The 72089-nt window shown below is 37.7% G+C and overlaps 1 protein-coding gene, 1 non-coding gene and 1 pseudogene across 2 annotated transcripts; all 3 read left to right on the forward strand.

Moving 5' to 3' along the window:
* The first annotated feature begins 10822 nt into the window (after window positions 1-10822).
* CLDN1 (claudin 1) lies at window positions 10823-26995 on the forward strand. The gene is made up of 4 exons (XM_066347168.1): window positions 10823-11293; window positions 19566-19730; window positions 22006-22090; window positions 23982-26995. The coding sequence occupies exons 1-4, from the start codon at window positions 11071-11073 to the stop codon at window positions 24142-24144; spliced, it is 636 nt and encodes a 211-aa protein (XP_066203265.1). The 5' UTR covers window positions 10823-11070; the 3' UTR covers window positions 24145-26995.
* A 14313-nt stretch (window positions 26996-41308) lies between these two features.
* Window positions 41309-41987, forward strand: LOC136379667 (LYR motif-containing protein 4 pseudogene; annotated as a pseudogene).
* Window positions 41988-60773: 18786 nt separating this feature from the next.
* On the forward strand, window positions 60774-60882 carry LOC136380217 (U6 spliceosomal RNA). Its single transcript, XR_010746893.1, has one exon. It is a non-coding gene; the product is annotated as a U6 spliceosomal RNA (small nuclear RNA).
* The last annotated feature ends 11207 nt before the right edge of the window (window positions 60883-72089 follow it).

The following is a 72089-nucleotide window of genomic DNA, read 5'->3' on the forward strand; positions in this document are numbered from 1 at the left end:
TAGAATATTCATCAGCTCTCCAGGTATGTCCTTCCAGGTGTGGTCTCTACTGATTGGTCAATGAGTGGGGGTTAGTCATTGCAGCAGGTCCTGAGGTCAGCTGTGGTGTTGCCTGTCAGGTTTTGCTGTTTGGGGCTGGAGCTAAAACACTGCTGAAACCAAGATGTATTTGGTGTGGGTCAGAAACTCATTGTCCTGGAGGCTTGCTGCTTAAGGGCCATCTTGTTCATTTCCCCACTAAGGGGATCTAACCTGCATGATCAGTGATATACTAGGGGAGGAAAGGTTACCATGGGGAAAGGTCCTTGTTTTTCCTGTTGCTAGGCACCCAAGGCCCTGGTGACCTTCTATACCTGGCCCCTTGATCTTACTATTCTCAATTTGTGTCAGAACTTTAAGGTAATAAATTTGTTGTTTTAAGCCACTAAATTTGTAGCAATTTGTTACGGTATCCATAGAAAACTAATACACTCATATAAAAAGAGATTAAAAAGTTCAAAAGATATAGAACCTGTGTATTTGGGCAAATCAATTGTAGAACCATGACCAGTACACTCTAGTACAGTGCTGACCACTAGGAGAATCTGAGATGATAGGGTGCTATTCCCCTGCATTGCCCAGTATGAAGTTACTCACTATACTGATCCCTTTAAATGTGGCAAGTACAACATAGGAATTTAATTTTTAAGTTTAATTAGTTAGAATTTAGATAGTCACATGTCACTAGTGGCTATTAAATTGAACAGCACAGTAGCATCTGGATTATAATTAAAGCTTCTCCCTTATATCCGGCCAAGAACTTGAAAAACAATTCTTATAAAATAATGTAGCAAATCAGAAACAAGACTTTGCATGCTCTAAGTAGAACCAAGTTTAATAAACTATGCAGTTGGTAAATATTTAATGAAGCTTGTAGGAATGTGGTGGTAGCCACCATTAATATCAAATAGGTAGAAAAAGACAGCTACTGGGGAAAGATAACTGGGAAGCCAAATGCAAGCCAGTTTGGTCTCTGGAACAATAAAGTCCGGGTCATCCAAACAGCAAAACGCTGGCATCTAGTGGGCCTGACCCCACAAATGTGTGGCATTACAGGTCAAAGTAACAGAAAAATCAGTTTTGGACTCACTTCTAACTAGGACTTTTGCAACGTCCCGTTGTTTGCCCTCTTCCAGTTTCTCATGTTTACTCATTGATTCTCATTCTTCAGGGTTGAACCTTTACCTTGTGCAACTTGCGTGCAACAGTAATCTTTTCTAAGGTTTTCTCATGTTGGGGGAAAATGGGGTGGGGAAGAAGGCAGATCTTATTCTCAGAGTTTAGTTTTTAATTTAAAGGTAGAAAGTACATACACACATGCCTTTGGAAAATTAATTTTAGTTAGCTTTGACAATTTTTCTATGGGTTATGGGATTTAAATTTTCTCATACTTTCATTTTACGGCATGATAAGGCAGCTTTCCCCATTGCAGAATCTTTCGGCTCCACCCCATTCTCCATCCTGACTGTTACCTACTGGTTTAGATCCTTTTCATCTTCCTCCTACACCAGTTCTTGTAAGAGAAAAAACCTACTGAGCAGTTAATACATGCCAGGCCTTCTTCTAAATGTTGTATGTAATAACCCTCTCCTCACCACCACCCAATGATGATAATAACACTAGTATCTTTACTATGCAGATGAAGAAATGAGACATCAGAAGGATAATTAGTAACTAATGTTGACTAATTTTACATAGCTAGCAGTCAGCAAAACCACGCAGGAAATCTGGAGTTACAACCCCTGTTGTTAGCCATTTTTGCCACATGGACTTCACCAGCTTCATTATGACATGTAGTTAGCGAACAGTAGTTAGAAGATGAATCATAATTAATTTGTTAATATTATAAAATAGTGTAGCTAATCTAGTAATTTAATAGCTGGTTAGTTTATTCCTTAGAGCCACTATTTGGCAATGGAATAATAATTTAATGCACTGTCACACTACTCCATGGTCCCTCTCCACGATCCCTTCTCCATTCTTCAGAGTGATGTTAAAAACATGTTCAAACACAGCTGATTAGGTCTTGTTCCTTCTTAAAATATTTTCATGTCTTTCTATTGCTCTCAAAAAATAATCCAAATAACCAGAGTTAGAGCTAATCATTAAGATCTACATATTAATGAGAAATAATCTACCCATTATTCTTTGCCAATCCTCCCTGTTCCAAATCTTATCATTCCTCTATACAATATAGCTGAGTTGCATTTTATATACTAAACTCAGGCATCATATAATTGTCCCTGAAAATCTCATAGAAAGGAGCCATATTAAAGACTGACATACCATATAACTCCAAAAAGTCCAGTTTCTCCTCCATCTTTAAAATGGTTAAACTTAAAGAGAGGAAATTAGAGAGCTGTTTCCCATCCAATGCTCTCTTTCAGCGACACACATAATGTCTCTGTCCTGTGTTGGTGGCCAAAACCACCCAGCATTAATATATATATATTAATATATATATATTATATATATATACACACACACACACACACACACATACACACACACACACACACACACACTCATTCTTGACTCAGCAAAAATATTTGAAAGAGCATTAAAGCATACAACATTCATCTCCACCCATCTCAGAAAGGTGCACTCTTCTCTGTGTCTCCAATGTTCTTGCTTGGACATTGTTCGAACTCACTCACCAACCCAGTTCTACATGACCTCCACAACCTTTTCATTAAACTGATCCTATCTCTGCCTCCTGCAGGTCCCAAAAACCCAAGTCTGCTCATGTCTCTCCTTAAAATTTTGAGATTACTCCTTATTGCTGAGTGCTTGATAAAGTTTACACTGCTGTGCCTGGTTTGCAAGCCTGCTCAATCCCACTGCTTATATGCACTTCCTATGCCTACATTGACACCAAAGGCCTACAGGATCCAGAGAAGTGATATAAGTGGATAAAATAGGAACAGCAGACACTGTAGAGAGACAGGAAACCAGAGAATCCATCTAGAGCTGCATGGTACAGCCACTAATGTTTTAACAGAATCTACATTTTTAGGTGAAATCGTACAGTTCTTCAAAGTTAAAGCTAATTTACTTTTTGGAAATTGCTGAGCAGTTAAAAATGGACATTCCACTTATATTTGAGAAACAGTTCATTCATCTGCAAGTGCTCCATATTTTAGTCTAAATTCTTTCCTTTGCCTAAAATGTTTTCTTCCTTCTGAAGCTGGGACTTTAGTTCAAATATTTACTCCAAAATGGTGAAATCACAGTCTGTCTACTGCCCTCTGGCCTGTGGCCATGGGTCACTCACCCAGTTCTTATAGTACAGGTATATTTATTAAATACTTCCCATGTTGCCAGTACAGGAATCAGTATTTACAGGCATTTTGTTCACTTCTCACAGCACTGTAACATACCATATTTTTCGCTCCATAAGACACACACTTCCCCCCCCAAAAAAAAGTGGAGGGGAAATGTCCATGCATCTTATGGAGCGAAAAATATGGTATTTTATTAAATATTTTAACACACCATTTGGTTCAGAATATTTTTTTCTTATTTTCCTCCTTAAAACCCTAGGTGTGTCTTATGGTCAGGTGTGTCTTATGGAGTGAAAAATACAGTATATTTGTTTTATTTTACAGATAAGGAAAAAGAGGCCTAATAAGATGAACTTATCTAGCATCATGTCTAACGCGGGGAGAAAGCATTATTACCTTTTCAATTCTGTCTTATCCCAAAGATCAAGGTATTAAAAATGATAATCTTTATCACATTGCTATCTCTTTTGGTTTTTATCTCCCTTCAACCCACCACCACAAAAACCAGGATCTCCTTGAGAGTTAAAGCTCACTGATGCATTGCAGTGCCTCAGATTCCTCATTCTAAATACTGGACATTCATTCTCACCAGTCCATCCGTCTGTTCACCCATCCAATTAATTACTCAACACTTACTAAGCACCTACACCTACTGTGCACACTGATATGTCTCTGATTTGGGACTTGCTGAGGCTCAGCGAGTGGATATAACTATACTGGGTGGTTTGGAGAGTCAGGAAAGAGGGAAGGTGCTTCAGGTTAGTGCAGTGCCCACCATAAAGCCCTCTGCCCTGGCAGCCAGATGGGCTCAGTCTGTATGCCAACTCTGTCCTTTATCCGCTGTGTAACTTGGGTCAAAGTACTTTACTTATTTGGGCCTCAGTTTCCTCATCTGTAGTGATTATTACCTAAATCACTGGATCTTTTATTTTTTTCTTTTGAGAATTAAGGAATTTGATATAAATAAAACCCGTAGACTTTAATCAGTAAGCGTTAGTGTGGTGATTACTTTTAGATCTCCATGTGGCTAGGCCAGTGGTTCTCAAATTTTTTGAAGTCGGGCACATTTAAAATCCTACAACTAATTGTAGGCGCACTATATACAAATTTCTAAGAAATATGTTATAATAATTACATCAAATATTAAAGAAAAAATATAAAGTCCAAGTGTACTTTTATTGTAATTAAATGAAATAAATATGACAAAATTAAATTTATTCTGACATTAAAAAAACACCTTTATGTTATATTTTTTGTTATGCTTTTTAGAATTTGTAAAAAAAAAAGAGGGGTTAAAAATAAAAAAACAACAAAAAAGTTATCTTTTTATATATATAGATATATTTATAGTGAGATTTAGTAAATTCAGCACGTCCCAGCACAAATGTGTTAAGTTTTTCCATTCTTGTGCTTATGAGAAACATGAGCCTGATGTGTCCTAGCAACTTCTTCAATGTTTGGGCATATGTTTGAAAGGCAAACTCTCGTTTTCTCATAAATACATTGAAGAATTCCTCTCTTTTTACTCTTAATTGTGTTGAGTGCAGAAAACCCCCACCATACATATCATCCTAACTTTACATCAAACAAAGGATAGAAGAAACTTGCCTCCAGTCTTTCTGCGGAACATGGGGGGGGGGGGGTAGTGTAAACAATCCAGCACCACAGCTTAACAGCCTTTTGCAACCTAATCAGGCAAGTGAGGTGGGGGGATGGGCAGACTGTCAGCTTACAGCCAATTTCCCATACCTCTGTCCCCCAAAAATCAAAATTCCAAAAATTCTGTTAACCCTGTTGGTTTTTTGGTCCCCAACAGGCACATATTTCTCTGGAATACCATAGGGTGCACCAAAAAATCTTCTAGAGTGCACCAGTGCGCCCTGGCATACACTTTGAGAAACACTGGGCTAGGCTATAGTGGCTAGTTGTTTGATCAGGCCCCAATCTAGATGTTGCTGTGAGGATATTTCTTTAGATATAATTAATATTTAACTCAGTAGACTTTGAGTAAGCTACTCTTCATAGTGTGGGGTGGGCCTCATCTAATCAGGCGAAGGCCTTAACAACAAAGACTAAAGTTTCTGGGAGTGGGAGAAAAAAAGAAATGCTCCTTAAAACCATAAGATTTGTGGCTCAAGACAGCGATATTAACTCTTCCTGAGACTCCAGCCTGCTGGTCTGCTCTACAAATTTCAGATTTGGCAGCTCTGACAATTGCACAAACTAATGCTTTAAAATAAATTTCTAGCTCTCATTCTCTTCTCTCTCTCTCTCTCTCTCTCTCTCTCTCTCTCTCTCTTGCTCTCTGTTTCTCCATATAGCATTATGTCTAATTGTCTAATACAGGAATTTATTTACCAATCATGTATCTATCTATCTATGTACCTAATCTATTGGTTCTGATTCTCTGGAGAATGCTAATATAGTTAGTGTTACATTAAGACTAAAAGTCAAATATTTTAGTTATTTGACCTTGATTCTTGGTTATCAAATTAGTGGGGTGCTTCTAGCATCTTGATGATTAAAAGGAAACTTTTCCCCCAGCAAGCAAAGAGATAAACTAAAGGAATAGTCATTCATCAGCTTGTTTCAAACTAGATTTTTGTGACTTAAAAATTAGATTCTTATGGTTAAAATTCTATTATTTTCCCTCTTTTTTTTAAAGAGTTATATCTGCTAGACTAGGAGCCAAGGAGACTGTCTAAATGGTCTTTAGAAAATCCACCTGATAATTAGGCAGAGACGTAATAAAAATTTTACACGAAGGATTTTCCCCCTAAACCTCTGAGGAACCTCACTGATCTGCAGAGAGAACCCTTTGGAATGTCCTTCCTTCCTGTGCTCTTGGTCCACCCTTTCTCAGGAAGAGCCTTTAGTCCTAGCCATGGAAGCTACACAGGACTTGGAGAAGGCACCTGTCTAGGACCTGGAGAAGGGGTCTAGAAATATCATCTAAAGCCCACTCCTCATTTTTTATTTCTGAACAAAAAATTGTACCTGCTTGCTAGAAACTGCAAATTCTGTCACCCTGATTTAACTATGACATGAAGTGGGATTTTAATAGAATCAAACAAGGCAAGAAAGAGTTTTTCTGAACAAATGCGATTATCATTTGTAAAAGGCAGGGTTAGCAAATTAAATGCATCTGTTCTGCTTGAAATAATAACTATCATTCCATATGCTTGCATGTCCCAACTACTGTTCTAAATAATGTACAGGTGTCAACTTGCTTAATGACCACAGCACTATGAAGTAGTCTTTTACTCACCTGAAAGAGGAAAAATTAAAGGCATAAGTTTGTTTACAAATTCTGCAAGATTACTCTGCTTGTGATAGAACTAAGGTTCAAAAAGTTTGTGCTTTTTTTTCATAAGTGATAAGCAGGAGGCAGACTGAGAGACTCCCGCATGCGCCCCAACCACGATACATCTGACAAGCCCCTACCAGGCAATACTCGGCCCGTCTGCAGCTTGTTGCTCCCTTGTTCAGCAACCAAGTTATTTTAGAGCCTGAGGCGAGGCCATGGAGCCGTCCTCAGCACCCAGGGCCAACTTGCTCCAATGTAGCCATGGTTGCAGGAGGAGAAGAGAGATAGAGATAGAGAAAAGGGAGAGGGAGAAGGGTGGAGAAGCAGATGGTCACTTCTCCTGTGTGCCCTGAATGGAAATTCAACCAAGGATGTTCATACACTGGGCAGAAGCCCTACCACTAAGCCAACCAGCCAGGGCAAGTTTATGTTTTTAAGTACTCATACCTCACTCCCCAAAACTCCAAAGGAAGCCAAAGGGCTGTTTCAAGTAGTTAAGACAAGCATATGGTAATGGTTTTTAGTATTAGTAACCCTCACATTCTAATACTGAACTCCATGTTAAATTTTCACATTTGTACTTTTTTCCCTCTTTCAAACCCTGAATAATCACATGGCAGATCACAGATTGTTTACTGGAAAATGTGTTTTAAAACGCTAATGCAAGTGGCCAAGACCAGGCAGGCAGGCCCACATCGGATTCCGGCAGACAGTACAGGAACTACAGAGCTGAAAAGCGTTGGACCATTACCATTTAATTGAGTCTCACAAAAGAGGACGCGCAAACAGGCAGGGGGAAACCGCTTCTCAGGCAAAGCAAACAGCAGAAAATGGCCCCTCTCAGTGGCGGGCAGGCAATCCACAATGGGCCATCCACAGTCCCCGAGTGCAAGCACCCGTGGCCTTACATAGGCTATACTCACGTGGCCCTTCCACGTGCTCATTCACCAATCAGGTGAAGTGCTTGCAGCCGGTACACCAGCGAGCAAGCCTAACACAGCTGCTTCCCCCCAAACACCATTCTGCTTTTAACACCTGAGAAGCCCTGAAAAGTCAATGTCACTAAGTAAACAATTTATATCCCAAAACTCTCTTACTTTTATCTCTAAACACATCGATTGGCCATGCTGGCTCTCGGGATCGTGTTTCCTTGTCTGCCTCTCTTCTGTCACCCTGAGTCTCACCTGTGCTTTCATGTCTCTGGGTGTCTCTTCTACTTACTCCTGGTTCTCAGGATGAAGGCTGAGCCCAAGTATCAGTCACACACGGACAAGGGGAAACCAGTGGGCTATGTTCTCAGCCATATTCCCTCCTCAGCAGCAACACTGCCTCCGTGATTCTGGCTCCTTCCCGTGTAGAATCTCTGTGGGCAGCAGCAGAAACTGAGGCATGGCAGGAAGGGAACAGAAAGGCAGTCACAGAGTGGCACATCTCACCAATGACTGGAGGGAGAAACCCATCATGAGGATGGCTAAACCCTAAAAGCCAATGGTCTTCCATCAATTTGGTTCACACAGGGAACTCCCACAGGGCAGTGCTTAGAGGCATGGACACCAGGGTCAGAGCATGCAGTTTGGAATCCCAGTGCTGCCAATTACCAGACATAACCCTGGGTAAATTACCTGGCCTCTCTGTGTCTCTGCCGCCTTCTCATAGGAGATACTGCACATAAAACTCTTAGCTCGACACGTGTAGGTAGCACTCTGTCCTCCTGTGAGGACAGTGTGTTACTCATACGTGTCAGCTATTACACTTAGAGTGATAAAGCTTTAGACTTGGATGACCTTTTAGACGTCAATTTCTAATTTTTATTAATAAGGAAACTGAGAAAGAGAAAGGAAGTAATTTTTCTGAGGGTCCACAGTAGATTCTCCTATTTCTCAGGCCAGGACATTTGCCATACCATAGTCAACATTTCTAGAAACTTCTTGGTCACAGCACTGCTTCTAATGTTATGCTTCCTATTTGAAAGGCCAATGTTTGTAGATTTTTTTTTCCTCTTCTGCTAATGGAATTATGCTGAGCCATTCTCTCACTTATCTGCTTTTAGGAAAACACAGAACACTAGACAGGATTAGAGATGCCAGAGATGGGTATGGGTCACGGCAGGTAAACAGCATCCACTGCAGCCCCAGACACGGCTGTGGGCAATGAAGTAATCAGCCCCAGAGAGACCCGGGATAGAAAAACAAAAACACGAGGCCATACTGACCACAGAATTCATCCCTCCCATTCCCTGCCAACTGTAGGCTGATAGAGACAGGTCCCAGTGTAGTTTAAAAGGGTCTGTGCACAAGTATATTGAACTCAGATCTTGTTTTCATGAGTACCATCTGAACAACAAAAATTTAAGAATAGTTTTAATTCTGAGTTAAAAAAGATAAGATTATGTGATTCACTCTGACAGACATAGTGGTCCTAGCCAGACAGCAAATTCTGACAACCTCCTCTGAGCTCAGTAATCGTGGGGAATAAATAAATCAAATGTGATGGGTACTTTTCATCCACACCCACAGGCACCCAGAGAACATCCGTGGGGAACTTAGAAATAATTACTGACCTTGGGCCTAGACTCCGAGGACTCAGCCTCGATGTAGCCTTGTCCTACAGAGCTGACTTAGAACCTTCCTGAGGGTCTGGGGAGCCTTCCAGAAGGGCAGCACTCACTTGTTTTAACCTTGCTTACCTGTGATTAACTCTCTTCATCCAGCTCATGCGTTACCCTATTCATGGCTAGTCTCCAAACCTCTCTGTAGACCTGTCCTTTGGACTTAAGCATTCAAAAGTTATCTGGAGAGAGCTAGCAGAGTGAGGGTTGTGGAGTTGTGGGCTTTTTGCTTTTTAACTTTTATTTATAGACATTTTAGGGCAGTTTTAAGATCACTACAAAATTGAGAAGGAATCCCAGAGATTCGTGTGTGTTCTCTGCCTCCCACACAGACATAGCCTCCCTCATTATCCACATCCCTCAAGTGTAGAGTTTCTTTATTCTTATTTACCCTCTGAACTTCTTTACTGTTCCCTCCTAGTCACAAACTGGCAGCTCTCATAGTAAGTACTGGGGCATATCTTGTGTTCTCCTTACCGTGTTTATTCCGACCTCCAAGGTGCTTCTGTTTTTAATAAAACCATAGAAGCTTCTCCTCCCACCACGCTCACACCACACATGAAAAACAGTTGGCAAAACAAGTTAATTATTCCAAACCACAACACCACTTAACTACAGGGAAGGGAGCTCTAGAGGCTCACTGATGGGAACAAAAGGCGGTGGCATAGCCAATCATGGCAAACCGGTAGCCAGAACCCAAGTTCCCTAACTCCCAGCAAAAGCCTCTTTCTCCCAGGGGGAGAGTTTTTAGATGCTCTCACCTTTGATGGGTAACATCTGATAATTCATTAATGAAACACCTTTGGGGGAGGTGGAGCATGGTCCTGGTTACTCCTATAATGAATTGCTACTCTGAGACAAACTGCTGTGTGGACAAGGCTGGTGTGTGTGTGTGTGTGTGTGTGTGTGTGTGTGTGTGTGTGTGTGTGTGTGTGTTAGGAAGGCTGCATTTTCATAGCTATAATAATAGATTAAAGAACATATTTCGGTCAAGTTGGAATGCAGTAGAAAGCAGAGTGGGTTGAGAACCAAGTTCTGGATGTGCTACTAACTTGCTGTGTGATTTTATGGAAATCATATTTCCTTCCTGGGTCCCAGTTTTCTATTCTATAACAACTTCTTACCATCCCTGCGGAAATAGAGGATTCTAGGAGACCACGTGAAGAGAAGAGGGGGACAGAGGGACGAAAGAAAGGGAGAGAAGTGTGAGGAAGGAGAGGGGAGTTTAAATATAATAGATAGGAAATGCCTTTTAATATGCCAGTGGGGAAAAAAAGTTGAAGATGAAACTGTATGTTTCATGAGGGCTCTATTTTTTCAGCATTTGCATTTTTAGTGTTTACACATACATAGCAATTTGGGGGAGAATAAAGATGGAATGAATGGAGATCCTCACGAGAGAAAAAGGAGCTAGGGGAGAAATGACAGGGATCCACTGAGCACTGAGCTCTCTGCTACCTGATCCCATCCAGGTTGTCCCCACATCGCGGCGGGACCTTTCTCCCAGCGAGCCGCCCTGAAACCGCCAGGGGGCGCTGCCCGGAGGCCGGCCCGGGCAGAGGGCGGAGCTGCTTTAAATTGCGGCGTCCTGCAGGTTGGCGTCTCAGTCTCGCAGCCTGGGAGCAGCCGCAGCTTCCTGCACCCCGACTCCAGCGCCAATCCGGACCTACACCCGGACCTAGAGCTTCTCCCGCGGCGGCGCAGGGAGCAGGACTCCGCGCAATAACTTCCTCTGTGCGGCTCCGCCACCCCCAGGAGCCCCGAGTGAGTGTCTGCAAACTCCGCCTGTTGCACCTGCCACCCCTGAGCCAACTGGGGCGCAGGAGTGTGCCATGGCGAACGCGGGGTTGCAACTGCTGGGTTTCATCCTGGCCTTCCTGGGCTGGATCGGGGCCATCGTCAGCACAGCGATGCCACAGTGGAAGACTCACTCCTATGCGGGCGACAACATCGTGACCGCTCAGTCCATCTATGAGGGGCTGTGGATGTCCTGCGTGTCGCAGAGTACCGGACAGATCCAGTGCAAAGTCTTCGACTCCTTGCTGAATCTGAACAGTGAGTGCATTCCCTTCCCCCACAGCTGTGACCCAAGACCCCATAACCCCCCAATGGCTCCGTTTTAGAGTAGTGGCTGTCAGCTCATTCTGTTAATAATCACATGGTTATCAGTCTTCAGTTGATCAAATCTTCTGATCCTGTGCGCTGTAGAGAGGAAGTAGAGAGAACTGTGGTTTGGGAATAGGAAAACCCAGGACTAAACTCTAGTTTTGCCTCTAATTCCCCGGGTAACACTTTTTCTCCTCCTCTAGGTGGGGTTTCATCTTAAATTCCAATGAGAGTGGGGTGGAGATTGAGAGGTGAAGGCTGAACTCGAACTTGAGTTCTTAGGCGTCTCCTGGACGTTCTAAGATTCGGTGTAAAGTGAAGAATGGTTGGGTTTGGACAAGAGGGTGGTATGCCTTGAAAAGTTTGGAGCCTGGTAGCTTCAACCGTTTATAAAGTTAAATAGATGATCTCAAAGTTTTCTATCAATATTTTTCTTTTTCCAGTCTATCTTTGCTATGACTTCTCAGAAAAAGTCACATTCCCACAGGGAATGCCCCAACGTAGTGCTTTTACTCACATTTAAATTTTAATCTTTTGATCCTTTGATATTTAAGATCCCATAAGTGTGGGGGTCTCCTTTGCAACCCTTTGCATGACTTTTTGAGGAAGCCTCTTGAGAGTCCCCTGAAGGTTTTCAAATCAGGGGTCTTCAAAGGAGGCACATTTAGTTATTTTGAAAAGTGAAGGTTGGTGGCAGCTGGGGAAAGGACAAGAAAGAAAAGTTCTAAATAACCCCCCATCGTGATATTACGGGAAGAGTGAAGATACTGAAGCAAAATATCATAAAAGAGACACCATTGAGGAGAGCAGATGTCAGCTGGGGGAGGAAGACAGCGAGAGAGGGAGAGGGAGAGAGAGAGAGAGAGAGAGAGAGAGAGAGAGAGAGAGAGAGAGAGACTTCTCTCCAAGTTCCCATCTTCAGCAAAGGAGTTTTCTGTGTAATGGAGGTTTGTTTCTTATTTCTGTCAATTGGGAAAGGATTATGGAGAGAAAAGTATTCCCAAGGAGAATGGGGAGGAGAATGACATGATCACCTTTTTCCTTTCATTGTTTTTTAAATAAAAGCTTTTGACTGCCTTGTCTAAACCTCATTAAATTTCCACTTACCTAGGTAATAACAGTTTATGGTTGGAGTATCTTCCTTGAGATATTACAGTAGGTGTCATGTAGCATGCATTTGTTACGTCCTTGGACTAACTTGACGGGAAGGTTTCTTAGTCTTTGGCTAGATAAACAAGGCTGTCCGCCAGCCCTTTACGGGCTGAGGCTGAGCAGTATTGTCATCAGTCAAGTTTAGTTCATTTGCTTTGTTCACCTCCTTCAAGTGGTTTTATTAAAAGCCATATACTTTAGGATTATTAAATCTGTTCCAAATCTGTTTAAATCCCTTGAACACCTGTGGAATTTGGTTAGTCAGTGTGCATGGTGGTTTTGGGTGTAGTCATTTTAGCCTTTCAAAGTTTTATTTTAGGATTTCTTTACACCAGTATCCCCCATGGAAAGATAAATACATGAAAGAAAATGGTATTGGGAATTTTGAGTGTCCTGTGGAGGAACTGGCAGATGAAGGTTCTAAGGACAATTCTAGAGCAGTTTCTGATCCTTCTGATCACAGTCGTTTGTTCTGACATGTTTAAATAGGTGTCCCTTTAACTGCCTCAAATGAGCAGTGGAATCAAATTGATTCATGTTGTAAATACTCAAACAGGTCATCCTTACCTATGATCATGTTAAAATGTTATTTATTTATTTACTCTTAGTTGCTATAGCTGTTAGAGGTCTTTAAGTTGTGGTGAAAGAATTAAACAGTGTCCTCCCCCTCTCCCCAGTACATGGTTTGGAGATTTCTACCTTATGACCATATATATGTATGAACTCCAGATTAGATTCCTCTTTTCATTTTATTTCAAGCCAGAGCTTATTCACAATGGGGCTGAGGTCTTTCTCTCAAAACCAATACCCAGAAGAGAGAGAGCTTTGACTCATAGGTATTCTCTCCAACCTGCCAATGACTCACTGAATGCCTCTGGATGGAGCCCAGAGAACCTGTCTTCCTTTCTCCACCTGAGCAGTGGTGCTCACACCCACCTGATGTACAGACCTGGGCTGGTGATTCATTGGCTGGTGTTGGTATAACTCTGTCACTTCTAAATGTGGACAGGATTATCTGTATATATCAGTAGTCTTCCTTGTAAAAGATTGCATTCCTCAAAGTACTTTTAGGTGAAAAGTTTAGCTACAAGTTTCCTAAAATTGAACCTTGTTCTCTCTGCCAGTGGAGCCCACTGGCATCTTAGGATCTAGATACAGGAATTTATCAAGGTTAAATGATAGTGCTAGACATGTTAAGAGCCCTCGTTCATCTCCTCTAAGTAGTGTCAGCTGTAAAAGAATAATTACCTAAGTGTCTAAAGAGATACAGTGCTCTTAAACCAATATAGGAAATGAGAGGGGTTTTTATGTTTGTGTTTGTTTGTTTTTTGGTGATTCTTACAAAGCAGTTTATGTAAATGTAAATGAGAAAAATCCCGAGGAAACAAATGTTGCACTTTGCATTGTGGTTTTACACTGGCTGAAGCCATTTCAATTCCATCCCAAGTATGTGATGTTTATTGACATGATGACTCCTGACAATGAAAGTTGGAATGTATAAAGGAGAGTGGCAGATTCAGTTATAGTAGACTTTTCTGGATTAAGTTGTACATCATCTTGCCTTGTTTTGATCCAATTCCCAAAGTTTGGAAAGCCAGTATCTATTTTATGTGCTTAGTTAATTGCTTCTTCTTGTTTGACTTTAATAGCTAGGGCTGTACAAAGATTGGACTTCCCCAGGAGGCGGCATAGTAGGAGGTGTATAAGCAGAGAAATAAGTAAGCATTTTTTAGGAATGTTGGAAGGAAAATCCAAGCACCAGACAAATGGGCGGTTAGACTAGACTCTCTAAGTCACATCTAACCTTGGGATTCTGTAATTTGTTTATAAGCTCCTCAAACCTGCTCAACTTGCTTTGCATGAATCCACATATGTGTAGGAGTGCTTAATGAGTATTGGTTGTCAGCAAGGTTTCCCAGCACTCTCACCCTGATGTCAGGCTCAATCAACAAGACAAAATCACTAACTTGGACATACTTTGAAGCATAGGCAGAGAGGAGGGCACCCGACTGCATTATGCCTACTGAACCAAGGGTGTTCAGGGAGCCATTATTGTTCAGGTCCATTTCAAGAATTAATTCTGACCACTGGAATAATGAAAAGCAGAACAGAAATCCAGCCTTGAGATCAGAAGTTCTTAATTCCTACCCTGATTTTACACTAACTTGTCATGTGTACAATGGTGAGCCACTTGGTCTTTCTGAGCTGTAGTCTTTCCACTAATAATACAGGGCAGAGTTGGGGGAATGAGGAGATGAATCCATCATTCATTTACCTGTTCAACCAACATGAGCTGTCTTGCAGCTGAGATGAAAGCAGCTAAGATGAAATATAAGGTGCTAAAGTTGATTTCTTTCAGTGCCAACAATTTTTGTTACTAACTGCAGTGATTGAAGGGAAAAAGTTAAGTGGCATAAAGGAAATAGAGAAACATAAATTTGATTGTGAGGGAAGGAAAGGAGGGAGGGAAAGAGGGAAGAATGGAGGGAGGTAGAGAGGTAGGGAAGAAGAAAGGACGGAAAAAAAGAAAGGAAGAGAGGAAAACTGCTTAGGACATTTTGAAAAATGGTAAGTCTTGCCTCATCCAAGATCACTTCAGTTTCTTTGCTGGTGTCCTGAGGTCACACCCAGTGGTCAGCAGTTCCTGCATCAATAAAATGGGAATGCTAACAATGAGGACTCTTGAGAAACTTTGAACTTGATTGAAAATGAGATTTAACAAGTGAAAAGGCCATGGGAGTATAGTTCTGTGATGGTCTGTGATGAGCTCATTTAATTCCAGAAGAGAGAGCAGTTTTGTTCTAGTGACCCAATGTTCAGTTCATTGATTTGCCTATTACTTATTAAGCAACAACTGATGCAAAGAGGGACTATGTGACAATGCAGATATACTTCAAATCTATTTTGTTTATGAGATATAGTTCACAGGGTAATAATATAATAATATGGCCATAAATAGCAGGAATAATGTCAAGTATTTAAAGAAGATTCTGCTTCTTATATGGTAAGACTTTAGAAAGTTTTAGAAAAAAAATATCTACTTACTTGTCTGTGCTTGTCTTGTTATGCTTATGTTGGTTAAGCTAACTGTAGTAGATCAGTAACTTCTAACTCATTTCTTGTTTTGTAAGTAGAGATAGTTGTATTTTTTTTTTCAAATTATACTTTTAGGTTGCAAGTGGTAAGAACTTCTTAGGGAGTCTTTAATCTCAAGATTATCAGTCTAGCTAAGTATAATTAAAAGACTGCTTTCTCTATTTATTGCTGAATAATGATGAGAAACAATGGTACGGCTTCTTGAATGTTTGCTAACCATTTTCTCTGCAGACAACTTTAGTCAGTGATAATAGTATTATAGAGATACTTGCAAATTTCAAGGACCAGGAAAGGAACATATTTGCTTCTAGATTTGATTTAATCAGACTGGCTTCCAGTTAGTTTTCCAAGGCTATATTGTATATATTGTACCTCTTTAGTCCAAAATATTATTTTCTAGCTTTTAAACATTTTTCAACTTCTCCAATCTGCTGATCATCATTCCACTAGGGGGAAAAAACCTCTTTAGAAGCTCATTAAATGTATAATTTAAAATTTTAGAAAACTAAAAAAATAGGTCAGATTAAGCAAAAAAATATGGATTTTTTTCCCCTGTATGAGTTACTAGTTTTTAATGATCTAACTAAGTCTGGCTATATGTAGCAAGGTTTTAGCATCCCCAGTCTCACTAGGGAGGCATTTCTCAGTATTTTCTTCGAAGGTTAAGCTTAAGACGAGAGTATTTTTACCTCGCATATTAGTAGAATTTGTAAAGGATATAGAGACATGTTTTAATTTAAATTCATTGTACATAGATTGCATAACCTTTGTAGTTTGTCAGGTACCATTTTTAGCACTTTGGATGAAAATTTGAACAAATATCTGACACGTCATCAAGGAGCTCACAATTATCTATTTTAGATCTCTAGCTTAAAAGACTTCCACAGACCTTAATTTGAAGGAGTCATCTAGTTCCATCTGAAGTTGTGCAATTTAGATACTATCTGCACATAAAGCCCTTATAACTTCTAACACAGTTGCTTACTTTAATTATTCTATCATTACATATGCCCAGCTGGGAAGTTTGTATGCTGCTGTGATTCTTAGCGTTTTATCCTTTGTATTGTCACATCTCCCTCCTGACATCACTATAGTTAAAAGTTCATCCAAATATTTCCAGTGAGTCAAAATGAGATTTTGAGTCTGATGCCCATCTAGTATTGTAAAATACAAAGAAATGTCCTTAGTCAATGCACATTAAACCAATCAAGGACATAAAACAAAACAAAACAAAAAAACCCACATTGCTTACAAAATAACACTATCATATTTTTTTAAATGAAACATGATTTTCTTTCTCTGTAGAGTTTATGACTCCTAACTATGCTTTTTTTTTTTTTGAATCTTCATTATTTTTGTACATTATACAAGCAAGGCGTTATTCTATAAAGAAATAAAACATACTAGACTCTGTCCCCTAGCCCAAAGAGACTTTGTAAAAGAAGTGGAGGAGTTCACTGGGTATGGCATGAATCAAATGTGTTTTCTTTGAGAAATGAGGCAATATTTAGCAATGAACACTGTGAGTCTTAGATAATTCCAGGTGAGAGCAAAGGGAGCTTTGAAGTAGTTCATCCATGTGTGTTGCCTGCCTGGATGGGTTTTACAGACCTGACTCATGAGACGGAGACCTAGTAGACTCCTTGTGAAGAGCAGCTTGTGCTCCAAGTGCTCAGACCGGCTGGGCTGGTAGCCTGCTGTTTTAAGTGCAAACCAGAATGATTATAATGGAAGCTGGGTTTGGTTGGAGGCCCTACAACTCCAACAAAGTGGAAAATTTGGAGGGAGATCAGAGAAAGGAACAAAAGTGATGAATAAAGAATCAGAAAATAGTATTTATGCGAAAACAAAGTGGAAGGAGCTGAGAGCTGTGCATATTTATATGGCTCGCATCGGAAGACTGTTGAGTGAATGTGCTCTCTATACCGTAGGTAAAAATTCCATCACCCCTTCTTTAAGACTCTCCTATGACTTCTGAATATACTTAGAATAATCTCTAAACCCTTTACCGTAGCTGACAAAGCCCTGCCTGATTTAGACCTTTTGCCCATGTTGCTAAACCCACCTCATTTTACTTTCCATCCTCCAGTGGGGTGACCAGCCACCCCGGGTGGTCCAGGATCAGGCATCTTCTCTGGCTGCAGGACAGGTAGTTTTAAAACCAAGATAGTCCCATATAGATGGACCAGAGGTCACCCTATCCTACAGGCACTTGGGTCATCTTTGCAGCTTTCAGCATCTCTTTCAGTATGCCTTTGCTTTAAGTGATTTTTCTTCTGAGTGCAATTTGAAATCTGTGTTGTGCCTAAGAGCTTAGTTACATTTTATTTTCATTTTTCTTCTTAGTAATGATTATCTTTGCAAAAACTATTGGTAAATCAGAAGAAAGGACACACCCTAACGGTGGAGTCCTTGGTACTTTCCTCTTCATACCACAGTGTAGGCAGCTTCAGTTCCTGGTAAACCCATGTTCCGTGGAACGTGTGTTTTGATTATTCAGCAGCTTTTATGCCACCCTGGAAACTTAAGATAATCATGTAGGGAGGGTGCATGGGTGCCCACACACAATTAGGAGGAGGTGGAGATGTCAGGGGAGGAGGGGTGTGTCTTTGCTTTGCTTTTTAATTCAATCAAGTAAAAGTATATCATGGCTTCCAAAATATCTCTCAAATACAGTAAAAATAAATTTTTTTGATACTTCTTAGATAGAGGTTGCTCTCACAGGTCAATTATGGCAGGGATGGAAATATTTTAAAAAATAAAATTTGATGTTTTGGATAATCTTAAATTCTCAACCCTGAAACTACTAAGATTGAGGTTAGGTCAAAATTAGACAGTGAGATATAAGACATTTCTATCACATCAGCCACTTTTGAAGAGCATCAAGAAGTCAGTTCTAATTCTCTGGTTAGAGATACCATCATTCACGGTTTACATAATAGAACATAGTCCCAAAGAATAATCAGTAGCCTACGGAAGACAGCCTGGTATATTACAATGTAAATAATATTTATATATGTAGAAATACTGGTCACATGTTAGCACTGTCAATAAGATAATGATCTATATGTGAAGGAGGAAATAAATCTAGACTTAACCAAACTCATCTCATCAGCAAAATTTCAGTTTGTTTTCTTTAAGTCTGTGCCTTTATGTCACAATGATGGTCTCAGGTTTTTACACTTTAAGAAACATTCTGGCGTAACCTCTGAAACCTGCCCTTAACTGTTTGATCATGATTTAAGATTCAGTGACAATAACAGGAAATTAGAAAATTAGTGGTATCCTGAGAAACACTACATTGAATTATTGTATATTTGACAGCATGACAATTGAAAAAGTCTTAAAAACTGATGGTGTCTCTGAATATAAATCAAGTAACATTGCAAAGATTGTTTAGTTTTGGTCTAAGAAAAATGGCTTTCATATCCTCCACTCACCCAGTCACTGGAGATACAAATGCTGTTTATTAAGCCATGATAACCTTTAAGAATCATCTTTTATCTTTCAAATTCACCCTTTTTATTTTTTTAACTTGATAACTGAGGTATAAAGCTGTTGACTCTTACCAAGATGTATTGTAAACCATTTTAATTATAAATGGTTTAGCATTAAGGATAATACATATGATTGTATTTTAGAATTAAAATATCCATTAGTAAGGATTAAAGATGTATTAGATCAGCTAAACCGATTCAACCACATAATTAATTATTTTTCCAGAGGAATTTGAATTGAATGTTGAAAACATAAAATGTTAGAGCCGAAGGGCTTCTTATTCATTATCTAGCCAGTTGTTTGTTTTTCTGGAAAATAAACTATCTTGGTTACCTACAGAAATGGCACCAGAACTGGGGTCTTCTGACTCGTAGTTTAATATTTTTTCTTTCAAACAACATTGAAATATACTCGGTCTGCCATGCTCCTTTCTTGTTGGTCTAGTCATGATAATATTTTACGTATTTTCTGCCAGGCACTTTGCAAGCAACCCGCGCCTTGATGGTGGTTGGCATCCTGCTGGGACTGATAGCTATCCTTGTGGCCACTGTGGGCATGAAGTGTATGAAGTGTCTGGAAGACGATGAGGTCCAGAAAATGCGGATGGCTGTCACTGGGGGTGTGATATTTCTTATTGCAGGTAAGAGAGGTCCTGCCCCCCTTTCTGAACTGTTTCTGACATGGTTTAAGATCTAGTTTTTCCATTTCCTTAGATGATGTTGAATTTCTCGCACCTGAATTGATTTATTTCAGTCCCTTGAAAACCTGAAGACATAGAAACCTTAAGTCCTGCTGACTTTCACATTCTTAAAGACAAACCCAATGAAAATTTGAGATCTGTGCTCCTAGTGGACAGGTCTGTTCTTTGAGGTTTCAGGTGTCAATGGTTTATTAAAACCAGTTCCCCCAGGTGAAGAGAGCTATATCCTATCTGTCAAACACTAAGGAACAATTCTATTTACATAGAAAATTTCTGTGGCGTCCCCACAGACAATATGTGACAAATATGGGGAGTAGTGAGAGAGAACATAAAGAATGTGTGAATCATACAGCTGTATCAGGAATGGGTGGGATTGGGATTATTGGAGAAAAATGAAAATATTATTTAGGTGGGAAAATCTGGTTCCAAAATAAACAGGATGCACCCATAGATCAGGGAAGACAATGGCCAGTTGGAGTGGAGGTAGAATGTTGGAATGGTAAGAAACTAGGTTAAATGAATTAAGAATGAAAACAATTCAGAAAGGCCTTGGGGACAAAAACATCAACAACAACAACAACAAAACAGCCCATATGTATTTGTTGCTTTATTGAAGTATTGATTGATGAGTTAGACCGTAACCTTTGAGAAAATGAGAGCCAGAAAAAGACATGGCAGTTCCATGTTAGTGTTATAATGCTTATTTTAAATAAGATTGCATGTGTGTGTACAATAATATTTTACATATATATATATATATAGCCTATTTTTGAAATACACTATTATATACTATAATATATATATATAATATTCTATTGTCTTTGAAAATGACACCAATGATCTAATCTACCACTAGGGAAAACTAGACTTGGACTTTCTCTTCTCATTTTCTCTTTGACAAAAAACCTGGTAGGGGCCTTTGTCCCAGTATAATATGTGGATTTAATCAATAATAAAGAGTGCCCGTGACTTTGCTAAAGATTGATTAAAGTCACCTCTCTTTCACTTTATCCAAATTAGCTCAATGTCCTCAAAAAACATGGATGGTGCTTTCTTCTCAAAAGTTTAATTTTAAAGGCTATGAAGAGATGAACCACATAGCACCCTTCCTTTGCTCACCTTCTTGTAATTCCCTTAAGTGACTACATCACTCCCAGTTCAGTTTAAGAGATTTCCTAGGGAATGAGGATTGAAGTTTCAGAGTGTTCTCATGCTGCAGCTGAGCAGCCCAAAGCACTAGTGTTTTCTGCCAAGGATCACAGACAATTAGCCTGGACCACGTTTTCTTTCTTTTCTTTTCTTTTCTTTTCTTTTCTTTTCTTTTCTTTTCTTTTCTTTTCTTTTCTTTTCTTTTCTTTCTTTCTTTCTTTCTTTCTTTCTTTCTTTCTTTCTTTCTTTCTTTCTTTCTTTCTTTTTGAGGGTAAGAAGGATGGAGCATTTTAAGACTTAATCTGTCTATATTGATCGTTCCTTAGAATTACTATAAAAGAAAGTTATTTAATTTCTTTGGATTAGAAAAATCAAGCTATTTTATACTTCTTTCAGATGATGGAATGAATTATTTTGACTGAGTAGTTTCTTTGGTTTTACTGAAATATGAAATGCATGGAAAATTGAGAGTGTGCTGCATGGATTTTTCGATGTGGCTTCTTAGCAGATCTCCCAGTGATGCCTGGATGGTCTGGTCCATTCTGAGACAGGTCCTGCTCTTTTCTGCTGTCTAGCTGCTTACTTTCCTTCTGATCCTACAGAAATGTAATTTTGAGCTTTGGTCAAGAAGACTGTAGAAAGGTTTTCATGTTCCCTTTTTCAGGTGACTCATCTATAGTAATAAGAATATCAGTTTTATCAAAAATAGTTGCATAAAAATATTTTTTGAAGATCGTAAATGACATGAACCTGCTGAATTGTTTCCAAAAATGTTTTATTTGTGCCAGTGACCTTGAATTATAAATGAGTAAGATGAAAGAGTAAAAACTATGCCTAACTGTGACCTAATTTTTTGTCCGTCTTAACAGAATACTTGGAAAAAATTATGTCTGAATTTCTAATCTCCCTAAATTAAAATTGTCTGACTTAAAATTGACTAAATTAAAAAAGGCAGCACTATTGATGAGCTTTAATTCTTGTCAAATCCTTATTAAATGTAATGGCCTCTATACTTCTGCTCAGTGTTCTGTAGTGATTAACAGTCTTTTGTTTTGACTTTCTCTAGGTCTGGCTATTTTAGTCGCCACAGCATGGTATGGCAATAGAATTGTTCAAGAATTCTATGACCCCATGACCCCGGTGAATGCCAGGTAATGCTATTCACGTGTAAAACAGCTTGTTTTCTGAGAAAATACCCTTTTATGATCTGTAAAGTCCAGCTGGTGCCACAGCTTCCCAGATTTGCTTTCCAGAATATTATGTCAGACTTGAAAATTATTTGAATGGCCTGTGACTCATGTTAAAATTAGTTTGATAATTGTTTTAACAGCCTATATTGATGACAGAATGTGTTTAAAATAGAAAAATTCCAAGCTTTATTCTTTGCAACTGTGTGCTGGGCCTTTTCTTTCTTTCTATTCTTTTTAATATTGATAAAAATATTAATGGATCAGAAATGTACTTTTTGCAGTATATTGTGATACTTATAATACATGTGATTATTTTGATTATTTGTTACTAATAGCTTCTGATTGAAAAAATGTGGTACTACTCTGGCTTAATAAATAATACTTCATTCTTAATGGTTTAACTTTACTTATGAAAAAAATAAGTTGTGATACTACTTTAAAATTTTATGTTCTATCACAACTATAAAATTGACTTGCCAAAGGTCACCTTTCTTAATATTACAAGTTGTGGAAGTTCAAGGGCTGATTCTTGGCTCTCATGTAATGACACTCTTTGATCAGGGACAAGGCTCTTTGTCTCACTGTGTTCATGTCTTTAAAGCCTAATAACTACATTCAGAGTCAGGATGTTAAGATGTAATTATTGTTTGTTGAGTACTAGGATGATGAGATGAAAAAAAGCCAGTAGTTGGATAGATAAGGTGTGATTTATTTATATAATCACCCACGTACAAGAGAACCCATACTGCAATGATTGTGTTTGAGCCCTTCTCATAAGGTTTACAATGTAGGGACACAAACTGCTGGAGGTCAGTAGGCTCAATTTTACGAGTAATGGATGTGACAGCACTTTATAAATTGCTAGGCACTGTACACATATTCTTTTCATTGTCTCAGGTGATCCCGAAAGTAGTCCAGTAAGGCATATGTAATTATCCTGCTTTAAGGAAAGGAGAAACTGAGGTTGAGAAGTGAAATTACTAGCACACAATTACAGCAGTTGAGAGTTTGCTTCTGGATCCAAACTCAGGCTTTCTAACTTTAGATCTAGCTTTCTCTACTTTTATTGTCCACAGTCAGTCATAGATCCTCCCCTCAGGAGTCTGGCTTAACACATCTATGTTGTTTAGCTTAATCTAGAATGCTCCATGGGCGGGCTTAGAAGGCTTTATTACAGGAGAGGTGGGTGGGGAGAGAGGGGAGAACAGAGGGACAAATATACAGTGACAGATAACAATTTGACTTTGGGTAGTGGGTATACAACATAAGCAACAGTTCAAATGCTACAGAAATGTTTACCTAAAACCCATGTACTCTTATTCATCAATATCACCCCATTAAATAGAATTTTCTAAATAAAATAACATTTAAAAAAAGAAGGCTTTATTACAAAACCATAAATTTCAGGTTTCAATGTATACAGTGACCTGGGATCAACTATGAAACACTAACAGTCTAGCACTCTAGCAGTTTCTGTATAGAATATGGTTGATACTTGGAGATTGCATGACTGGGTAAATTTTAGCTTAGGAATCATAGTTCAATCCTGACTTCTATAGTATATAAACATGCTTTACAAGTCTCCTACACATGGAAAAGTCTTTGGAAATATTTGTGTAATTAACCTGGTGTTGCGTGCCCTATTGCCTGATCTACTGTTGCACATTGTCAACAATTGCCAGGTAAACATTTTTGTGTGGGCGATCACAAACCTGAAAGTACTTCCCCCAGTAATCATGGAAGAATTGTTTTCAGTGGGAAAAATATATTTATATATGTAATGAGATTTCTAATTATATCAGAAAATTTTCCAATGATTCATTGATTAAGCAAATGCATTTTTCCCTTTTAGGTATGAATTTGGTTCAGCTCTCTTCATCGGCTGGGCTGCTGCTTCTCTCTGCCTTCTGGGAGGTGCCCTACTTTGCTGCTCCTGTCCTCGAAAAACAACATCTTACCCAACACCACGGCCCTATCCAAAGCCTGCCCCTTCCAGTGGGAAAGACTACGTGTGATACAGAAGCTAAAGGAGACAACCCGGCGATTAATAGAAGATGGACATTGAGATGCTATCATTGACTTTAAGACCTTAAACTTTGATGATTGTAGTCTGAACTGTGGTATTATAAAAAAACAAAACATATTTTTTAAATACCCATTGCTAAAAATGACTTAGTCTTATTTTATCTCCTTTCCTTAATATGGAAGGGAAGCCTTGTCCATATGTATTACTGCTTCCCACTGACTGATCATCTCAGATGTGGGGAGGGGTGCTCCTTAATTATAGATATTGTATATAGACATGTTTTTCTATAAAATATTAGGTAGTAAAATCTCTTCTATGGATATCAACATACTTAAAACATATCTAAAAATATATCTATATATAGAAATATATAGAGATATATATATGTCTATGTTGATTAAACAAGTAGTTTATTTGGCATATGTCTCTTCTTTCTATATGTACACATATAATAGGTCAAATATCATTTACCCTCCTTCATTAGCTTTTAGTGTATTTGATATAGAGCCAACCTACTAAAATTCTTTCAGTTCTTCACATGTGCCCTTTTCATATGCTTATTTTGCCTTTTCTCTATGATCTTTTGGCACTTGCTTTGTCATCAGTTTATCATTCTTCATGCCATTATATATATATATTTTTTTTTTATTAAGTTGGGCTTAACCTTTGAATCTAATACAGTTCCTAAGGATACTATTTAATTTCTAAAACCAATAAGACTCTCTTACAATTCAGAGCTTTGGGGGCAAATCTTTCTGCATGGCCATATAACATATTCTTGTTGATCTTCCACCTCATCTCTGTACTCTGACCTGTAACACTTGTTTGCTTGACAATATTTGTCTTTTTGAGTAGCTCTATGCTGCTTTCCCAAGTGTTGTGACACAATTTTATTGATTGAAATGTTAAGCTACTTATTACAGTTGTATCCCTCCAAACTACCTTTTTTTTTTTCTCCCTACTCAGGTTTATGGTTTCTCCTATGTAATTATTATATAGTTTACCTCTCCCCAGATAGGTATGGTTTGTTTGCATGAAGTGCTAGATTTCTTGTAATGATAATCTGGTGACAAATATTCTCTCTGTAGCTACAAGTGAGTCACTTGTTTTTTCTCTTTTTCTATCTGTCAAATTGAGATAATGATACTTGACTAGCTGGTGGAGGTAGTGTGAGTATTAATTAGTTGGTATTATGCTCATTCTTTGAACATGAAATATGCCTAAGTAGTGTTTCTACTTGCTCAGTTGGCTGTTAGAACTCATTGAACCAAACTTACACACACACCTTCATATTGTTTGTACCTTCCTTTTCCCCTCCAGTCCATTTCTTTTCCTTCAGTTGTGCCAATTACGTTGGTGTTCTGTTCAATTTTAATAATTGCTCCTAGTTTTCCAGTCTGGAAAATACTACTTTACTCAAGCAAAATGATGTAATGAAAAGGGTGTTGGTGTCTGGAGACCTGATTTGAGTATTGGTGCTATCAATTACTGTCTGAGTTTGGGCACGGTACTTGGCTGGCCTAGATTTATTGTATCATCTGTAAAAAAAGGGATTGTAATTCCTGACCTGCCTACCTCGCAGGGCTTTAAAGGGGATCTAGTGAGATAGAATATATGCAGATGGGGTTTGTAAGGTGAAGAGTACTATAATAGAGGAAAGAACTAAGGAATTTAAGTGCATAGCTTGGGATTACTTTTCAAATGACTGAAAAGAGAGCAATTTTAAGGACTGGGTTGCTTGCCTTAGTCAGTCTCTCAATCAATGAGACACTACAGTGAAATTCAGCTTATTAAATGAGGAGGATTATGAGGAGGTCAGTTTCTTCAATCAGTATGGCCTGATGCTTTCTGTAGCTAAATTTTTCTCCTCTTAAAAATGTAGAATTGACCTAAAACAAGTATGCAGATATAATGGGTAAAATAGAAGTGTGTTGGCAAAGCCAAAGTATGGAATATTTTTTGAATTATAACAACTTGCAAGGACCCTGGCTGGTTTGCTCAGTGGTAGAGCATCAGCCCAGTATGTGGAAGTCTCAGGTTCAATTCCTGTTCAGGGCATACAGGAGAAGCAACCATCTGCTTCTCCACTCCTGCCCCTTCCCCTTTTCTATCTCTTTCTCTCTCTTCCACTCCCACAGCCATGGCTTGAATAGTTCAAGCAAGTTGGCCCTGGGTGCTGAGGATGGCTTCATGGCCTCACCTCAGGTGCTAAAATAGCTTGGTTGCTGAGCAATGGAGCAGCAGCCCCAGATGGGCAGAAAATTTTCCTGTAGGGGGCTTGCCAGGTGGATCCTGGTCGGGGCACACACAGGAGTCTGTCTCTCTGTCTCCCCACCTCTAAGTAAAAGGAAAAAAAGTTTAAAAAGATAACCTGCAAGGATATTCAAAGTGGATATCTGTTAAGTATTGCCTTCAAAGGTGTTGCTGTTAGCTAGCAGCACACACTGCTAAGATTGTCTGGGAATGGTAATTCATAATAAAAACCACAAGGGAAAGTTATTCAAAAGATTGCATCATATAAGGATTTGAACCTAGTAAATTTTAGTGTCTTCCAAACCTGAGTCTATACTATGCTTCTGGAAGATATAATTCAAAGAGCCTTTTACATAAATCCTAGTAACATGCATAAATGCAGGTGGTTTACCAGTTGCTGAACTCTTCAAATAAATCTATAATCCAAAATGACCAACAAAATTATTAAACCAGAATTTAGTCAATTTTGATATTTTTGTATTCTGCTACTGTATCTGGAAATAGACCTAATAGATATTTTGGGATTTTGTAATGGGAATTTGTATAAAGCATTATTCTTTTTCAATAAATTGTTTTTTAAATAAAAACATAGATCCTTGGCTTGTTTTTCTAATCATTATTTCAAGATTTCAATGGGTAGTAAGAAGTTGTTAAATCTGGATATTACCTTAAAGTAGAGTGAACATGTTTTGCTAATTAACTGGATATGAACTGTGAGATTAAAAAAAAAAGGGGGGGGGTCAAAGATGACTCCAAGCATTGGGTTGGGGCAAACAATTGATGTGAGAGAGCTACCGAGAACCCAGAGAGGGAAGAGAAGATGATTTGGGGTAGAATCTGACTCACTCTGTTCCTAAGAACCTCTGGGTCATCTCTCAAATATCTGAGTGACTCCTCCTAGTAGAATGCCCTATTTCTCTCTTGGTGAGAGCTCTTTCATTATCAAAGCTGGTGATAGGAGAGAATGCCAGAAGTTATTTCATTTTCTTCATCTATAAAAAGGAAACATATTGTAATGAAAGACTAAATGATAAAATAACCAACTGTGAAAGCACTCTGCAAGTTTAAGATGACTGTTCCTCACAAGGTGGAAGGGTGAAAGAGATTCATTATTGCTTTTGTAATGAATACAGTCAAAACTACCTCTTAGGAAAGCAAGTGACAAAACATATTCACTGGTTACCTAAAAATATCAATAATTGAGAGAGACTTAATTACAGCCTCTCCTGGGCAATTTTCACATTAAAGGGACAGGTTTGTAAAGAGAGGACGGTAGCTCTAGTGGACTCGCAGGCATCAGCATGATAGGTGAGAGACTAAGATTACTGTCAGATTGATTTGAACTCTTCTCAAATGAATCAGATGCACCAGAATCTTCACTCTCCACAGATTTAAATCTTTGAAGGTAGAGCCTGGGCCAAGGAGGCCAGTGTAGCTGGAATGGATTAAGCTAGAAAGATAATAATAGGAGGGGATAACATAAAAAGAGAAAGAATCTCAATTGTATAGGGCATAATGGACCATTGTAAGGACTTCATTTTTCTTTCAGTAAAAGTTTTGAGCAGAGGAGACACAGATCTAAATTATAATGTAATAGACTTGGTTTTGTCTGTTGTGTTGAGAATAAATCTATAAGAGGGCAAGGAGAGAAGCAGAGAGTTCAGAGAGAAATTATATAAAAATGCTGCCAAGAGATAGCTTGGTGATAGCAATGGGTAGGAAGAAGTTGTTAAATCTTAATATTACTTTAAAGTAGAGAGAACATGTTTTGCAAATTAACTGGATATAAAGTGTGAGATTACAAAAAAGTAAAAAATTACTCCAAGATTTTGGGCCTGAGCAATTGATGGGAGAAAGCTACTAACAGCAAGAGAGGGAAGACTGTGGGGGAGCATGTCTGAAAGAGAAAATTGGAAGTTACACTTTGGACAGGTTAAGTTTAAAATGCTTAGTGCATATCCAAGAAGAGATGTTCAGTAGGCACTAGGGAAAAAGAAAACAAAGCAAAACAAAAATAAAGAGAGAAAGAAAAACAAAACAGAAATGTAGAGAACTGAAATTAAGAGAGTTTTCAAGAAAAGAGAGTAATCAAACAGTTTCACATGATTTATCAAGTTGAAAAATATACCCCAGTCTTTGTATATTTAAGCTGATGTCTATAATCACTAGGCTAAAAGGTTAATAAGAATGGGGAAATAAAACTTATTTACCCATTATTGAATCTTTTATCATCTTCCAAATTATTTATTCCAATATTCTCCTTCAGAGTATCTCAAATAAGTATGGCATATTAGAGTTGTAGACCCACCCTGGATTTTAGTCCTGAGGTGGTCCTTTTCTAGTCCCACTTATTAATTATTACATTTTAATAATTTAATGTAGCCAAAGCCAAATTAGTCAGTTTAGGTATTCTGGGAAGCAGGATGCCAGAATAGAACTAGAATTGCAAAGGGTGGAGTGTTAATGTCTATGAAAGAGAAAAGAAATATGTTATAAAATTCTCAGCCAACTTCTATTTTTATGCCTCATTGGATAGGTTTGTTTCCCATGGTTGCATTCAGTACTAAGTGAAGTTGGGATGTTTAGTTTCATAGATGGGCATGTTACTGCCCATTAAAATCAGATTTTTCCTGCCTCATTAGCTCTGCGGCCTTGACCAACTTGCTAATATCTCTCAGGCTCAGTAATAATATGTGTTCAACTTAACTCACAGGGTTATGGTGGAAACCAAATGATATAATGTGTGTGAATATCCTTTACAAACCAAAAATACTGCACAAATATAAGGGATTAGGGTTCAAAAGAATAATTCTTTTTTCCTAAATTAACGCCTTTATCTTGATAACTTCAAGTGCACAGTTAATTGGTACGAGTCCTCTCCCTGAGTTCAAATATCAACCTACCTCACTATACATCTTCCACTACAATATATGGACTCAGCATTGAAAGCCTCATGTTACAGAATTAAGAAGACAGAGATTGTAACACTTAGTACAGGCAAGAACATTTCCTGATGATGTGACTTTCAAAAAAGGATAAAACTGAAAAAGTAGATACAATAAAAAGAATGTTTATTGAGGTCATTTTACTATTTTACTTCATGAGATTTTGGAAGCAAAGCAATGTTCCTGACATATCAGTAAAACTACCACCTCTTCAGGTCAACATTTATTTAGGGCTTACTATATACTAACTCTTGATCTAAACACAATTTTGTGTAGAGAGAGGGTGGTAAAACAGTCTCTGCTTCAGAGCCACCTTGCTGTAGCACCCCCGTGGCACTATTCTCTTTGTGGTCTATATGAGCAATGCCCCTTAAAAGCTTTGCAGTGTATAGTCCAAGGGCTATACACACACAGGGCCTCAGAAACAGAAATTCTGAGAAAAATATAAATATATATTAAATAGGATACAAATAAGATTTGTGAGAAGAAACTTGAATGACCACTAATAATCAAAAAACCAACTTATTTCATATTTTTTTAATTTAATTAATTGTATTTACATAGATTCTAGGGTCACCCCGAATGCATCCCTCTCCCTTATTCCCCTCAACCTCTCCCTTGTCCCCCTCCCTACAGTGCCCTCCCCCCTTCCCTTCAGGTTTATCCCATCCTATCATCCCCTTTCCCTCTGTCCTCTTTTCCTCTGGTCCCTTTGATCCCTCCTCTGTCTCAATTCCATCCTCAGTTCTCATTATTCCTTGGATTCCTCAAATGAGTGAGGTCATATGATATTTTCCTTTCTCTGCCTGGCTTATTTCACTCAGCATAATAGTTTCCAGGTCCCTCCATGTTGTTGCAAAAGGTAATATTTTCTTCTTTTTCATAGCCCCAATAATATTCCATAGTATATATGTACCAAAGCTTTTTAATCCACTCGTCCACTGACGGACACTTGGGCTGTTTCCAGATCTTCACTATTGTGAACAATGCTGCCATAAACATGGGGGTGCATTTCTTCTTTTCAGTCGGTGATATAGTATCCTTGGGATATATTCCTATAAGTGGGATGGCTTGGTCAAAAGGCAGTTCCATTTCTAATTTTTTGAGGAATCTCCATACTGTTTTCCACAGTGGCTTCACCAGTCTGCATTCCCACCAGCAGTGCAGGAGGGTTCCCCTTTCTCCACATCTTCGCCAGCACCTATCGTGTGTTGTTTTGTCAATGAGCGCCATTCTGACTGGTGTGAGGTGGTATCTCATTGTGGTTTTAATTCACATTTCTCTAATGATTAGTGATGAACATTTTTTCATTTGTCTATCGGCCATCTGTATGTCCTCTTTGGAGAAGTATCTATTCATTTATTGTGCCCATTTTTTGATTGGATTGTTTGTCTTCCTGTTGTTGAGTTTTACAAATTCTTTATAAATTTTCGTTATTAATCCCTTATCAGATGTATTGTCGAATATGTTCTCCCATTGTGTGGTTTGTCTTTTTATTCTGTTCATATTGTTTTTAGCTGTGCAAAAGCTTTTTAGTTTGATATAGTCCCATTTGTTTATCCTGTCTTTTATTTCATTTGCCTGTGGAGATAATTCAGCAAAGATATTGCTGTGATAGATGTCGGTGAGCTTACTGCCTAAGTTTTCTTCTATGTTATTTCATATTCTTTAGATTGGTAAAAATCTTAAAATCTAAAAATACTATTGATTGGCTAAGATATGAAGAAATGGGTTTTCACCCTTATCAGAACTGTAAATTCATAAATTGCTATAGAGAGCCAATTTCAAAATATCTAATAAAATCAATCCTTTCAGTGTGAGCCAGTAATGTTAACCTGAGCTATAACCTTGAGCTCTGGCCAGATAGTTCAGTTGGTTAGAGCATCATCCTAAAGCACAGAGGTTGCCAGTTCGACCCCTGGTCAGGGCACATACAGAAACAGATCCATGTTCCTGTCACTCTCTCTTCTTTCCTCTTTCTAAAATCAATGAAATAAACATTTAAAAAAAGAGAGAAATAACCTTGAGAAATTAATGCAAGTGCTTATTGTTGACGGTGTTATAAAAAGGAGAAATTATTGGTATTAAGTGCTCAGGGGAGCCCAGAGGCAAAGAGCAATTAAAAGCCTCAGAGAAGTCTAATAGGAAGGTAATTATTATTTTAATGTTTTTTAATTAATTTTTTTATTTATTGTGTTAACACGGATTCAAGTGTCCCACTCAATATAACACCCTCACCCCCTAGCCAAGTGCACCCCATTATACTTTCTTTTCCCCTTAATTCCTTCCTCCCTCCCCTCTGGGATTCACTGTCCTGTTATCTGTATCTACATGTTATGCATATTCAATTTCACTAATACCTGCACCTTCTCTGATCCCATCCTCTTATCCCCCTTCCCTCTGACAGCTGTCCCTCTGGTCCCTGTGGCCCCACCTCTGCCTCTATTCCAGTCCTCAGTTCACCTTGTTCATTAGATTCCACATATAAGTGAGATCATATGACATTTTTCTTTCTCTGCCTGGCTTATTTCATTTAGTGTAATAATCTCCAGGTCCATCCATGCCATCGCAAAAGTTAAGATTTTAGCAGGAAGGTAATTATTAAAGGATGGTTGAGAATCTGCCATTTGACTACTTCACTCCACCAGCTACTATCCAAACCACAATCACCTCATATTTAGACTAGTGGAATAACCTCCCAAAAGATCTTCCACTTCCAGTCCTGTGTTCTATAGTCCAGTGTTTTGTTTTGTTTTGTTTTGTTTACAGAGACAGAGAGAGAGAGTCAGAGAAAGGGATAGACTGGGACAGACAGACAGGAGCAGAGAGATGAGAAGCATCAATCATTAGTTTTTCGTTGCACATTGTGATACCTTAGTTGTTCATTGATTGCTTTCTCATATGTGCCTTGACCGTGGGCCTTCAGCAGACCGAGTAACCCTTTGCTGGAGCCAGCGACCTTGGGTCCAAGCTGGTGAGCTTTTGCTCAAACCAGATGAACCTGCGCTCAAGCTGGCGACTTCAGGATCTCAAACCTAGGTCCTTCCGCATCCCAGTCTAACGCTCTATCCACTGCGCCACCACCTGGTCAGGCAACAGCAGTGATATTTTAAAGACATACAATAATTCTTCTGTCTATTGTTCTGAATCTTCCTCCAACAAACTTAAAATAAAAAATGACACTAGCTACCTTCCCATCCTCATACCTGACCATGTCCTCTTATATCATTCTGCTCCAACTATTCTGGTCTCCTTACTTTTCCCATGATACCTACAAGCTTCTGAGGTTTATTGTTAATCTCCTGATATGACTTTTGCCCCAGAAGAATCATAAATATCACCCTATCAAAAAACATTTTTCTGATCATGCTATACAAAATAGAACACTGTCACTCTTTATTCCCTTGTCTTGCTTTATTTTTTTTATAATATGTCAAGAATGATAAAAGAATGTATATTTATTCAAACATTAGTATTGGACAATATTGTTGGATTGTTCCACTGAATAAATGCTCTCTGAAGGCTGGGGATTTTTTTTATTTCTATACATTCTTTAAATAAATTGAGATCTGAAAAAAGGGAGAGTTTTGATCAACCTCACAAAATTAAGGATGATGCTAAAGTTAAGTTTAGATTTTCTGAGTCCAGATCTTGGTCTTTTTCCTCACCCTATTGTGTAGCTGGCTGTGCACATAGATTAAAACCCTCCCCTGATCTCAGGTTTCTGTGCACGTACAAAACAGTCTCGTACTAAGGCCAGGAATCCTAGGAAATTAAGTCGGTTGAGATGAAGTCTCCTGTTATTTAATCTTTATAAATTTAAACTGCTACCTCATTGTGCAGTAGTCCCACTTAGAAAAAAATAAATAAAAGAAAGAAAAAAGAAAAAAAAATTTCTCCAAAGAAAATATCAGGGTTAATCCTCTCAGTGAAACTTAAGCTATAGGTTAGCTAGAGAAAAGAAAATTCCTTTTATAAGGACTTGTTTTTCCTCAGAAACTTGTAACATTAATGCTTTTTTCCTGTGGCTTATTGCACGTCATAAATCTTTTAATCCTCTGTATCCTGATGAGTGTGACCCAAGCACTGTTTCTGTTCACTAGTGTGGACGTGACAACCCTCCAGGCTCAATCTTGGGGCTGTCAGAATTGTAAGAAATTGTCTAGAGCAGTACCTGGCACAAAGTGGGTATTTGAAAACTTCTGTTCTTTAAATATGACATGAATGTATCTTGCCTGTAGTATCACAAATGTTTGTAGGGGAGTTTTTTATTTTATTTTATTTTTTAGTAGTTTTCAAGGTCTGAGAAAATTATCTCAGGTGGATTTCATGTTTTGAACATTTATTAGATGATGATTAAAATAAAACTGTAATGAGAGTCATGAACATAGATAAGAGTGCAGTGGTTGCCAGGGGGAGGGAGATGAAGGACATCTAGAGGAGGTGGAGGGTGGGGTTGGGGGAAGGATATAAAGAGGGACAAATGTAAGGTGAAGGAAAATGATTTGGCATTAGGTGATGGATATACAACATAATTAACTAATCAAATGATGGAGTGATGTTTGCCTGAAATCTATGTACATTTATTGATCAACATCACCCTATTAAAATTAATTTTTTAAATAAATAAAAAAATTAAGCTAAAAAAGAGCAGTCTCTACATTATATTTTTATTTTACTAGAGAAACATGCATTTTGTGATACACTTTATATTTTTAATTCTTGTATTTTTTTACTGCTTTTCAGACATTTTTGAAAACATCTTTTTAATCCATTTTTAATAAGTAATGTAGTTTATAGTTTAACTATTTAATGTGGTAGAAATAATGTGGGTAAAGTCTGCATCTGTAAGAATTAATGACTTAGTTGTTGGGACAAAATAACCCTAAAGAATAATGTTCAACTACTCAGCCATAAGAAATGATGACATCGGATCATTTACAACAACATGAATGGACCTGGATAATATTATACTGAGCGAAATAAGTAAATCAGAAAAAAACTAAGAACTATATGATTCCATACATAGGTGGGACATAAAAATGAGACTCAGAGACATGGACAAGAGTGTGGGGGTTACGGGGTGGGGGGAGGAGGGGGAGGGGGTTGGGGGAGGGTAGAGGCACAAAGAAAACCAGTTAGAAGGTGAAGGAAGACAATTGGATTTTGGGTGATGGGAATGCAGCATAATCAAATGTCAAAATAACCTGGAGATGTTTTCTCTGAACATATGTACCCTGATTTATCAAAGTCACCCCCATTAAAATTAATTTTAAAAAAAGAAGAAAATTTTTTAAAAAAGAATGTTTGTCAGATGACATTAGTTTTTTCTAATTGAGTAATAGAAGTAAAGATTATTAGATATATAATTTATATGAAAATGGTATTTTTTAACTCTTGAAAGAGCTTATTTATTCACTCAATTTCAACAGGGTTTGTTGAAATTTGTTTTTATTACTAATGGCTTTTAAAATTCTCTCTTTTACAAAAACATAAATTAAAAGCAAGGATTATCCAGAAAAGCAAAAATATTGAATTAATATATATTCTATATTGAAATTTTTGTAGAACATGAATTTAACTATTAAAACATTGTCTTTTTATTATAATCAATCTTTACTAAAAAAATTATAAATTAAGGGCATGTAATAAACTATATATAGTGTGTTCTGAACACTAGCAACATCTGTTGTTTTTTTTTAATTGACTGTTTACTTTGACACAGTCATAAGGCCAGCATTTAGCTATGTAGAAGGATGATAAGATATGTTTTGAGCCTGCAAGTAACTTAGATGGTAGTTTTTGCAGTTAAAAGACCGCTCTAGCTGAAAAATTCCCCAGACTGGGGTAAATCCTAACAGGAAACCACTCTTATATGGTTTCTTCTCCATGATTTGCTTTTAATTTCCTCTCAACTTAAATCCATCTAAAACCATCTCAAATGTAAAACTCAACACTTAGTTTGCTTCAAGAGCTCCAGACTTGATATACAGGTCCTTACTCAACATCTCCAACAGGATGTCCAATAAGAATCTCAAAATTGACAAGGACAAACAAATTCTTGATACGAAATAAAACAAAACAAAAACCTGCTAAGTTCCCTCTCCTCTCAGTTTAACTGTAACTGTTTCCTCAATGCTAAAGTCTTAATGGTATCTTTGACTACCTCCTTCCTCCCAAACACTACATCAAATTCATTACCTGGTCCTTTCAGCTATAGTTCAAAAGTTATCTCAACTCTAAACACTTCTCACCACCTTACTCCATTTCTGTTTCATTGGACTTTCCCATTGGTCACTGGGTTTCAATCCTTGTCCATTTGTAGACTAATTGCCAGACAGCAGCCTGATTATCTTAAAACCCAATTTCTATCATGTCAGTCTCTGCTCAAAACCATGCAAGCCTTTTTATATTTGGTGGGACACTTGAATCCATGTAAACACAATAAATTAAAATTAATTAAAAAAAGAAAGAAAGAATAAAAGTCAGGCCCTGGCCTGTTGGCTCAGTGGTAGAGCATCAGCCCAGCCTGTGGAAGTCCTAGGTTCAATTTCCCGTCAGGGAAATCGAACCCATCTGCTTCTCCACCCTTCCCCCTCTCCTTCCTCTCTATCTCTCTATTCCTGTCCTGTAGCCAAACTCCATTGGAGCAACATTAGCTGGGGCACTAAGGATGGCTCCATGGCCTCCGCCTCAGGCACTAGAATGGCTCTGGTTGAAACAGAGCAACAACGCAGAGAGGCAGAGCATTGCCCCCTAGTGGGCTTACTTGGTGGATCCTGGTCAGGAGCATGTGGGAATCTGTCTCTCTGCCTCTTAGCTTCTCACTTCAGAAAAATACAAAAATAAAAATCAAATTCCATACCTTGATCATTGTCTGTAAGGTCCTATATATTGTATGATTCTTGGTTAACTCTATGATATCATCTCCTCTCTCTGACTAATCCTTTGCCAACCACATGATCTCCATGCTAATCCTCAGACACAAGAGGCATACTCCCAATGAGGACATTTGCTTGACCCTCTGACTAGATTAGATGGCTCCTTCCCCAGATATCCGCATGGTTTATTCTCTCATTTCACTCAGGTTTTTGTTCAAATGCTCCTTTGTCCAAAAAACCTTCTTTACCAAACTAAATAAAAAGCATATAACCCAGCCCCTCATCACTTTCTAAAATTACATGCTTTATAATCATGATTGTTATCACTATATAGATTATATAATATATATATGATATCACCATATATTTTATATGATTTATATATTTATTTGTTTCTGTGCTTATCTTTCATCTCCTCATTGGAACATAAGCCCCATTAAAGTGGAGAAGTTTTCTGTTCTATTCACTGCTATACTTCAGTTTCTACAATTGTGCCTGGCCCAGAGCAGATGCTCAATAATTTCTTGATTATTTCATAATTAGCTTCCCTTCTTTTCCTTTACACTCTCATATAGTTTGTTTCACAAATTCTTAATAAAGAAGAACTGTAGTACATCTTTATCTCTGATTTCTCCACAATGCTTGTATAAGAGGCAGTGTTACGTCTCTGTTTTAAGATATTCACTGTGAGGCGGCATAGGTATAACATGAAAGATGGAATGCCCTGCTTCGTAAGTTTTTGTAGAACTCCAGGGAATAACTGACTACCAGAAAGGGAGCTTATGGAAATGGAAATGGTGAAGAGAAAGGCACTGTTTATTTGTTCGAAATTCTCTTCCACCCAGGACTGAATGAGATCTTAGAGATCAAATGGTGCAACTTAGGCTAGCCTGCATCATTTCTCCAGCACCCTAGACGAGTGCTCATCCCTATTACCTACAAAGGCAAGAAACTTCCTGAAATGAAGGGCTGCAGGTACCCTAAGTCAGGAACTTCTCCCAGGGAAGCTCCACTCTCTGGAATACCATATTATGAGGTAATATTCCATTTATCGCTAGAGAGTTTTTCCTGTAAGTCCTCAAAGAACTACTTTCCAGAGCCTCTGTCAAACTTGATCCAAACCAGGTGTAAAAACTGTCATAATTTCTGTGCACAACATCAGGCCATGCTCTGTCCGCCCAGTCTCAGGGCCTTAGGGCAACGTTGTCAGGCTTCCTGCAACTGTGACTCAGCTCCCAGATCACAGCAAAGAAGACTCTGGTGTCTGAGAAACTCCCAGGCAGGACTCTATTGTGATGAACAACAACTGTACATCAGGGCTAGATTATGTGAGCGGCTTGTCAGTGCTGATGACCAGTAACGTCAGTTCCAGTTCCAAGAATGTAGAGTCACCTACTTTGACGTTAGCTTTCTTGAGTCTCTAACCAGTTCTGGATTTCACAATAACACTAAAGCTTTATGCTTAAGTTCACTTCCACTGTCTACCTCTGTGACCTTGGTGAGGTCATTAATCCCCTTTAAGCCTCAATTTCCTCACCTTTAATTGGGAATTAAAGTACTAAATTCAGTGAGTTGTTGTTAGTATTAAGTAAATAACTATACTTTCTGGACATAATCGCCACTCAGTCACATTACCTATTCCTTATTCTTTTCTTGATAATGGCATGGGAAAAATGGAATATAGATTTATTCTCTAGTTTTCTTTGCTATTGATTCAGTGAGAGTTCCCATTTAGAAGTAACTAAAAGATTAGACTTCTCAGAATTAGAAAATATTTTTTTTAGTTATCTATCATTCAAATAAAATTTTTTTTTTTTTTTTTTTTTTTTTTTTTACAGAGGCAGAGATAGACAGGGACAGACAGACAGGAATGGAGAGAGATGAGAAGCATCAATCATCAGTTTCTCATTGCGCGTTGCGACTTCTTAGTTGTTCATTGATTGCTTTCTCATATGTGCCTTGACCGTGGGCCCTCAGCAGACCGAGCAACCCCCCGCTGGAGCCAGCGACCTTGGGTCTAAGCTGGTGAGCTTTTTGCTCAAGCCAGATGAGCCTGCGCTCAAGCTGGCGACCTCGGGGTCTCGAACCTGGGTCCTTCCACATCCCAGTCCGACGCTCTATCCACTGCGCCACCACCTGGTCAGGCTCAAATAAAATTTTTATTAAGTGTTTTGCAAATAAATTGTTCTAGTAAAAGGTAATCAGGTACTTAAAGACATTTCATGTAATAAATAATAATATCAAAATTAGATAAAACATTTTTATTCAACTTATCTAGAGAATTTAGTAACTTTAATTTACATTCTTTATATATATATATATATTTTTAATCAACATTTTACCCTTTTATGGTAACCGTGGGTTCTCAGATATAACGAGATTCAATTTTTCAGCAAATGCGTTGGTTTTGTCAATGTGATAAAGGGAAATATAAAATTAAAAAGTCTTTTTCAGTCCTATAGCATAACCTTTGAAATTTAGTGGTTTTCCAATCTTTTGGGGGGCCCTGAAGCTTACTGAAGGTTGTTTTAATGTCAAAATATTTTATAATCATAACACTGTTCAGATATAATGGGCTTTTCCACTGATGGGGCAAAAAGCACTGTTGGCTGAAACTTCTAGTATATAAACATGAATCAAGACGTTAACACCAGGTTGTATTTGTAGTCATTGTATTCTTCTTTGCCACATTAATTTAATTCATTCATCAAAAAATATCCTTCATGAAGCACTAAAAATTATTAGTGTTATTAATTCTCAACCCTTGGCTTACCTGCCTTGTTAATATTCTGTGTACCAGAATGAGAAGGCTGCATACAGCGCTCTGTTGAACATTGAAAGATGATAGCTGTCTCAAGGAAATAAAAACTACTAGTATGATTGAATTGCAAACTGAACCACCTGCTTTTTTTGTGGAATACCATTTTAACTTAAAAGAATGGTTGAAAGACAAACCATGGTTATTCAAACTTGAGTGTTAGGTAAACACTTTTTTTTGAAAAGTTAAATGAAGCTATCACTTCAAGGAAAATAACTGAGTGTTTTCTGCCACATAACATTTGTACTTGTTTTAAAAAAAATGTATATGCATTTGCAATTTGAAAAATGTATATCTGTCACCATGGCCGTGACAGCTTTCCAATACTTAAAGAAAGACTTTTCTGATGAAGTTGGTGATATTACAAAAGTGACTTGTTATATTGTAGAATGAAATATACTAACTTTTTGGAAGTTTTAAACTAACTTAGTGAACTAATATTTTATAAGAGATTTTGCATAACTACAAAATCATGTGTGGGTGAATATACATTCAAAATGCAACATATTTTTTTTATGAGTGAGAGAGAGACAGATGAAGAGACAGAGACAGACAGGAAGAGAGAGAGAGATGAGAAGCATCAACTCATAGTTGCAGCACTTTAATTGTTCATTGATTGCTTCTCATATGTGCCTTGACTGGCGGAATCCAGACAAGCCAGTGACCCGTGGTTCGTGTCAGTGACCTTGGGCTCAAGCCAGTGACCTTTGGGCTCAAGCCAGTGACCATGGGGTCATGTCTATGATCTCATGCTCGAGCTGGCAACCCCATGCTCAAGCTGGTAAGCCTGCACTCTAGCCAGATGAGTCTGTGCTCAAGCCAGCAACCTTGGGGTTTTGAACCCGAGTCTTAAGCATCCCAGGCAAATGCTCTCACCCAGGGGTCCCCAAACTACCACATGTGGCCCCCTGAGGCCATTTATCCGGCCCCAGTCGCACTTCCAGAAGGGGCACCTCTTTCATTGGTGGTCAGTGAGAGGAGAACATTGACCATCTCATTAGTCAAAGGCAGGCCCGTAGTTCCCATTGAAATACTGGTCAGTTTGTTGATTTAAATTTACTTATTCTTTATTTTAAATATTGTATTTGTTCCCGTTTTGTTTTTTTACTTTAAAATAAGATATGTGCAGTGTGCATAGGGATTTGTTCATAGTTTTTTTTTATAGTCCGGCCCTCCAATGGTCTGAGGGACAGTGAACTATCCCCCTGGGTAAAAAGTTTGGGGACCCCTGCTCTAACCACTGCATCACCACTGGGTCAGTCTCCATAATATATATATATAAAGCATATGCTGGATATGGTTGTAACCGTTCATCCATCTATGGATACCTAGGTTGTTTCTATATCTTTACTATGATGACTAGCACTACAATAAACATGGTAGTGCAGGTATATCTTTGAGATCCTGATTTTAATTTCTTGAATAAATGCCCAGTAGTAGGATTGCTGGATCATATGGTAGCATCACTTTTAAAATATTTTGGTAAAACTCTATAATATTTTCCATAATAACTTTGTCAATTTACATGTCCACCAACAGCATATAAGGCTACCCTTTTCTCTACAACCTCACCAAGAACTGTAATCTTTTTTTTGTTTAAATAATAGCTGTTCTAACTTCTGTTAGGTGATATCACATTGTGGTTTTGATTTGCTTCCCTATGAGTAGTAATGTTGAGCACCTTTTCATACCTGTTGGTCATTTGTATGTCTACTTTGGAAAATATCTATGTAAGTCTTCGCTCATTTTTTAATTATGTTATTGGCTGTTGTTTTACTTTGTTTCACTTGGAATTATAATAATTTCTTGTATATAATCAATATTAACTGCTTATCAGATATATAGTATATAAATATTATTTTTACTCTGTATGCTACCTTTTTATTTTGTTGTTTCTTTTGTATTCAAAAGCTTTTTGTTTGATGTATTCTACTTACTTATTGATATTTTTGCTTTTATTGCCTGTGCTTTTGGTGTCATATGCAAAAAATATATATATATATAAACCATTGTCAAGGAGCTTTTACCGTGGGTCACATTTATTTATTTTTTCTTGCGCATTTGGTGTTACTCCAAAAAATCATTGGCGAGACCAATGTGAAGGAGTTTCCCCTATGTCCTACTTACTTATTTTTGCTTTTCTTGCTTGTACTTCTGGTGTTATATGCAAAAAAAAGTCATCTTTGCTAAGATCAGTGTCAAGGAGCTTTCTTTTTCCCTGTGTTTCATTGTAAAAAAAATTATGTTTTGGCCGCGAGCCAGGCCGGGCGCCGTCCGCAGCTGCCCGAGGCTGGGCGGCCGCTCACCCAGGCTGAGGCCCGGGCCCGCTAGCGAGCCCAAACGGCGTTGCATTTTATTTCCGTCGTGGTTTTGTATAGGCTAAAATTTTGTGGTTGGGTTAAAGTCGGGACCTCCGCGAAGAGGACCCACTTGGGTGTTTTGTTTTGTTTTGTTTTCTTTTCTTTTCTTTCCAACATGGCAGTCTCCAGCCGCGCGCAAGTGTTAGACCTGTACCGGGCGATGCTGAGAGAGAGCAAGCATTTCAGCGCCTACAATTACAGAACTTACACTTTCAGGAAGATAAGAGATGCCTTCAGAGAAAATAAGAACGTAAAAGATCCTGTAGAAATTCAAACTCTAATGAATAAAGCCAAGAGAGACCTGGAAGTGATCCGCCGACAGGTCCACATTGGCCAACTGTATTCAACTGACAAACTTATCATTGAGAGTCAAGAGAAGCCCAAGACCTAAAGACCACACTCAGCAGCCACCAGCAGCAACCATGGACCACCTTCAGCATCCATTCTGCACTTGGGATGGGGCTCCCAATAGACCATGAGTGGCCTCTTGCATCAGCTTAAAATAATAAGTAATAACCCCTTGCTCAGCCTGCCCTGTAGGAACTGATAAATTGAATAAGGTTTCCATTCTTCTGCAGCCTTAGTGAAAAAAGAAGGCTGTCTCTCTGTTCAAATGAAGAGGTGGTGCTCACTCAGAATAATGCTGTGTATTATTGTGTCTCCTCTCCACCCCCCTCTTTAGTAGCTCATCGCCACTTGTACTGAGCGTCTCCAGACTTTGGTTCTTAGTCCTCAGCAATAAACAGAATTGTCTCTCTGAAAAAAAAAATATGTTTTTAGGTCTTTTCTCTTTTATCCTTTATGAGTTGATTTTTGTGTATGGTGTAAGAGATAATTTTACTTATTCTTTTAAAATATGAATGTCTTTTTTTTTTTTCTTAATTGCTCTTGCTAGAACTTCCAGTGCTATGTTGAATAGAAGTGACAAGAGAAGGCATCCTTTTATCTTGTTTTTTATCTTAAAGAAAAGCTTTCAAACTTTTACCACTGCATATAATGTTAACTCTAGGCTTCTCTTTTATGGTCTTTTTATGTTAAGGTACATTGCTTTTATATATAATTTGTTGAGAATTTTTTATTATGAAAGGTTGATAAATTTTCTCAAATGATTTTTCTGCATATATTAGATGATCATGTGATTCTTATCCTTCACTCTGTTAATGTGGTGGTCACAATGATTGATCTGTGTATGTTGAACCATTCTTGCATTTCACAGATAAATCTCAGTCGGTGATTGCGATGATCATTTTAATGTGCTGTTGAATTCAGTTTGCTAGTATTTTGTTGAGGATTTTTGCATCTCTCTCCATTCTACTTCTGTGACTTTTCTTGAAGGTGGTAATCATATTCTCATTGCAACCAGATAGAACAAATTGATCTATAACTCTAATCCTCTGGTAGAAATATAAATATCAGCTTTATGCTCTAAAAGTTTATGAAAAAACACCTAATCAAGGACATCTTGAGCTCAAAAGAACCTAGTCCTACCCTTTTGAAATTGATATGTATACCTAGTCATTGCAGTGGCGTTAGCAAATGGCAGGAGTTATCTTTGTGAGCAAGGCCTAGCCCAGGATACTTATCCATTGGAAGATGCTGAAGCAAAGAAAAGAATTTCTGCAGCCTGAGCCTTGACCAAGACCCACAAGACAGAAAAGCCTAGATTATTTATGGGTAATGACCTCTTTTCCCAAATTTACCAATCAGATAAGCGATACTTCCTGTTGTAGGTTAGAATGGATGAGAAAAATTAAAAAAAGATAGACTACCCGCTAATTCAAAATTTATTATTTTTTTCTTCTTTTTGTATAAGCTCCTAGAGAAAACAAAACAACAAAAATAAGGTCGCTTACCATATCTTCAAGTGTCTCTTCATGGATAGATAATTTTTTTTCATTGTACAACAAGAATATACCCTGGCCCTGGCCCGTTGGCTCAGTGGTAGAGCATCGGCCTGGCGTGCGGAAGTCCCGGGTTTGATTCCTGGCCAGGGCACACAGGAGAAGCGCCCATTTGGTTCTCCACCCCTCCCCCTCTCCTTCCTCTCTGTCTCTCTCTTCCCCTCCCGCAGCCGAGGCTCCATTGGAGCAAGATGGCCCGGGCGCTGGGGATGGCTCCATGGCCTCTGCCTCAGGTGCTAGAGTGGCTCTGGTCGCAACAGAGCAACGCCCCAGATGACAGAGCATCACCCCCTGGTGGGTGTGCCGGATGGATCCTGGTCAGGCGCATGCGGGAGTCTGTCTGCCTCCCCGTTTCTGGCTTCAGAAGAATACAAAAAAAAAAAAAAAAAAGAATATACCCTTAATTTAGCATTCTCTTTATCTCATTCAACATTCATTGTAATAACATTTTTTATGGTTTTGTCTAGGTTCTATACTTATTTTTTCTTCTTTTTTTCCAAGTGAGAAGAAAGGAGATAGATATACTCCTTAGGCATACGCCATGACCAGGATCCACCCAGTAACCCCCATCTGTGGCCAATGTTCTGCCCATTTGGGGACATGCTCACAACTGAGCTATTTTTAGCACCTGAGGCAGAGGTTCTGTGGAGCCATCTTCAGTGCTCAGGGTGATGCACTCAAACCAATCCAGCCACGGCTGTGGGAGGGGAAGAGAGAGAGAGAAAGGGGAGGGCAAGGTGTGGAGAATCAGATGGTCACTTCTCTTGTGTGCCCTGACTGGGAATCAAACCTGGAACTTCAACATACCAGGCTGATGCTCAACCACTGAACCAACCAGCCAGGGGCTAATTATTATTTTATTAGCTAATATTAGTCCATTAGTATATGTTATATTTTACTTAAATATTTTCTTACAATTGTATATTTAGTTTCACATTTTCAATTTGATAATGATCTTGCATATATATAGCCCTATTCCTTCTTTCAAATTTTCTCTAAATAAGATTATTAGATATTTTATAGCATTTTAAATGTATTGAATAGCCAAACTGCTATTCAAAAGATAATGCACAACTGCACTGCCACCACGATGCTTGGGGTTATAATAATATCATGGGTTTACCTTTGTCTTAATTTAATCACTATAAGCTTTCTTGTTTAAAATCCCACAATTTTTATTTATAATTAGCTCATTTGTCAAATATGGTGCCAATGTTTCCCTCTAAAATATATGCATTTTCTAGGAATCTGACTTTTTTGCAATACATAAACTTAAGAACTAATATATCATACTTTCCTTCAAAATTTTGAACTTTAACTTAATAGTACAGTCATTGAGTAGGTGATACACACAACAAAAGTGATAATCCACATGGTAAGACACAGAGAGCTTAGAATTTAGTAAGAGAGGGAAATCAACTTGGCACCTCTAGTGACCATTAGTCTAGTACTCCCAGTGCAATTAGGATTGTTTCGTTATGCTACTTTTCCAGGGGTCAAAATACTGGTCAGTCATCTGTAAGTGCAAGATTTTTCTGGGTGCTGGAAGCTCTGAAATACTCTTAAATAGCCAGTCATTTCAAATCAAAATCCCAGCAAGTTATTTATGAATATCAACAAACTTATTGTAGAGTTTATTTGGGTACAGAATAAAAAACCTAGAATAGACAACACAATATTGAAATAGAACAAAGTTGAAGATCTAATGTGCTGAAATAATTATCAATAAGCCTGAGCAGGTAGTGGTGCAGTGGATAGAGTGTCGGCCTGGGATGCTAAGGACCCAGGTTTGAAACCCCAAGGTCGCTGGCTTGAGCACGGACTCATCCAGCTCACAGGCTTGAGTGCAGGGTCACTTACTAGCATGGGATCATAGACATGATCCCATGGTCGCTGGTTTTAGCCTATGTTTGCTGGCTTGAGCAAGGGGTCACTGGCTCGGCTGTAGCCCGCCGGTCAAAGCACGTATGAGAAAGCAATCAATGAACAACTAAGGTGCCACAACAAAGAATTGACATGTCTCATCTCTCTCCCTTCCTGTCTGTCTATCCCTATATGTACCTCCCTCTCCCACTTTCTCTCGCTAAAAAAAAAAACAAAAAACAATTCAATGTGCTCTTTGTGAAATTACAGAAAAACAGATCAATGGAACAGAATAGAGAGATTATAAATAAACACCCATAAATATAGTCAACTGATTTTTGACAAGCAAGCAAAGGCAACTCAATGGAGCAAAGATCATTTCTCAACAGGTGGTGCTAAAACAAGTGGAAATCTACATGCAATATATATATATATATAGTTACAGAATTTATATCTTTCACAAAATAAACTTAAAATGGACTATAAACCTAAATTATAAAACTCTGAGAAGATAATATATGAGAAAACCTAGGAGACCTTAGGTGTGATGTTTCCTATTTATGTACAACATTAAGAACAAGATCCATGAAAGAAAAAATTAATAATCTGGACTTTAATAAAATTAAAAGCTTTTGCTTTGTGAAGGACAATATCAAGAGAATTAGAAGAAAAGCCATAGACTGGAAAAAAATATTTGCAAAAAATATAACTGATGAAGGATTATTTTTTAAAATATACAAATAAAAACCCTTAAAAGTCAGTAATAAGGAAACTAACAATGCAATAAAAAAATAAGTAAATACACATTTTTATTAAAGAAGATAAACAGATGGCAAATAAACATATGAAAAAATGTTTTACATTATGTCACCAGGGAAATTTAAATCAAAACAACAAGAGATACCACAGTACACTTATTGGGACGGTCAATATCTGGAACACTGACAACACCAAATGCCAAGGAATGTTTGGGACAACAGGAACTCTCATGCATTGCCAGGTGAAATGCAAAATAGTACCCTTACTTTGGATGACAGTTTGGCAGTTTCTTGGAGAATGAAACATATCGTCACCACCCAATTGAGCAGTCACACACCTTGTATTCACCCAAAGAAGTCAAAAACATACATCCACATAAAAACCTGCATGAGGATGTTTATAGCAGCTTTATTCAATACTGACAAAGCTTGGAAGAGCAATCACGATATCCTTCAGTGGGTGAATGAATAAACAATTTGTAATACAGTGGTACCTTGAGATCCGAATTTAATTCATTCTGTAACCAAGCTCTTAAGTCCGTCAACTCGTATATCAAACTGCTGATACTGGACTCCTGCGCCAATGCGCTAACTAGCAGCAGCTTCCCGAATCACTGCTCGTATCTCGGAATTTCGCTCGGATCTAGAACAAAAATATGGACTGAGTCGTAGCTCATGTCTTAAAAATTCGTATGCTTGTATGTTTGTATCTCAAGGTACCACTGTATATTCAGACAATAAAATATTTTTCAATACTATAATAAAAAAGAAATGAACTGTTGGGTTGATGAAAAAACATGAAGGAAATTCACATGCATATCATTAAGTGAAAGAAGACAATCTAAACAGACTATATACTGTATGGCTCCAACTTATGACATTCTGAAAAAGGAAAAATTGTGGTTAAAAATATATCTATTTATAGATAGCTGTATTTATTAATAGATGATAGATAGATAGATAGATAGATACCATTCTAATAAGTAATCTTGATAATGGAGGAGGCTATGCATATATGAGGATATGAGGACAGGGCGTATATGAAAAATGTATGTATTCTTCTGTCAATTTTGTTGTAAACCTCAAACTTCTCTAAAAATAATAAGACTTTAAAGAAAAAAAACACACTCTTCAATACAAAATAAACAGAATATCAGTCACTACCAGACTTACCAGTGTTTAACCTAAACATCAGAAGTTAGGTTAAACTTCAACTTTCTTTTTTTTTTTTTTTTTTTTTTTTCTTCCATTTTTCTGAAGCTGGAAACGGGGAGAGACAGTCAGGCAGACTCCCGCATGCGCCCGACCGGGATCCACCTGGCACGCCCACCAGGGGCGATGCTCTGCCCACCAGGGGGTGATGCTCTGCCCATCCTGGGCGTCGCCATGTTGCGACCAGAGCCACTCTAGCGCCTGAGGCAGAGGCCACAGAGCCATCCCCAGCGCCCGGGCCATCTTTGCTCCAATGGAGCCTCAGCTGCGAGAGGGGAAGAGAGAGACAGAGAGGAAAGCGCGGCGGAGGGGTGGAGAAGCAAATGGGCGCTTCTCCTGTGTGCCCTGGCCGGGAATCGAACCCGGGTGCTCTGCACGCTAGGCCGACGCTCTACCGCTGAGCCAACCGGCCAGGGCTAAACTTCAACTTTCAAAACAATGATCATACCTCAATAAGAAAAAGAATGTGTATAAAAATCCTATTATTTTAAAGAGTGTAGACCTTTTAAATCCCCTCCCTACATATTAAATACTCTATACTTTCCCTTTTGTTATCCTCCTTCTGTTGTCTAGCTTGCCAAAGCTTCAAAACAAACCACTTCTCTTGGCTATTTATGAAGTTGAATGGAGCTGGAAACCCAAGGTCAAAGTCAAGGAACTCTCCAGTGAGGAAGAATTTATAATACTCAGAATGCATTCTCTCCCTCCTTCCCTTCTGCCACTCCCTCCTTCCCTCTCCTTCTGCCTCACTGCTCCGTAAAAATTCTTTTGATTTTAGGACTTGTTTTTTGCTCCTTTAAGATGTCAAAATTCCTGATTGGGCTTTGAAAGTAGGTATTAAGTATCTTAGGCAAGGGCCTGGTTCTAGCTATTGTTTTTCATTGTCTTCCAGCATGACTCTATTGCTTTTATACATGGAGAATGAAAGTTAGATGTTGATACCACCACAAAATCAAAGATCTCAATATTAATGTCAACATCAATTTACCCTTCATTTATATTCTATCAAGATATTTCCATCATACTCTTCCAAGTCCCAGCTCTGGTGAGTCCTGACTGTTTCCTAACTGGTTTTCAGTTATTTTCCTGTGTAGAACAACTGATTGTTCTCTCATTACTAGTACAGGAATGTACGTCCTATAATTATCTTGTCAGTCTTCAGAGATTGTGTGCAGGTCAGGGTGGCATTTTGGGGCTTTTCTGACACAACCTGTTTAATAACTCTTTTATCTTTTTCAAATCCCTCATTCCAATCTAGTTTGATAATATTCACATTATAATTATCTCTTCAGATCCTGTGACTTATATACCTATATATTAACTTCTTCTGAATCATAAAATAGATACAGGTGGAAGGTTTAATATATGTAAAATGTCAATATGTACTGGGAAAATGAATTTGCTAGAAATTCAGTGTTATTAGGTCTAATCAAATACATTACAAAATTAAAAATAAAAGGATGCGATTGTATTTAAGTTTACCATCTATTTCTTTGTAGATCTTTCAGAAACTCAAACAAAGTCATGCATATGACATGCATTTAAATAATGTCTCCTTATTGAGCCGTAAAGAGATTTATCATCATATAGTTGAATCATTACTAATAAAATTGATTTAGCACCCTTTTGCACACATTGTTACTAAAGTTCAACCTTTATAAAATAATAATAATAACAGAAGAATCTGTTGTCAAGGCTCCGGCTCTCTGCTGAGGACTTCCCAGACAACAGCTTGCCAAGGGCAGGTCTGGTGACTACGGAGCTCTCTTGTCCACGCCACTTCAGCCCTCTTCAATGCAGTGGCAACTGCACAGAACAAGTCTGCAGACATTCATTTTGGCTCCTGAATTCCTCTACACCACACCCTAGTCTCCACCTTTGTTCTGACACTTGAAATTTAAAAACTTAAGTTTGGACTGGCTAATTGGCTCTTCACAATTCACAAAGAAAGAAGAAATTCACAAAGTACTTTTCAAGTATTTAACAACACACACACATACACACATCCTGGCAATTATTAATTATTACCATAACTGCTTGCAGTGGTAGCCTTCTCATTTCTCTAGTGAGTTGGGCTTTGTAACCAGTAAAACAATACTGTTTTTCAGCCTAAAGAGATAGCCAGGATATGTCTTATTCTGTATGTTCTCTGCTCCTTGTTTATATAACATGCTGTTCTCTCCTGTACCTTCTTGATAACAATAACCAAAAGCAGTAACCATGGTAACCCACAGCAGCAGCCAAGCTCCTTCCTTCTTTGCTGTATGATGTCTAGCCAATTGCTGACCACTCTTTCTTAATAGTAATTGGAGGAAAAATTTGATTAAACAGTCAGGGATTATTTTGAATGGCATCCTTACAGTTCTGCAGAAACTACAAAACTAACCCAATCCATGCAAACGGTTGAAGTTGCTCACAATAACTTTTTTTTCCCTTAATTCTCAAATATAATGTCACTAAGTCATGCTGACTTTTTTTATCCTAAATATAGCTCAAATCATTTATTTCTCTCCATTTTCTTTGCCACTACCTTGGTCTAAGCCACTGAACTATTTCAATACCTCCAAATATGCCTCTACCTTCCATTCATTCCCACTTCCTTTGCCAGTAGAGAGCCTACTAGCTCATAGACTGATCCCTCTTTCCCATGCTGCTTCACATTGTAAGGAACATTAACCCTTGCAGCTGTGATAATCAGGCTGTGTCAGCTGACTTTCTGCTGGTTCTGCTGATGGGAGATAGTAGCAGAGACTGGAGGATGTGGGAAGGGAGAACCCAGTTATCTCCTCTTCCTTGTCTATCCCAGGCAGCATCTCTGATCCAGCTCCCAGTTCTCATGTTTCCAGCTTGTTTTAGGAGGCTCTGGATCCCGGGCCTTGGTTCACTACCTTCTTCCTTTGTCCCTCCAGCCTTGGTGTGTTAGAGACCTCCAGCAGTTGCTCTCATTACCTGTTGGCTTTTAATTTACTTCATCAACTATCAATTGTCAACTGACTCCAGATTGGAACTGTCAGAGAGAGAAATCAGATAACTACATATAACCAAGGAATTTAGGGTCCTAGCCTAGCTGCTATTCTCCTAGCTCTCAAGACAGGTCTAACTTCAATGGCACAAAATAACAAAGCTATTATTGATGGATGTTCTGTGCAAGAGCTAAAACTATAAGCCCACCACTGAAAGTGAATAAGAACAGCATTTATGAAAGAAAAGTCATCAACAACATGAAAACACACACACACACACACACACACACACACACACACACACACATAATGTGCCCTGACTATGAATTGTTTACTGCCCACCTAGACCACTAATGATTATTTAGCATGTGGATTCTCTCTGGCTGTTAACTCTTTTTCCATATAATTGGTGGGGAGTATCATTTGTGAAATTTTGTTGGCAATTGATAGTTGATGAAGTAAACTAAAAGCCAACAGGTAATGACAGCAACTGTTGGAGGTCTCTAACACACCAAGGCTGGAGGGACAAAGGAAGAAGGTAGTGAACCGAGGCCCGGGGTCCAGAGCCTCCTAAAACAAGCTGGAAACATGAGAACTGGGAGCCAGATCAGAGATGCTGCCTGGAATAGACAAGGAAGAGGAGATAACTGGGTTCTCCCTTCCCACATCCTCCGGTCTCCTGCTACTATCTCCCATCAGCAGAACCAGCAGAAAGTCAGCTGGCACAGCCTGATTATATCTGGCTAGCCGCTAGACAGACTGCATAAGGATAGATTCAGACACAGCAATACACAAATGTTGTTAAGATGAAAGTCTCCACTGAGGAGGGCCTCTTTTGTTCTGTTGCTGTACAGTTACTGAGCAAAGAGCACTAGTATGCGCCTCCTCTTTAATTGCCAGGTTTGTCTGCAGTGCACACCATTCCCTTTCTGCAGTCTTAGCAGTTTCTCAGCAATGCTGGTGGCCCAAAATCCCTGTTATAGCCCAGACCTTTTGGACCAAGAAATATTTAAAAGTATACAGACTTTTATATTTATATTCCATGAAATCATACTTTTTGGGTCTGGATAGGTCTCCTTTCCTTATCAACTTAATCTGCTATAAATTCATTGCAACTAAACTAAAAAGAAGAAAAAAGGCCCCAAACTATATTCAGTTATATTCAACACAATGTTTATAATTTTCTACTTATGAGAGAAAAACACAGTTTCTTATGATTGGGGCTCTGATTCTACTACTATCTTCATTTCAGAAAAAGAAACACTTTTTTCCAGGAGGTTTGTCTTTACTTTGATCAGTATTTGCCTCTTGTGTGGTGACAATGCCGTACAGCGGTAAGGGCAAGGACTCTGAGTTTTGGAAGCTGATTGGAGGCCTGGCTCCGACCCTTACCAGCAGTGTCAGCTTCCTCATGTCTACAACAGGGGCTGACAACAGAATTATTATAAGGATTCATGGCATATCTGTGTAAAATACCAGTTTGTTTGACATTTAAGGAGTTTGATATATATTAGCTATTCTCATTGTTAATTTTATTCTTACTATATCCACTTATTTTGTATGAATGTTATTAAGAAAAGTCTCTCCTCGTTCCAAATAAATTCCTCCTTCAATTACTAAGTATAAAATGAAAATTAAGCTTTTAATGATAATTAACTGAACATCTCTATGTAATTATTTAATTAAGGTCCTATACATAGATTCTAATAAAGAAAAAAGTATTATTCCACTTTTGTAAATATAAAAACCAAGGTTTCAGGAAGGTGTGTGGTTTAAACCAAGGACTTCTGCCACCATAATTCAGTTCTTCCCACTCCCCTGCGTGATTTAATATATAGGAGAGCAGCCACAAAACAATGAAACTGTCTTCTTTTTCTCTCTCATCTAAACCAGGCAAAGTCCTCCACCCCCCTCTCAACCAGCCACGTGGGTTTTCCCTGATGCCTTTCTGCCTTCATCGGCTTCCACTTCTCATTTTTCACTCACTAACTCTTTAGTTCTAAATAATTTTATTTGATTTAATTAAAGTCAGGACAATAAATATATAATATTTTGGAGGTAGTTCAGCTCTTTAGAAGTTCGAAATCAGAAAATTTTTCAAATGATACCACACAATTGTTAAAATGAACAAACAGTTAACAAGAAATACATGAGGTTGGCCCTGGCTGGTTGGCTCAGTGGTAGAGCATTGGCTTGGCGTGCAGAAGTCCCGGGTTCGATTCCCGGACAGGGCACACAGGAGAAGCGCCCATCTGCTTCTCCACCCCTCCCCCTCTCCTTCCTCTCTGTCTCTCTCTTCCCCTCCTGCAGCGGAGGCTCCATTGGAGCAAAGATGGCCCAGACGCTGGGGATGGCTCCTTGGCCTCTGCCCCAGGCGCTAGAGTGGCTCTGGTTGCTACAGAGCGACACCCTGAGGGGCAGAGCATCGCCCCCTGGTGGGTGTGCTGGGTGGATCCCGGTCGGGCGCATGCGGGAGTCTGTCTGACCGTCTCTCCCCGTTTCTAGCTTCAGAAAAATGCAAAAAAAAAAAAAAAAGAAAGAAAGAAAGAAAGAAAGAAAGAAAGAAAAAGAAAGAAAGAGAAAGAAAGAAAGAAAGAAAGAAAGAAAGAAAGAAAGAAAGAAAGAAAGAAAGAAAGAAAGAAAGAAAGAAAGAAAGAAAGAAAGAAAGAAAGACATGAGGTTATGAAGTTGCAAAGAATTAAAAACAGATTACATCCTGTTGGGGGGATTTAGAAAATACTTGATGGAGGAGCTTTGAAAAATGATTATGGTTTCATCATGAAAAGATAAGAACAGCATGACGGAAGATAACCCAGGAATGTCAGAGATGTTTGGTGGGATCATGAAATAGTCTGGTTGCCTTAAGAGTCTCATAAATAGAGGTGTAACTAAGAGTAAGAAAGGATTAAGATCATTTAGTGGAATGTTTAGAACATTAGAATAAACAATATACACTTGATTTAATAAGCAATAAGAAAAATGTTAAGGCGAGATAGCACTGTTGACCAGTTTATTTTGATATGTTACCATTTATTTTGCTGCCCAAATTCAAATTCTAGAAAACTTAGACATGAAACAACACTACTCAAAATCCAAAATTGTAGCATAAAATCTAGACTAATTCCTCTACTTAAAAAACAGGCATTTGGGTTATTAAAGAGCAGAGCAAACAGTGTTTTTTATGCTAAATTTTTTGTTGTTGTTGTTGTTTGTGTTTTTTGTATTTTTCTGAAGCTGGAAACAGGGAGAGACAGTCAGACAGACTCCCGCATGCGCCCGACCGGGATCCACCCAGCACGCCCACCAGGGGCAACGCTCTGCCCACCAGGGGGCGATGCTCTGCCCCTCCGGGGCGTCACTCTGCCGAGACCAGAGCCACTCTAGCGCCTGGGGCAGAGGCCAAGGAGCCATCCCCAGCGCCCAGGCCATCTTTGCTCCAATGGAGCCTTGGCTGCGGGAGGGGAAGAGAGAGACAGAGAGGAAGGAGGGGGTGGGGGTGGAGAAGCAAATGGGCACTTCTCCTATGCTAAATATTTTTATGCCTAAATACTTTAGGCATGAAAATAAATATATTTATACGTATGTGTTTGCTATTTGCTTAGTTGCATTACAAGCCATAAAACTAGTCAGGACAAATAACTCAAATTGCATTCTCTCACCTATCGGAAACATAAAGAGAAATCTTAGCAGTTGGGTTGAATTCACTTGATAAACAGTGGGGGAATTTGTTTTTTATGAAATTTTAAGGAAGAAAAAAGACAGTGTTCTATATTATGTGTTTGAATATTAAGAAAAGAGAAAATACCGATTTTTATCAGCAATTGAGAATAAATAGTCTCATAAGAAAAATTAGTTGGTAGTAAATCCTTGCAGGAAAAAATGAATCACAATATAAACAATGCTTTGCACAAACCTATACATTTGCTACACCATATTTGCAGAGACACTGTCATAATCTTTTATCTTCATTCTACCTGCACTATCTCTTTACAATTATTAAGTGAAACAAATCTATTTCCTTCTTGCCTTTTCCTTTCCTTAATAATCTTAACAAGGATTAGAAATTTTACTAGTCTTTTCCAACAATCAACATTTGATTTTTTGGGATTCTCATACACTGTATTTGTTTCTTATTTCATTGAGGTCCATATTCTCTGTTGTTTGTCTTGTTATTTGGATTTAACTTGCCATTATTTAAAATAAAAGAACTTTTTGAAATGGATGAGCTAACATTGATCGATTTTCTGCTTTATTTCTTTTCTAGTACATGAATTTAAAGATAAAATTTTCTAAACACAACTTTCCCTGCATCCTCTAAGTTTTAAGATGTCGTTCTTTTGTTATCATTCAGTTAAACTATGTACTAATTTTTATTTTTATATCATTGATCTATGGGTTGTTTTAAAGTTCACCTCTATTAAGGTTACAAAACTTGTTCTAGTTTTTTAAAAAATCATTAATTTCTATTTTAGTTGCATTTTAGTAAAAGGACTTACTGGATATCAGTTCATTGAAGTTTGTTTGATTTGTCTTATGAGATAGAAGATGGTTAATTGTTACAAATGTTTCTTTAGTGATTGACAAGGATATATATTCTGAAGTTTCATAGTATTGTATGTATATTAATTAGATTAATTTTTATTTATACTTTTCAAATATTAATAGAAAAATTAATTTTTATTGCTTTGTTAAAAACCGTTACTTTATCTTATACAGTTTGAGTTTGTTAGTTGAATCAGTTATTATCTACATACAATTTTAGAATTATTATATATTCTTTTGAAATTGTATCTTTGATCATTTTGAAGCGACCTATTTTATCTTTAGAGATACCTTTTGCCTTAAAAATGTACTTGTCGGGGGAAGTGGAGGGGTTTAAAGAGAAACAAAATATAGGGGGACAGAAGATGATTTGACCTTGGGTAATGGGTATACAACATAATTGACTGTCCAAATGATGTGGAGATGTTTTCTCTAAATCTATGTACTCTGGCTGACCAATGTCATCCTGTTAAATTTAACTGTCTAAATTAAAATAAATAAATAGAAAAAATGTACTTGTCTCATATTATAATAGCTACATTGGCATCTTTTGGTTAATATTTGTGTGGTATCTTTTGTCATTCTTTTTATTTCATTTTTTTTATATTCTTATGTTTTAAATGTTTTCTGTAAACAGTATAAAACTTTTTTCCAGTGTGATGGTCTGTATCTTTTAATTGAAATATTTAGGATTCAAATGCAAATTTAATTTAATATTACTGATATATTTTGTTTAAATCTTTGTCTTACAATTTATTGTGTAATATTTTATATTCATTCTCTTTTATTTAATTTGAAATTATTAGTTTTTGTTCCATTTTCTGTCTATATTAGCAAGAAAGTTATATACTCTGTTACTTTCCTTTGAGATACTATAATATTATTTTACAGATTAAAGCATAATTCTTTGATTTATTAAGTCTAATATTCATTGGCTCTTTAATGTTTGTCTTCTTCAAGAACAAAATAAAATGTTTAAATTCCATTTACCCCCTTTCTGACTTAAATGCCATTGTTGTAATATATAGTAATCTTATCTAAACTGTAAATTCAGGAAAACATTACTTTTGACTGATAGAAAAATATTCATTTATATTGATCACAATCTTTTTCAAATTAATTTGTGCTTTTGTACTTGTATATACAACCTTTATGTTGGAATAATTTTTTTTTGTCTGAAGAGCATCCTTTCATATCTTCCTTAGTATTGATCTGTATGTTTGAATTCTCTATTTTTGTTTTTGCTAAAATGTAATTATTTTTATTTTTATTTCTGAATGATAGGTATAGAATTACAGATTGGTAAAATATTTTCTTACAGAACATTGGATATATTATCTCATGATTGTTTTTGAAAAGTCAACTGTTAATTTTCTTGAAGATACTTTTTTTCTTGGTGTTTTTTATTAGGTCTGTGTGTTACTTTTTTCTAACATAACAGTAGATTTCATTGTCAGTGACTTCTGCATTTCAATTTTAAGTGGTATTATTTTTTCTAGTTAAAATCTTTTTTTAATTTTTAAAAGATTTTATTTATTCATTTTAGGGAGGGGGAAAGAGAGAAAGGGAAGCGGGGCAGGAGCAGGAAGCATCAGCTCCCATATGTACCTTGACCCGGCAAGCCCAGGGTTTTGAACTGGCAACCTCAGTATTATAGGTTGTCGCTATATCCACTGCAACACCACAGTTGAGGCTCTAGTTAAACTCTTGAACTAATATCCCATGTCAGTTCATTGTGAATAAATTTCATACCTGTTCAAATATGACTTTGCAATATTTTGCTTTAATGATTTTATATGTAATTAATTGGCATAAATGTTGAATGATTATTTAAAAAGAATGTATATTGCCCTGGCTGGTTGGCTCAGTGGTAGAGCGTCGGCCTAGCGTGCGGAGGACCCGGGTTCGATTCCCAGCCAGGGCACACAGGAGAAGCGCCCATTTGCTTCTCCACCCCTCCGCCGCGCTTTCCTCTCTGTCTCTCTCTTCCCCTCCCGCAGCCAAAGCTCCATTGGAGCAAAGATGGCCCGGGCGCTGGGGATGGCTCTGTGGCCTCTGCCCCAGGCGCTAGAGTGGCTCTGGTCGCAACATGGCGATGCCCAGGATGGGCAGAGCATCGCCCCCTGGTGGGCAGAGCATCGCCCCTGGTGGGCGTGCCAGGTGGATCCCGGTCGGGCGCATGCGGGAGTCTGTCTGACTGTCTCTCCCTGTTTCCAGCTTCAGAAAAAATGAAAAAAATAAATAAAAAATAAAAAATAAAAAAATAAAAAGAATGTATATTATATACAGTACAAATATCAGTATGCATTTATTTAATCACTTCATATTCAAATTCTTTTTATTCTCATTTAATTTGGCTTATTATATCTGACAAAGATTGTCTTCTGATTGTCATTTTATATAATTCTGAAAGTTTTTGCTTATGTATTGATCTAACATGATTCCATTCATAAGTGTTCTATTTATTGTAGATTGAATGATTGTCAATAAAAAAATGACCATTTTGATCGAGTATAATTATTTCTGCCTTAGATTCCCTTTATTTTTATAATTATTGTTGTTACCCTGAGCTCTCTTGTTTGTATTAGGCCAAATTATAATTTTTACCTTTTTATACATAACATGTTGTTTTAAGTTGGTTTCTTGCATAGTTGGACTTTGAGAGTCTTTGTCTTTAAATAAGAAATCTAATCCATTCTTATCTTTTATTCTTGCAACGACATATTATTTCTACATAATGTTTAATCACCAATGGATTATTGGAAAGTAATACAGCTAGTGCTCGACTTACGACCATGATTGGTTCCGACAGATGGGTCATAACATGATTTGGTCATAAGTTGAGTAGGCTATATGTACAGTACTGTGAAATGATGTTATAAAAATCTTTGTCATATTTTATCATAATTTTCTTTCATTATTGTTATATATCATAATTTTCTTTGTTCATTTTATGCCATTTGTATCATCTCTACACCATTTTGTTTCTTATTTTTACATTCATCAGTTTAAGTAAAACACTGAATTACTAGTACAATTGGTTTAATATTTGCAAAGACAATTTCCCCTTGGTAGACATCTTGGGAGGGGTTTGATGAAAAATATCCAAGACACAAAACACAAATTGCTTTACCCATTCTGGGATAACAGTTGAAATGGTGCACGCAGAGATGGTAGTGCTGCCAGAGCTGGTCCGCACTGTCGTATGCCCAGCTGGGCAACGCTTGCGCTGCCAGACGCGGAGCAGTCATGGCTAGCGATTGTGGTCATAAAGTTGAATGGTCGTAAGTTGCATAGGTCATAAGTTGATCAATATTTGTCTGTGTTCTCAAATGTGACTTGCTCTTTTTAAAAGAGAAAAGACTAAACTACTTAATATCTAAGTAAGTAAATATCTACTTAATATTTAGATAAGTGTTATTCTAAATATAATAATAATTCATATATTTATGTGGTAATTCACAAGTTACAGTATAATTGTGTAAACATAATAATTATATAGAAAACATTAACAAAATGTTTGTTACATAATCTTGCATTAACTAAATTTTAATAACATTTCATTGAATTATAAATTCTTCTTAAAATCTTGGAGACAAGCAGAGATCTTCTTATCTAATAGTATAGAAGAAACTGTTCACAGAAGTGGCCTGATTAGTACAGGATCATACATCTTTTCATAAGGAAGATTGAACTCACACCCAATTCCAAAAATTTTAGATACATTGTCTTATCTTAAGTTTTTATTTTATTTTGTAGTTTGTACTAATGCATTTTTTTTCATCTAGATGCCATTGCACAACAAAACACTAATCTTTATATTCAAATTTTTAAAACTGAGAAATGACTGTTTTAAAAAACATTGTATTATACCATAAAGAAGCCTAAATAAAGCTTATATTGTTTCTTAAACTTCTGTGGAGCTAGATAAAAATAAGATATACTTCTAGATAAAATTAAAATATAGTATTTTTATTATTTTCTAGTTTGTATCTCTCTCAGTTGAATGATTCCACTCTACTCCAAAACATATAGAAGAACGATAATGAGTTATAAATCTCACCTGATTATAGGCTTACAAAAGTAGAATGTCATTTTATTTTATTTTTTAATTTTATTTAGAAAGTTAAATTTAACAGGGACCTTCCTAAGCTGTGGCTTTATCCAGGCTTTCTAGGGAGGTGATTGGACTCATCCAGCCTGATCCCATGGGGTTGCACAGGAGCTAGCTTGGACTATTAAAAGTCTCTTTCTTTTTAGATCAGTATTATTTTAAAAAATCAATTCTCTGTGACAACTGGTCAGATAAATCCAGAGAAAAATCTTAGCTATAAGAAAAGCATAGTAGAGTTAGAAAATATTAATGCATTCTAATTCTCACTAATGCTGACTTCACACTCCCTGTAGCTTTATTATAGTAGTGTTTCCTAAAAGGTCCTAGAGGAAATGCTAATAGATATTCCTATTTAATAATTAATAATTTAATGTTAATATTATATTAAGAAATAGATAACATTTTATATCTTTATTATTTAAAAATATGTCTTACATGCTTCTTTCAATTAACTAAGTTATAGAAAAACAGTTTCTGTGGGGAAAAAGAGAAAAATAAAAAATAAAAATTTGTGTTTCTCAACTGTGACCAAATGAAATAAACAAAAAGTCAAATTCCCTCAAAGTAAAATTACACAACTGAGTTTCTGATTCAAAAGTATGGTGGAGATAGTGATCATCTATGCAAGATGTAAACGTTAATAATATTTGATTTAAAAAAAATTTAATTAAATTTTAGAGATGAGAGAGAGAGAGAGAGAGAGAGAGAGAGAAGGGGCAGGGAGGAGCAGGAAGCATCAACTCCCATATGTGCCTTGACCAGAGAAGCCCAGGGTTTTGAACCGGCGACCTCAGTGATCCAGGTCAACCCTTTATCCACTGTGCCACCACAAGTCAGGCTAATAATATTTGAAATAGCTTAGTTCAAGATTATCATTTTATTAATATGTATTACATTTTTTTCTCTTTATTACAACAGATATGTTTAACAAAATTTTCACACTGAGTGCCACTCAAAATAAAATACAAAATATAGAATAATTTGAATTCTCTATTTTCTCTTGTTATAAAGTTAAAAACAACATGTTAGAAAATAAATTTTTATTATTTTTTGTAACAATTCAGTTGCAAAATTAATTTTAGATTTCTACTATATTCAAAGTATTTATTATAGCTCATAATTCTCTGTTGGGTTTCTATTAATACTTTATAACTGTAAGGCCAGGGGCCACTGCCTGACTCATGCAGTTTCCCATTAGGTAATGAAACAACGGAGACAAGAACTGGTGGGCCATTACCTTTTATTCTAGTTCACACATGGCAGGTGAGTAAACACAAACACCCTGGGCTCCAAAACTCATTCATTCAACACTCACAAAGCTAATGACACTTCCAGGTTTTCCTAGAATCAAAGGCCCCATTAGCCTCAGCCACTTCCTTTTCCCCATCTGCACACCTCCATCTTGGCTACCTGCCTCCTCAACCACGTGGCCTCTGCAAAAATGGCCTCCTAGCTCCTCCTTCTTAAAGCTTTTCAGTGGGACAACCCCTCCTTCAGCACTCATTAGCATAACCAAACCCTTTCCCAAGCATGAAGGTAATTAACAGTATCATCACCTGGGCAATGCAATCACGTGGTCAGTAGCCATTTTTAACAATAAAAGTGAGCAAAACCAAATAACACAAATTTTACAAACTTATTTGCCCAATAATAACCTTAAAAGTATGCCTGTGGCCTGCCTTGTTAGGAAACTATTTAAAATATTGGGAGGCCCCCCTGGTGGGCGTGCGGGTGGATCCCCATCCGGCGCATGCAGGAGTCTGTCTGACTGCCTCCCCATTTCCAACTTCAGAAAAATACAAAAAATAAATAAATAAATAAATAAAATATTGGGAGGAATTTATATATAGGAGAAAAAGAAAAAAATTTATCTATCTAACTATCTGTCCACACTTTGGAATCTGACAGTCCTATATAGTATTTACTTCTCGTTCTTCTCTTTATTGGCTAGATGACCTTGGGCAATGTATGACCTTACTCAGGGAACTTAGTTCTGAAACACAAAAATACTGCATCTTGCATTGGCAGCTCACATTGGAATTGGAGTGATAAAAAGAGGATTAGCATGGCCCCTACACAAGAATGACATGCAAATTCATGAAGCATTCCATATGTTTTCTAAAAATGCTACAACAAGGAACAGTGTCATGGATGCTTGCAATTAGAAAGAACATCAAGATAACTATTCTAATCCTTTGATGTTTACATTTTTTATAATAGCTACACTTTAAGCAATGCTGTTTACGTTCATTGATAGACACTGCCAAGCATCTATCAAATTGAAAGAGATGTAAAGAAGAGAGAATATGTGTTAAAGAGTCAAATAGGTATTCAATATATTATTCAACTTTATAAAAATATTATGAAATATATTTTCATTATTATACTTGAGGCTCAAGAAAGCTAGATGACTTGACAGAAGTCACAAAATTGAAAGATTGAATATACAAATGGGCTGTGGAAAGTTTGTCTGAGTAAAAATAGGAATCTGATCCACAACCTGCAGCAACTTGCCCAGGAAATCAACTTCCTATCTACAATAAACAGCCAAGAAAGCCTCTGAAATTTGTAGGAAGCCAGATTTACATCTCCAGTATTCTAACAATCCAGGAAGCTGAACAGTAACTCCTGTAACAGTCAGCCCCAAATGACCAGGACTTGATTATTAACTGATAGCTTTCCTAATTTTTTTTTTTTTTTTTTAATTACAGTTCAGGACCAGGGAAAGTCAAATATGATCCCAACCAATTACATAGGCTTCCTGGCCTCCAGTTAGCCCCTCTGTAGCTTCCTCATGCCAGAGGCCTCCAATCACCATACACCTGACGTCTTCCCTTTCTTTTCACTATAAAGCTTTCTCATTCTCTGCCTGTCTTTGAATCTCTACAGAAATGCAAATGATGGTGGCTGACTCCTTTGCAATAGCAAACTACCAGTAAGTAGGTTTTTCTGCTTTCACTCAATTCATCGTGTTTTCTTTCCACAAAATCTAATAAAAATGGGATTTTAGGACGTCACGGAAATGGTGCCGTGAGCAGCGCGTCCGACAGATCTCCCCAAAATCACAACAAATTTATCAACTAGAAACAGGAAAATTTATCTTCGGAGCAAACTGAAAGCAAAAGGACTGTTATCACTCAAATCTGAGAGACGAGGGTGTGGAGGAAGCTACCGCAGGGACGTTCATTCTAGCCGCGAGAAAGTGGCGCCGGTGGTAAGTCATCCCGCACTCGGAAAACCCCCGCCGCAGGGCCCGCCGCCTGGATCGCCGGCCAGCCCGCCGCGAGCAGTGGAGGTCGGTGCAGAGCCAGCGGCTAACAAAGCCACTGGCTGCACTCCCGTCTGATTTGCAGACCGAGCATTGCAGACCGAGCACCGCTAAACGTTCCCAGCGGCCCGACGCAGGGGGAGCGGGAGAGGCCCCAGGGCGTATTCCCTACTTGGGAGATTTCTCTCCGCGGGCGGGGCACCTCACCCAGCCCATTCAAGCTAACAATCAAGCGTTGGGGGAGGGGCGCGCGCAGGCAGCCTGAAATACCTTCGGGAGCACAGCTGCGACCCAATTACTAAATTAACTTAACCCGTGAAATCTGCGCACCCTCGGTTCTAATTGATAAGATCTCTCTCAGTTCACCGACCCAAGACAAGAGGCGTGATATTTTTTGGTGCCTCTCGCTAAAGGGGCAGGGGCAACTTCTGATTGATAGAGCCTCCATATTCAGGGATAAACGCTAACAAGAAGGACTTGGCAGATAATAAGATCTATACCACACTAGTCGCAAGCAGAGACTAGTGCCTCTTTTTACCGGCCAAAACAGGCTACAAAGTGTGGAAAGCCTGGGTTGAGAGGTCCAACGGAATGCTAGGCGCTGAACAATCACCTTGACAACAATTGACTCCCACCCCCCGCCTGATTACACTGGAGGCCCTGACTGTCAGAGCCCTTCCCAGAGCCTTGCATTGAGTGGGGATAGAGTGGGGATTTCCCAGCTCTTTGAGCCTCTTACTCCCCAGGCAGAAGCAGTGGCAGCCTTGGGGCTGGATCGCCAGGCTGCTGGTTCGGGAGGGGGACTGGGAGAGAGAATCCACGAAGGCGAACTCTCTCGTCGTTAGACCCTGCAGACGCCGGCAGGCCTTGACTACCAACAAGACTAAAGCCAATTGTGTGACATTGCCATAGAACCCCATCAACTGCAAGTCCCTGCCTGGGTGTGGCGCAGGGGCAGGGCCTGGGGTGCAGAGTCGCCGACCGGGAAGAGGGAGAGAGGAGAAGGAGGAAGAGGTTGACATCTCAAAATCAGGAAAAATCCACAGACTTTGCAGCTTGTTCCACTGTTTGTTGGTTTTTGTTTTTTTTTTGTAGTTGTTGTTGTTTGTTCCTTCTATCTTATTGCCTTTATTTCCTCCACCTCAGCCCTTCTATTCTCTGCCCATCTTATGCTTCCCTTTTCTTGAACTACATTACCCATAAGTGTTACATTTTATTTCTCTCCTTCATCCTCACCCTCCTTTGGGGTTATACTCCAGGACACTTAATTCTCACTCTCTCCTCTTTTGTTTTTTTTGCCTTATTTTGTTTTTTTCTCTTCCTTTTTTATCTCTTCCTTCGTTTTTCACTTTTTCTTATTTTTTCCTTTCTATTCGTTTTTCTTTTCTCGTTTTACTTTCCTCCCATTTAATCCTCAATCACGAACAAATTAGTTAATTTGGGACTCAAGGGTTTTTTTTGGCTTTGTCTTTCTTTTTCGGTTTTGTTTTTGTTTTTTTCTGGTTGGTTTGTTTTTGTGGCATTTTGGGTCCTCCCAACCCAAGGTCTCCATTGTATTTGGTCTTTGCTCCACTTAATACAACGTATTTTTACTTATTATTTTTATTTTTTTCTTCTTGATTATTCCTTTTTTTTTGTCCTTTTTTCTGGTTCCCTCTTGTCCCTCTCATTATATCTCTTGGTTGACCGTCACCCGCAGGCAGATCAACTTATGCTTGTCTAAGATTTTCTTCCCTTTTTTTTTATTTTTTTTATTTATTTTTTTTTTTTTTGCCCCCTTGAACTCTTCACCGCAAACCAGGCCCTCCATTATAGGCACGATATTTCCCTGAGGAGGGGAGAGGAGGGAAGGAGAACAAAGAAAAAAAAAAAGGGGGGAAATAATAAATTATTACTGCTTTTTTTTTTTTTTTTTTTGTGGGGTGTTTTACCCTTTGTTGTTTTTTTTTTGTTTTGGTTTTTTTTTTGCTTTTTTTTTGTTTTGTTTTTCTTTTTTTTTGTTTTTGTTTTTGTTTTTGTTTTTGTTTTTTACTTTTTACTCTTTATTAATTCTAATTAGTGCTATCAACAAGACCACCCGCAGATGCCAATAAGAAAGAGGAAATCGAATATTATGGATACAAAAAGAAAGAGAGGTAACACAAATAGATGTGGAAAAATCTATGGAGAAAAGACTTAACATATTGGAAGCCTTGGAGCTAAATGACAGAGAATTTAAAATAGAAATCTTAAAAATACTCAGAGATATACAAGAAAACACGGAAAGGCAATATAGGGAGATCAGAAAACAACTCAATGAACACAAAGAATATATTACCAAGGAAATTGAAACTATAAAAACAAATCAAACAGAAATGAAAAACTCAATTCACGAGCTGAAAAACGAGGTAACAAGCTTAGCTAGCAGAACAACCCAGATTGAAGATAGGATTAGTGAAATAGAAGACAAACAACTTGAGGCACAACAGAGAGAAGAAGAAAGAGACTCAAAAATAATAAAAAACGAGAAAGCCCTACAGGAATTATCTGACTCCATCAGAAAGAATAACATAAGAATATAGGTATATCAGAGGGAGAAGAGAAAGAAAATGGAATGGAGAATATACTCAAACAAATAATAGACGAGAACTTCCCAAGCCTGTGGAAAGAACTAAAGCCTCAAGTTCAAGAAGCAAACAGAACACCGAGTTTTCTTAACCCCAACAAACCCACTCCAAGGCACATCATAATAAAGATGACACAAACCAATGACAAAGAAAAAATTCTCAAGGCAGCCAGGGAAAAGAAGAGTACAACATATAAAGGAAGGCCTATTAGATTATCATCAGATTTCTCAGCAGAAACTCTACAAGCTAGAAGAGAGTGGACCCCAATATTTAAGGCCCTGAAAGAGAGGAACTTTCAGCCAAGAATACTATACCCATCAAAGCTATCCTTCAAGTATGAAGGAGATATAAAAACATTCACAAATACAGAAAAGATGAGAGAATTTATCACGAGAAAGCCCCCACTCCAGGAAATACTAAAGGGGGTTTTCCAACCAGATTCAAAGAACAAAAGAAAACAACACCACAAGTAACAGCTCCACCAAGAACACAATAAAACCAAACTTAAACTGTGACAACAAAGGAAAAAAAAAAGGGGGGGGAGAGAATGGAGATTAACAGTAGCAAAGGACAATGAAGTGCAGAAATATTTATAAGATAGGGTACTACAATGAATATGGTAGGTACCCTTTTCATTACTTAATGGTAACCACCCTTGAAAAAACCACCACAAAAACACATGACTTAAAAAAGGTAGCAACAGAGGAAAGAAGTATGGAACACAAACAAACAGAAACAAATGATAGAAAAACAAAAGAGAAGAATCAAACTAGATACAAAACTAACAGAAAGCAATTTATAAAATGGTAGTAGGGAACCCACAAGTGTCAATAATTACACTAAATGTAAATGGATTAAACTTACCAATAAAAAGACACAGAGTAGCAGAATGGATTAAAAAAGAAAATCCAACTATATGCTGCCTACAAGAAACACATCTAAGCAACAAGGATAAAAAACAAATTCAAAGTGAAAGGCTGGAAAACAATACTCCAAGCAAACAACACCCAAAAAAAAGCAGGTGTAGCAATACTCATATCTGATAATGCTGACTACAAGACAGAAAAAGTACTCAGAGACAAAAATGGTCACTTCATAATGATTAAGGGGACACTGAATCAAGAAGACATAACAATCCTTAATATATATGCACCAAACCAAGGAGCATCAAAATATATAAGACAGCTACTTATTGACCTTAAAACAAAAACTAACAAAAATACAATCATACTTGGAGACCTCAATACTCCGCTGACGGCTCTAGATCGGTCATCCAAACAGAGAATCAATAAAGATATAGTGGCCTTGAATGAAATACTAGAACACCTGGATATGATAGACATCTACAGGACACTTCATCCCAAAGCGACAGAGTATACATTTTTCTCTAGTGTACATGGAACATTCTCAAGAATTGACCATATGTTGGGCCACAAAGACAATATCAGCAAATTTAGAAAAATTGAAATTGTACCAAGCATATTTTCTGATCATAAAGCCTTGAAACTAAAATTCAACGGCAAAAAAGAGGGGGAAAAACCCACAAAAATGTGGAAACTAAACAACATACTTCTAAAAAATGAATGGGTCAAGAAGAAATAAGCGCAGAGATCAAAAGATACATACAGACAAATGAAAAATGAAAATACGACATATCAGAATCTCTGGGATGCAGCAAAAGCAGTAATAAGAGGAAAGTTCATATCACTTCAGGCCTATATGAACAAACAAGAGAGAGCCGAAGTAAACCACTTAACTTCACACCTTAAGGAACTAGAAAAAGAAGAACAAAGACAACCCAAAACCAGCCGAAGAAAGGAGATAATAAAAATCAGAGCAGAAATAAATGAAATAGAGAACAGAAAAACTATAGAAAAAATCAATAAAACAAGGAGCTGGTTCTTTGAAAAGGTCAACAAAATTGACAAACCCTTGGCAAGACTCACCAAGGAAAAAAGGCACAGGACTCAAATAAATAAAATCCAAAATGAAAGAGGAGAGATCACCACAGACATCATAGATATACAAAGAATTATTGTAGAATACTATGAAAAATTATATGCCACCAAATACAACAATCTAGAAGAAATGGATAAATTCCTAGTACAATACAACCTTCCTAGACTGAGTCATGAAGAAGCAGAAAGCCTAAACAGACCAATCAGCAGGGAGGAAATAGAAAAAACTATTAAAAACCTCCCCAAAAATAAAAGTCCAGGCCCAGATGGTTATACTAGTGAATTCTATCAAACATTCAAAGAAGACTTGGTTCCTATTCTACTCAAAGTCTTCCAAAAAATTGAAGAAGAAGCAATACTTCCGAACACATTTTATGAGGCCAACATAACCCTCATACCAAAACCTGGCAAGGATGGCACAAAGAAAGAAAACTACAGACCAATATCTCTAATGAATACAGATGCTAAAATTCTAAACAAAATACTGGCAAACCGAATACAACAACATATTAAAAAAATAATACATCATGATCAAGTGGGATTCATCCCAGAATCTCAAGGATGGTTCAACATACGCAAAACGGTTAACGTAATACACCATATCAACAAAACAAAGAACAAAAACCACATGATCTTATCAATAGATGCAGAAAAGGCTTTTGATAAAATACAACACAATTTTATGTTTAAGACTCTCAACAAAATGGGTATAGAAGGAAAATATCTCAACATGATAAAGGCCATATATGATAAACCATCAGCTAACATCATATTAAATGGCACTAAACTGAAGGCTTTCCCCCTTAAATCAGGAACAAGACAGGGTTGTCCACTCTCTCCACTCTTATTTAACGTGGTGCTAGAAGTTCTGGCCAGAGCAATCAGACAAGACAAAGAAATAAAAGGCATCCATATTGGAAAAGAAGAAGTAAAGGTATCACTTTTTGCTGATGATATGATCCTATACATCGAAAACCCGAAGGACTCCACAAAAAGATTATTAGAAACAATAAACCAATACAGTAAGGTCGCAGGATACAAAATTAACATACAGAAGTCCATAGCATTTCTATATGCCAACAATGAAATATTAGAAAACGAACTCAAAAAAATAATCCCCTTCACGATTGCAACAAAAAAAATAAAATACCTAGGAATAAACATAACAAAGAATGTAAAGGACCTATATAATGAAAATTACAAAGCATTGTTAAGGGAAATCGAAAAAGATACAATGAGATGGAAAAATATTCCTTGCTCTTGGATAGGAAGAATAAATATAATCAAAATGGCCATATTACCCAAAGCAATATACAAATTTAATGCAATTCCCATCAAAATTCCTATGAGATTCTTTAAAGAAATGGAACAAAAAATCATCAGATTTATATGGAACTATAAAAAACCCCGAATAGCCAAAACAATCCTAAGGAAAAGAATGAAGCTGGGGCATTACAATACCTGACTTTAAACTATATTATAGGGCCACAATAATCAAAACAGCATGGTATTGGCAGAAAAATAGACACTCAGACCAATGGAACAGAATAGAAAAGCCCAAAATAAAACCACATATATATGGTCAAAATAATCTTGATAAAGGGGCCAACAACACACAATGGAGAAAAGAAAGCCTCTTCAACAAATGGTGTTGGAAAACTGGAAAGCCACATGCAAAAGAATGAAACTCGACTACAGCCTGTCCCCGTGTACTAAAATTAATTCAAAATGGATCAAAGACCTAAATATAAGACCTGAAACAATAAAGTACATAGAAGAAGACATAGGTACTAAACTCATGGACCTAGGTTTTAAAGAACATTTTATGAACTTGACTCCAATGGCAAGAGAAGTGAAGGCAAAGATAAATGAATGGGACTACATCAGAATAAAAAGTTTTTGCTCAGCAAGAGAAACTGATATAAAAAATAAACAGACAGCCAACTAAATGGGAAATGATATTTTCAAACAACAGCTCAGATAAGGGCCTAATTTCCAAAATTTACAAAGAACTCATAAAACTCAACAACAAACAAACAAACAATCCAATAAAAAAATGGAAGAAGACATGAATAGACACTTCTCCCAGGAAGAGATACAAATGGCCAACAGATATATGAAAAAATGCTCAGCTTCATTAGTTATTAGGGAAATGCAAATCAAAACTACAATGAGATACCACCTCACACCTGTTAGATTAGCTATGATCAACAAGACGGGTAATAGCAAATGTTGGAGAGGCTGTGGAGAAAAAGGAACCCTCATTCACTGTTGGTGGGACTGTAAGGTAGTACAACCATTATGGAGGAAAGTATGGTGGTCCTCAAAAAACTGCAAATAGAACTACCTTATGACCCAGCAATCCTCTACTGGGTATATACCCCCAAAACTCAGAAACATTGATACGTGAAGACACATGTAGCCCCATGTTCATTGCAGCACTGTTCACAGTGGCCAAGACATGGAAACAACCAAAAAGCCCTTCAATAGAAGACTGGATAAAGAAGATGTGGCACATATACACTATGGAATACTACTCAGCCATAAGAAACGATGACATCAGATCAATTACAGCAAAATGGTGGGATCTTGATAACATTATAAGGAGTGAAATAAGTAAATCAGAAAAAAACAAGAACTACATGATTCCATACATTGGTGGAACATAAAAATGAGACTAAGAGACATGGACAAGAGTGTGGTGGTTACCAGGGGTGGGGGGAGGGAGGACAGGGGGAGAGTTAGGGGGAGGGGGAGGGGCACAGAGAACTAGATAGAGGGTGGCGAAGGACAATCTGACTTTGGGCGAGGGGTATGCAACATAATTTAATGACAAAATAACCTAGACATGTTTTCTTTGAATATATGTACCCTGATTTATTAATGTCATCCCATTACCATTAATAAAAATTTATTTAAAAAAAAAATGGGATTTTAGAAATTATTGCATGTAGCAATTGGCTGCATGTATAAGAATATTTATTGTAACACAGTTTATGATGACACATGTCCATCAATAAAAGAATAGTGGAAATATTACACAATAGAAAACCTTGCAACAATAAAAAAATGAACAAATTATAGCTAACCCTAACCCTAACCCTAACCCTAGCAATGTAGATGACTCTTCCTCTCAAGAATGATTATTAGAAAGGGTAAAACACACGGGGTATAGCACTCCAGCATCTGGTACTTATTAATCCGTCTGAGATGACATAGGTCTCCCTTGATTATCAGTCCAGATGCCTCTGCTGTAATATATTCCTTTCCTAGGACAAAGGTAGCAATTGTTTACTGAACTTGAATTTTGGCTGCAAAAGCAGTGAGACACTTCCAGTTTCTATGGGATTTGTTCTCATTTTATGCTGAGAAAACAAATTCTTTCCTGGGAGCATGAGCTCCCTTTAAAATCCACTCTTAAATTCCTGCCTCAAGCCAAGGCTGTGCATCTCCTATAGGTACAATCCGACCTTTCTGTTTAACAGCTGCTGGGGAGAATAAATGACACTTAGAATACTTGTTCAGGGTTTAGTGGATTCCTAATGGACTTCTTGCCTATGAATTCAGCAGGGAAGAGTGAGAAATCATTCCTTAGTTGGTGATCACATTTCTCCTCCTCTCCAGTAAGAGTCAGAAAGGTATCTCTGAAATTATATCATAGAAGTCCAGACCTCTATGCTTTAATAAACACTTATGGGGAAATGAGCAGATGACTTCTGGTGGGGTGCTGGTGCAAGTTTCACAGAGAAGTCACAAAACACATTGAAGTCATAGCCAGTTTTTTTTTTTTGTTTATTTAAACTTTTTAACATGTCATATGGCCTCTTTTAGTCTTTCACTTTTTTTTTTTTTTACTTTTTATGTTGAAGTAATTTTAAACTTACAGGAAAGTTGCAAAAATATTACAGAGATTTCCTACAGAGCTTCATTCAGAGTTTCTATTAGCATCTTGGAAATATATGTCTATATACTGACCAAGCATATATGCATATCTATATTTATATTTCTGTATTTATCTTTGTATGTGTGTGTGTGAAAACTGGGAATTCATACTAATATCTCTGATTCTAATCCGACACCACGAGGTTAATTCTAACTTTTCTGAAAGAGAAATGATGAGGCTTTGATGGCAGAGCAGCACTTTATATTAAACAAAAACAGAGGCTCAAAAGCCTTAGCTCTACTGAAGGAAATGGTCAGTTCTACATGGACTAGGTGGCAAGAGGAGAGTTACACTGTGAGAAAAGTGGCCAGTAGAAAGAAAAAGAAAGACCTCAAACTGATAAATATACTCATAAATAAGGCAGAGTTCCACAATTAAACCCATATAACATATTTATTTGATTTATTATCAAACATAGACATACCTCTTGGCTTAGTAGGAATTTATTCTCAATTATAAAGAAAATTTTCCTCCTCACTCATTATTCTCACCAACTCCATATTTGCAGAACACTCAGAAATGCATGATCCTGCTTCCTACAAGTTGGAATGGAATCAGCTAGATTATGATCCATTTCCTCTCTCATGATCTTGGCAGCCTCTGGGGTGTTCTCTGCCAAAATTCCAGGCTGCTGTGTAAAATCTGGCTCTTGGGAATTAGCAGACATGTGAATTAAGTGTGTGGGTGCTATTGTTTAGTGAAAATTTATAAGTTTCCCTTTTGAGTTTCTGATTTATGAATAGCATGAATAATAACCCACTTGTTTTAAGGTTGTGATTTTATTCAAGTATGCACATCTAACACTGCAAAATATTATTATGCTCTTGCATCGTAGAAGTCTCTTTTATGATTGATGCAGTTATTACACTTAGTAGTACTTACTGATTCTGCTGGTTAACTTGAGTGTACTAGTTTCCTGGTGCATGGGACAGCTTTTCCCTTTCTGTTGACTCAACACTCGAAACGGTGTCAAGTCTATACTCTATTCTGTTGAACATAAAGCTGAATGCAGACCAGTAAGATATAGCACATATGTGCCTCTTTTCTATGCCACTCTACATTGAACAACTTCTGGCTTCAGCTCTAATAAATAAAAAGAGCTTAGAAGTCATCACTCTTGTCCTTACAATGAGAAAAAGCTGGACAACTTGAAAATCAATTCTTTCTCTTGGACCCATCAGAGAAATGAGATTGCAGGGCAAATTACCACCTTGGAGAAACAGATGGGAAAAAAACTACCAGAGTCTTATTCCAACTGAGGGAAGGGCATTCCTCCTACTTCAATCCCTCTTGCCTTTCTGTATCACCTGACTGGGGGTGGGGGTGGGGGGTGGGGAAGAGAAGCTGTATCACTGAAGAAACTCTTGTGAGGGTCACAGCCAGAGACAAAGACCCACTACAAGATAGAGATTTAATAATTAGATTATCGAATATACCCAATCCCCCAAACTTTACCACCACACTTACAGGCTCTAGCATAGTGGATTACAGCTAAAAGAGATATAAAACACAGCCTCTCTCTGAGGACGCATACTTAGGGAAACCCAAA

This window comes from Saccopteryx leptura, chromosome 8, assembly GCF_036850995.1.
Source record: "Saccopteryx leptura isolate mSacLep1 chromosome 8, mSacLep1_pri_phased_curated, whole genome shotgun sequence".
Lineage (NCBI taxonomy): Eukaryota > Metazoa > Chordata > Mammalia > Chiroptera > Emballonuridae > Saccopteryx > Saccopteryx leptura.

What these genes read in the sequence shown, in the direction of transcription:
- CLDN1 (XM_066347168.1), top strand. Translation starts at nt 11,071, where the DNA reads ATGGCGAACGCGGGGTTGCAACTGCTGGGTTTCATCCTGGCCTTCCTG. An exon ending in TGTGATATTTCTTATTGCAG is followed by an intron (nt 19,731 to 22,005) that starts GTAAGAGAGGTC and finishes GACTTTCTCTAG; the next exon opens with GTCTGGCTATTTTAGTCGCC. An exon ending in ATGACCCCGGTGAATGCCAG is followed by an intron (nt 22,091 to 23,981) that starts GTAATGCTATTC and finishes TTTCCCTTTTAG; the next exon opens with GTATGAATTTGGTTCAGCTC.